Source organism: Nannospalax galili, unplaced genomic scaffold (genome assembly GCF_000622305.1).
Source record: "Nannospalax galili isolate Female #2095 unplaced genomic scaffold, S.galili_v1.0 scaffold1348, whole genome shotgun sequence".
Classification (NCBI taxonomy): Eukaryota; Metazoa; Chordata; class Mammalia; order Rodentia; family Spalacidae; genus Nannospalax; species Nannospalax galili.
This window is the reverse complement of record NW_008357640.1, coordinates 466797-520473: the sequence shown is the minus strand read 5'-3', so window position 1 is coordinate 520473 and position 53677 is coordinate 466797. Positions and strand designations below refer to the sequence as shown.

The following is a 53677-nucleotide window of genomic DNA, read 5'->3' as shown; positions in this document are numbered from 1 at the left end:
GGACCTAGCTACCAGAGCAGTGTTTGTATTTCCTACCCTGACACCAGTCCAAAAGGCAGAGCACCTACACTCTTTGTTCCATGTCAATGCACAAACCCTTCGCATCAAGTTCCCCATTACTCGTGAACAGGCCCGTGCAATAGTTAAATCCTGTAAGCATTGTGTGACTTCGTTACCTGTACCCTCCCTGGGAGTCAACCCTCGAGGACTAAGGCCAAACCACATCTGGCAAATGGACATCACGCACGTTCCTAGTTTTGGACTGTTGCAGTTCCTCCATGTTGCAATAGATACCTATTCTGGGGTGATTATAGCCACCCCAAGAGCTGGAGAAAAGGCTACAGATGTGATTGCCGTTTGCTGGCAGATGTTTGCTGCCTGGGGCATGCTTAAGGTCCTCAAAACAGACAATGGCCCGGCTTATACATCGGCCCGTTTCACCACCTTCTGTCATCAACTGGGAATCCAATTAATCCATGGCATTCCTTATAACCCACAGGGCCAGGGGACTGTGGAACGTGCCCACCAAACACTCAAACTCTATCTACAAAAACAAAAAGGGGGAATAGGGGTGGACTACAAATCCCCTGGGGAGAGAATTAACATAGCTCTTTTCACCATTAATTTTTTGATTCGGGATGCACACGGGCACACGGCTGCCAACCGCCATGTGACGCGGCAGTCTTCCCCTCTACTTATGGTGTACTGGAAGGATGTGCTCACAGGACAATGGAATGTCCCTGACCCTGTATTAATTTGGACCAGAGGCTCTGTTTGTGTGTTTCCACAGGAAGCTGAGACCCCAGTGTGGGTACCGGAGAGACTCATTCGCCCAGCTCCACAGAATGGCATGGATGGCGTCAGGAGTGATGAGAAGCATGGTGATGTTTCTTCTGATCATCCTGACCCCCACAATTATGGTGGCAACCCAAAGAACCCTGTGGGGAATATTGAAGGCATTCCCTCTTCCCATGCCGCTAACTCATGATGCTATTTGTCTCGAGCCCTGAGTGAACATCTTCGAGGAAACTGGTCTCGAGAATTCGACTTGAAGGTACGAGAACTGCGCGCAGCCATCTTGAATGTCAACAACACTCGAGTAGAAATCGCAACTGTACAAGACTTTCTGTCCTACTTGAGAAGCACAGCTGGGGAGGGATGGCTTTTTGGTTCTTCTTGTTGATCTTGGTGTGTGGATATTTGGTGTGGTTCACGTGTAGGATACATAAACAACAACAAAGCCAGAAACAGGCTATTGTCCAGGCCCTAGTCGCCATAGAGATGGGAGTCTCGCCCACAATATGGCTGAATATGCTGGATCAGAGTCAATGATGGGTAAGACCTTGGCACACAAGTACCAACCTAAGACAGGCGCCCTGCTGTACTGCTGGGTTAGCTGATGACAGGTAAGGACTTGGAGTGGACTAGGGTAACCTAAGACAGACCTGATCCCAGTCGTCATACAAAAACAGAAAGTGGGAGATGTGGAGAGCAGGCCCATGCAGGAGTGCCCAAGATGGCGCCCGGGCACCCTGCCAAGCCCCATGATGAGTTAATGGCACATGCGCAGCAGTGAAGGAAAGCGTGGCTGCTGGCACAAGGGCTTGGGGACAGAGTGTCCCATCCTGTCTAGCGATCTGGCTCATGTATCCTACGGAATGTGGTGTGATTGGAGGGAGAAGGAGATAAAAGGGGATGGAACCGGGCAATAAGGAGAATAAAAAAAAAAGAAGTTTGAACCGGCCGTTGGTGGTGGTCGTTTTTACTGATCGTTTTTACTGGGCTCTGCTGGACAGAGCCCGGGGAAGTGGCAGAGCAGCAGAAGGTAAGCTCTCACATCTTCAAGTAGGCACAGCAAGCTGGAGAGAGACTGGAGATTTGGCAAGTCTTAACTTTCTAATCCTGCCCCCTGTGATGTGCTTCCTCCAGGATAGCCACACCTTTTAAGACCTCCCAAAACAGCGCCACCAACTGGGGACCCAATGTCCAAATATTTGGAGCCCATGGGATACATTTTCATTCTAACCACCACATTCCACCCCTTGGCCTCCATTGGCTCATGACCATATAAAATTCAAAATGCATTTAGTTCAACCTTAAACATCCCCATAGTCATGACCAGTCTCAACACTATTCAAAAGTTCACAGTCCAAAGTCTCTTATGAGATGCAGGGAAATTTCTTAACTTTAAACCCCTGTACAATCAAAAGACAAATTACAAGCTTCCAACATACAGTGGAACTGAATACACACTACCATTCCAAAATGGAGGAATAGAGGCATAATGAGGAAACAGGACCAAAATAAGACTGAAAACTGGCAGGGCAAGCACCAAATTCAGTAACTGCATATTTGACTTCTGGGAATTTATTCCAAAGGGCTTAGTTTGCTCAGCCTCTCCAGCTTTGCTGTGTGCAACATACATCTCTCTCTTAGGCTGGTAAACCACTCCCTGTTTGCAGGTCTTCTGGGCAGATGTCTCACAGCTCTGTCATCATGAACGTTTCCTTGGGGTCTTCACTGCCAAATGAGTTCCCTGTAAAAGTTTTGTTACTGAAACCAGAGAAGCTCCTCCCCCTCCTGATCTGTCTTGGTGGTACAAGGTCTGGCTGTGGGGTGGGGTCCCTCCCAGACAGGGAGTTCCCTCCTCCACTTCACATGTCACAGAGGCAGAGCAGGGCTGTGAGTATTGGGGTCATGACATCTCTTCACTGTGGCTGCTGCCTTGTAGGTGGCGGGAGATGGAAAAGCACCTTGAAAAGTGGGGCAGATATGCAGGGTGTGGCCTTTTGGAAGCTGGGTCATCCCTCCTGTCATGGGTCTGTCACTTCAGCAGACCCACAGAAAGGGGAAATGCCCTCTGAGGGGATGTCCCTTGTTTCTCCAGTGTTGTGTTTCAGCAGTTCCACGCTTTCTCTCTCTCTCTGTCTCTCTGTCTCTGTCTCTGTCTCTGTCTCTCTCTCTCTCTCTCTCTCTCTCTCTCTCCAGATTCTCTTGACTCCCAGTCATGCCTCATATCCTGAGACTTCACTCAGCCACTTCTGTGCTTAGATACCAGGTCTTGCCTGGCTGCAGTCTCTTTTAAAGAAGTGGCATCTCCCTGCAGCCCATCTATGACTGCCTGAACTGTGCTTATAGTCCTTATATCACTAAGGGCTAGTAAACTTTGTGCCTTCTTGATTCAGTGCCTTTCAGAGGGCAGATAATACTGGGATTTTCCTGTCAGGGTTCTGACCTCTCTGCTATTTCTCACTCTGTCTGCCACTGAAATTCTGAAATGTTTATCAATGTTATCACCTACTTCTGCTGTACTTGTGACGGGCCATTGAGCTGAGAGGGGACTGCTGACATTGACGACCTCTACACTTGTCTCCCACTCCTTGGCTAGTTCCTCCAATGGACTGGGCCTGCCATGGAGGGTGGATTGCTGAGGGGCTGCTGGGAGCCATCTGGAAAAGGAAGCTGTGAACTGCACGTAGCAGAGGCATAGGGAACATGCAGCAGCAGCAGCTGGGCATACTCAAGGATAGAATGGCCTATCAGAATGGACCTGGTGCAAGACCACTGGCCCCTCAGGTGTGAGCAAATGCTAGTGGTGACTATGGGCTTGGGTATGGCATGGGGATGGTCTGATATGGAGGGTGCTGAGTTGTGGCCAGAGGCGAGTGGGGCGGAGATAGGCACAGGGTGCTCATTTCCTTGTCACTCTCCTCTCCCTGCCCACAACAATAATAAATACACAAAAAGATATGTTATGTGGTTTGCCTGATAGTGCAAGAGCCCCCAAAAGAACTTGGGTGACAAAACTGGTGCAGCTGGCAGGATGGCATTAATGACAAACTGTGGAATTTTGGAGAAAGCTAGAGCACTGATGGTGGCGCTGATGTGGTTTTTACAATAGGTTATTAAAAAGAGGCCAGCCATGCACAAGCGTGGGCCACAGCTACACTGTAAATGTGGGGATATGGTGCGGGTATGCAAAGATTTGTTAAAGGTTTCCCAAAGGATAGAAAAGCTTTTACCTGCTCTAGACCCAAATGGAACACCGAGAGAGAGAGAGAGAGAGAGAGAGAGAGAGAGAGAGAGAGGTCACTTCGCATGATAGATGTGCCCCAGGCAGGGAAAGCTGAAAAGGCTGCACTGGCAGACCCAGTTGCAGAGCTGGAGAGAGAAAAAGGGTGGGACACTTTGACTTGTGTAAAGTCCAAGGACTCAGAGGAAAAGACAGATAATAGTAAAAGGGGAAAAAAACTAACTGTGCTGTAGCTAGGAAATATTCCATGCTAGAACTGTTCAAACTAGGAAAACCTTACAAGCAAGCAGGCAGAGAGCCCCTGGCCACGTGGCTCATGAGAGTATGGGACATGGGAGAAAATGATGTTAGTCTAAGTCCTTCAGAAGCTTCACAGCAGAGTTATACAACCACCCATCCATCCTTGTGATATAGGCTGTTCATCCTAGGCCAATGCAGGGGGAGCAGTCCTTAATGGGGTGGCTGGTTGAAGGCATTAAAGATACATAGTTGTCACTAACATGATTAGCAGGGGCTGGAGGACTATAAAGAAGGGGCAGGCATTACTGAGAGAACTAGGTATGAGAAAAGCAATATAAAATGTCCAGTTTACTGGGCCACATAAGACTGTGTTCACCAGAGATACAAAGGAGAGCTTAATTCAACTGGGACCTCGAGAATGTTATGGGACTTTCATGGTTTCACTAAGCCCTTTGACGGAACAGAATCTATGTAAAGTGAATGAGGCTTTGGCAAATCTAAATGATTCTGACGAGCATGTAAAATGTATCTGTAAAATAACAGAAGACCCTGTAAAGGATAAAAAGTAGCAGACAGAAGAAATGGTCTACTTGGGTTACTTGAAGACAAATGTGGCAAGACTTATGTCAAGCCCAAATCCCCAGAGGAAAAATTGATAGAAAATCAAATTCTGTACTAAGGTGTTTCTGGAAGAATTTAAAACCAGAAGAACAGTTTTCAAAGACATTCAAAGGATAACAACTGTACAAAGGGTGGTTAAGAATCCCCAAGGTTTAAATAAGATGCATTTCTCTTCTGATAAATGCTATACTAGTGGTGGAAGCAGGTTTTCCCACCAACTTCTCCCTCAGAAACCTGGTGTGGTCAATGGGAAGATGATAGATATGGCTACAGTAAGGAGGAAGGCCCAGAGTCCACAAGGCTCAGGGAACCCACAAGCGCAGTGGGGACAAGAGAAGCCCTCTGCCTCCTTTGTCCAGTGCAGGGTCAGGCAACTGGAGCCAGCACCTATAAGTCTATCAAGAACAAAAGAATACAAAAAGACTCCATGTAAAATCCCCAAGTGTGAAATTACCCCAAAGGGATAACTAAAAATGGTAAAGAGCTAAACTAATTAATACTTCATACCTATGCTATGGTACCTAACAAGGATCTATGGAGAAAACACTTAGCATGAATGGACAAAACCTTTCCGTGCTTTGTGAGACCTTGTCTATGATTGATTTAATATATGTTAATGTTCCTTCGAGTGTTTTACAGATGTGAAACCCATTTGAAAGATACCTGAAGAAGAAAAGGCCAGGTGTAGCTGTAAGATTCTTGGGAGTTTTATGTTTGGGTAAGATTAAGACAGAGACTCCCAAACTCTACAACTGTTAAGAAAATCTACAGTACCAGGGGTAGATTGCCTCCTATGAGCTGTTGGTCAGAGAGAGATCCTAGAGGTCCTCCAATTCACCAGGGTTATTGCCATTAATGTTGGTTGTACACAAAATGGTCGGTAAGACCATGTCGCTGAAGACACTGCATGTTGTGAGCATGGGAGAAGAGGTGGAACTGAGACTAAGACAAAAAACTCTGTGCCACTGGGTGGATGATGTTCTTATTGCCTGAAAGCGCTATGCAGATGGTTGGGGAAGAAAGAATCCCCTATAATTCTACTCAACAATGGATCCCATGTGCTGCACTGTGGACATGCCAAGCAATACCTGCAAGTGCAATAATGGCTCGACCAACATATATATAACTGACAAATTTCTAATTGGATAAGACCCACTCATAGGGGTGGAACACACATCAGGTGCTGTAGACCAGGCCAACACCTTGTGTTGAGAAAGGCTACAGGCCCTAGTGGAGAAGCCATCACAAATATACTGTTTAATGAGTATAGTACACTTACTGGGATATCATCAAGGCATTTTTATTTACATTCATGTTTGTTTAAATGTGTCCACTTCCTTCCATTTTTCTTTATAGTAGAAGAAACACCACTGAGATAGATCAGTGGCCACAGCCTAAAGATGACTAATGAGGAGGCCCAAGAAGCCACTATCTCACCATGATACAAGAAAGATTGCCCTTCATCTGTCACCCCCTCCAAGGCTCAGGGACCTTAGGGGAAGATGGACAGGAAGATTGTAAGAACAGATGAGAGAGGTGGAGTGTCCCCCAATGGGCTAGTTCCTCCAAGGAGTGGGGCTTTCAGTGGAGGGTGGAGTACTGAGGGGCTGCTGGGATCCATCTGGAAATGGAAGCCATGAGCCATGGGTAGCGTGTGGTGTGGGGAATGTGCAGCTGCAGCAGCCGGGCATACTCACAGACAGATGGGCCTGTCAGAATGGATCTGGGGTGAGACCACTGGCCACTGAAGTGTGAGCGAATGCTGCTGGTGACTATGGGCGTGATTATGACGTGGGAATGGTCTGATATGGTGAGCGCTGAACCATGCCACCAGAGGCAAATGGTGCAGAGCTAGGCATGGGGTGCTCATATCCTTGTAAGTCACTCTCCTCTCCTCCCTCCCCACAACAATAATAAATACACATAAAGACATATCATATGGTTTTCCTGATAGGGCAAGAGTCCCTGAGACTACTCGGCTGACAAAACTGCACTCAGAATTGTGTTCATGAAGTTTCCAAGACTGTGAAAAATACCTGAAACAGGGAATGTGAAGGGAGGACGAGTTGGGCTCATGGTCAGAGGACTTAGTTCACATGTCTTGGGGAAATCCTTATTTAGTTGAGGTGTGACAGGACATAATGACTCAAGAGCACATGTAGGAGGTGAAGCAAAGAGAGCCAAGAGGAAGGGCTTGAGAGAAATGTCCCCTTCAATGGCAGCACCCCAATGACTTAAATTACTTCCAACCTCTTACACTTCTTAAAGACAGCTGTCCCCTAGAAAGACCAAAGAAAGTATTTAACAGCTTTTAGTTTATGGGCCAGTAGGTGGCATTTATTCCAACAGGCATCATGGTTATTCTTAAAGAATGGTTATTCTTAAAGCAGGAAGTACTTGGATGCATCATGCCCATGATCCCCACACATTCCTCACACTGGAACCACCATAGACCCCAGCAGAGATGTCCATTGAACACAGAGCAGGATGTCCAGACCCATGTGTGATGCAGGAGCTTTCCTGAAGTGGGACTGACTTCTCCATCAAACAGGACTGCTCCAGCATGGATCCTCACTGGCCCGCAATGCATGACTCAAAAGCTCGGTGTTCAGTGTGGCTTAACTGGAAGTTGGAGAAACACTTTGAGAGATGTGTATCAGACAGTTTTAGGGACTGGGGGCGTGGTCACAGAGGGAATGCTGGGAAGCTGGTCTTGTATTCTTGGTTTTTCTTTAAAAATTTTTGTTGAGCTTTTGTTCATTTCATACAATGGGTCTTAATCCACTTTAGACACCCTCCTTCATCCATTCTTCCCCACTGGACTTCAAACATTCCACCACAAATGATCAGTCCTATTCAGTCAATCCTCTGTACCGAGATGTCCTTTGGTTCAAATTCATCCACTGGAGTCTAGTCAGCCTATCATCAGATCATTGGTGAGGTCTACTCTGCCTCTTCCAGTAGTAATCTGTCTCTAATTGGTCCCAGACTAGAGCTGACCCACCAGACATTTCCCTCACTCCACTCTAGGCCCTTGTTTAATTGAATTGCCATGGGTCCTGTGCTCGATGCCACCATTGCCACAAGTTCACATGTGGAAGCCTCCAGTGTCCTGAAAGCCTCTGTTTCCCAGTGTTGTTAACTGTAGCTTTCTATACCATGAGTTCTGCCCCACTCCACTGTGCTGTGATATCTCCCCATAGTCCCAAATGAGATGAAATCAGGAGACCCCAGACTGAAGGATGTCAAATTGTGAGCTGAAATGATTTTTCTAAGTTTTAGCTATTGTCTCACAAAATCTTTCCTTTCATTACCTTTCCTTTTGGTCATGATTTAAAGTTGCTTAACAGAGGAAATTGGTACTGAGAAGTTGGAGTATTTTTCTGTGACTACAACTGAGAAAATGTAGGTGAGAATTTGGATTAGTCTTCAGATTGGTTTGGAAAGATTTGGTGAAGTGAGGTAGAGGACGTCAAGTCTCCCACAGCAGAGCTTCATGGGCAGTTGTGGTGAGGGGTGAGAATACTGACAGATGAAGAGGGTGAGTTATGCTCATGTGGTTTTAGGTGGAAACAGAAACTCACTTAGGAAGTTAATAAGACCAAGTTTGTACAGGAGCTCTATGAGACTGCTGACTTGTCTTTTTATAAAATTATATTTTTATTGATCTTTGACAATTTCATATAATGTATTTTGGTCATATTTAGATACCCTCCCCCACCTCCTCTCAGATCCACTGCCTTCTCTCTAAACCACCCCCAACTTCATGTCCCATGTTATTGAAGATCTATGAAGTCCATGTTGTGTTCTCCAAATACTCTTGGGTGTGGGTCCATCCTTGGAGAGAGGTCACTTTATCTGGTGTCACACCTTGATGAGAACTTACCCTCCTTTCCCACCAGTTGCCAATTAGCAAGAACTCAGGGATGGATGGGAAATCTTGCTCCTTTTGTATAAGCATTTTCAGCCTTGATTTCAAGAAGCAGAATCTGACATGGAGACATATCTGATGTTCACTCTCTTACATCTGCCCTGTGGCTTCCCCACGAATCTCCTGCTGCCCAGCTGGAACTTAGATTTTCATGAAGGATGTGGGATGGGTATTCCAGGAGGGCCTCCTGTTGGTCTCCACCTCTCCTGGGATTAATCTCCCATCTGTGGCTTCCTATGACCTCTAATCCCACCCTAACCATGGGGTATATTGGTGGCAGGATACTGAGATGCCATTTGAACTCAGGGTCCTCATATCTCAAGGTACAAGCTCCACAGCCGCAATGGTGCATGACAACAGACAGGGGATGAGTCTTAAAAAATGCCACTTCTAAGTCCAACCAATGGATGGGTCACAGCACTTGTGGATAAGTCTGCCCAGCACTTCACAGTGTGAGATCTCGAGCTTAGACTGGGGAATTGAATACACCTTCCTTGGTAAGAAGGACAGTGTCCACCTGACTTCATGACTGACATAGTAGCTTCACATTCTCTCCTGAGAACACTGTGGACTTGGCTATTCTGAGAGGGAGGGTGTGACACTGAGACTTCCTAGAGAGAAGGAGGAGTCAGGGATTGAGTTTTGTCTTCTGAGCTGAGATATCACTATAGCCTGAATCTGAGGGCATGGGTCTCTGTGTCTGGATTCTCTGCTTCTTCCACTTCTCTTCTCCCCTCTCTTCCTTCTGTTCCTCCCTTATACCTCCAACCTTCATCCTAGCCTCAATCCCTGGGCCATCCTAGCAGGGTCTGTGAAGATCCTGGGTTCCTAACTGGATTCACTTGGCCCTGTAATCAGCATGACCAGGGTATCACTGGGGACTGCCCACTGGGAGGAGATTCTCTGTGCACCATAGCACCTGTGCCAGCCTCCATTGGAAGCCCTCAGAGGGGCTAGTAGGAAGCTGTTCTGAAAAAGACAAGCTGGGGCTTTCAGCCTGAACTTTGGAGGAGGCATTTTTCATTCTCTTTGAACAAAGAAAATCAGTTGGCACTGATGTCAGAGTTGTATTTGAGGGACAGGATCTCTCTGGGGGTCAGAATAGGTTCTGGTTGGGTTATCAGGCAGGGCTGCAAGGAGAACCCTGGGTCCAGATGTAATGGTAGTTGAGGATCTCATTCTTACCATATATATGCCCCCTCCATCCAGCCCTACAGGCATCAGTGCCTCTCACTCTGTGGGACTCTGGCTCAGGAGCAAAGAGGTCCCTTCAGCCTTTCTCCCAGCTGGAATCCCCAGACAGTAACAGGACTCATGGTAAAGGGCCTCAAAAATGATGCCATGAAAAATTGCGCTTCCTACCTGAAATTTGTACTTCCAGAGAGTTACTGGGTTCTGACCACTTCTGCGGGTATGTCTTGTTATAGCCATAACATCTGAAGGTTCTCTTGCTGCTGGGGATTAGAGGGCCCAAGGTGAACAGAGCCTGGATTTCCAAAGGGGTGAATGCTGTGAATCTAAGGACATGGAGAGTTTCTGTTCTCGTCTGGTCAGAACAAGCCTGTCAGATTCTTCTTGTGACACACAATGGAGGGTCAGGTTCTGTACTGAGGTCACCATAGGAGTGGGAAGAGTCAACAGCTGTGGTTCATTGTTGTAGATTCCTAGGACAGAAGAAGGCAGGATGCTAATGAACTCACATCTCCCCCATTATCTCTGAGGGCTGGATGGTGAGAAGAGGCAGTGTAAGATCAGACCATTTTTCCTGAGGGCAGAGCCTGGGTATGGGGACCTCATGTATGATCACCAACTGCAATGTGCCACTACACAGTATAGCCTGCAGGGCTATAATAGTAATAACAATATCACCCTCCATATTCCTCTGGCAATGGAATGGAAAATGGCCTAATTCCTAGGCTCCACTGGGGTCTGTGGGTTCCACAGTGCTGGGATTCCCTCTTTATGCAGATCATGTATTTGTGCCTCCATGGCCCCCTGACACCAGATGGTCACATTGAGGTGACCACAGAGAATGGTTCAGCCCAGATGGTGGGTTTTTGGAGGGTCTCTGGAAGGGATTAGGTGAGGAGGAGGGTTCTGTTTGAATGGTGACACAGTGAAGCTCACACATAGAGGTGACAGCTAAGCTGAATCCTGAATTGCAGGAGGACCAGGGAAGCCATGAGAGATCGATCCTGCTCTTGGACTCCTGGGTTTTACTCTCATGTTCCACCTTGGATTTTGTGTCTTGGGGCCACCGGGTTCCATCCTCAGTGTCAGTGGTATCAAGAGCCCTGTCTCCCCTCACACTTCACACAAGAGGGCCGCCCCTGGGAACCAAAGCCAGGTCATTCTTGGGAAAGGTCAGGGCTGCCTGAACTGAGTCCATGAGCTCCAGGGGGATCACTGGGGTCTCTCCAGATCTTGGGTTCCTGAGGTGAGAAACAGCATCTGATTGTCCATCTCTGGCTCTGTGTCACAGAGCCTGCAGAAAACAGGGTCTGGGACTGCCCAGTAAAGTGTATATGGTGAGTTCAGGGTCCAGGAGATCGCCTGTGGTCCCTCCTTATTGAGACTGGCTTTCTTATTGCTTCCCTGAGACACAATTGAGGAAGATAATCCCTCCTTTAACGACTGCGGCATTGTGCCAGGCTTTGAGGCTGAGTTTGCTTGTATATAATCCTAGGAGAAGAGGCAGGATGGTAAATGGACTATCACAGCCCACACTGTCTTCCTGGCTAAGCTGTGAGGTAGGACATCTCTCAGAGAAGACCCCTTTCATGAGAGTAAAGCCGAAGGTTGGACCCCTAAGTGTCTTCTCACCTGTCACCACCAGCTCCAGTGAGTCACTGTGCTCTCACTAGCCAGCATAGGTGAAGTAGGAACAGTCATATCGGCCTGCATGGTTCATTTCAATGGATTCAATGAACCAATGAGCCCTGTTCTCAGGGTACATTGGGGTCTGTTGCCACCAGGAATCTTTTTTTTTCTACCTTTATTGAGATAATATTCTAAATCTCCTGCAGTCCCCTTACATGAGATGGTCACCTGGTTCCCTTTGAAGACAACCTAGCCTGTCTTAGTCCTGATTATGGACTGGTTCCTTTATGCAGGGAAATCAGAGGCTGGGTCAGAGGACATCCTACCTTAGATCCCAGCCCTCAGCCCTGGGACCTTCTTCGGTTTCCACAGTATCAGCCACACCTGCTGCTCTCTGTCTACACTGCCCCCACGTGACCCTTGTCCTCAGTGAGGAGGACTTACCTGTGACAGCTGTGACACACTCACCTGCCAGCACTGGGATCTTGAGGCTGAGACTCAGTCCTGGAAGATAGTTCTCTGTGAGAGATTTTCCCTGAAGCCTGAGCAGTTCTTCCCCTCCTCATTGCCTCTGAATCCCTGAGATGAGTTGGTCGTAAAACTTTCAGCTGTTGTGCAGGTCACTCCCAGCCTAGGGTGGTTCCTTCACCCGCTTCATGTCTCACCAAGACAGAGAAGGGCTATGAAGGTGGAGGTCATGGCCTTTACTCCTTGTGGCTACAGCCTGCAGAGTTTTGATGACAGTGCCCTGTTGGATGGGCAGACTCACAGGTTATGGCCTTTAGAGGCTTGAATCCCCATCATCTCATGAGAGCTTCATTTCCGCAAACCCACAGGAAACGGAACTGTCCTTCAGAAGAGACAGGCTGTCCTTTCCTGGGTGCTTTGGTGTATGGGTTCTAGACTCCTCAGAGTCTGTCTTTCATAGTTTTTGTTTGATTGTTGTTTGATTTTTGAGACAGAGTCTCATTGTATAGCCCTTGGTGGCCTGGCACTCACTTTGTGATTGAGGCTGGCCTGTAATTCATAAGAGTCTGCCTGCTTGTATCTTTCCTCTGAAGGATCAGAGGGCACTCAACAGGAATTAAGACCCAGAAACGAATTAGACAGGTGAGCCCTGGCCAATACAGCACTTGTCTTCTCACCTGTCACCACCTTCAAGGTGGGCTCCCAAATCACGATCACCACATGAGGACAGATGGCCCCAAACATAATTGGGGCAGAGACTCACACGGCCTATGGCAGCCAATATCCCCATAGCCCCCATAACTTTCCTAGCAGTTCAACATCCTATCCCCCCTTCATACTTGTGCTGGATAGCTTCAGTTGGTAAGTTTACCTACCTAGTTAGAAGGAAACTAAATTGAGTTTTCTCAGATTGATTGGCCTGTGGTCATGTCTCTGGGACATTTTCTCTTGATTATTGAGTGATATTGGAGGACCCAGGCCACTGGGAGTAGTGCCACCCCAGGGATGGTGGTCCTGTGTTGTATAAAGAAGTAGGCTGAGCGCAGGCCAAGGGAGCCCACCAGTAAACAGAGTACCTCTGTGATCTGTGCTCAAGGTTCCTTCCCTGAGTCCCTGACTTGGCTTCCCTTGATGATAGACAGTGAACCTCAAGGCAGGTTAATCCTTTCCTCCACAGGCTGGTTTTGGTCAGTGTTTCAACACAGCATTAGAAAGTTAACAAGGACAGATATTGGTATCAAGAATTGGATATTGCTCTGATATACTTGATCACTATGTGTCTGAAGATTGTGGATGGTTTTTGAGCTTTGGACTGGAAAAATGCTTGGAAATCTGTGAGATATTCTGTAGGAAATTGGAAGATAATGCTATCAGAGGTGTAGACAATGGAGGCTCTATCAGGGCTGCATGTGATATATTTTGACTTATGCTTTTTGGAAGTGAGAAGTTTGTACTTTACTAGGATAATCCATGCTGGTCAGCCAAGGCTGAAGAATCAGCTATGAGTAACAGAAAAGCCATGTGATTGAGAGAAATCATCTGGAATTATTCTCTAATGGTCAGCACCCAGACACTGTGGTCCAGAGTGGTCCAAGACTGCATATCATTCTGGTTTCAGAACTTGGCAGTGTGTAAGAGTCTCTCATGTTGTACTGGTGTTGGAGATGTGAAGGGTAATGGAGAAAATCTTTGTACCCAGAGAGGCCATTCATGAAGATGTAGGCTCAGTTGCAATGGAAACCCCAGGATATTCGAGATACCAGGACCATGGTATCAACACCATGGGGAGTCAGGTGTGGAGCCAAGCCAGCCTGAACCTGTGAGTGTGTCATGGATGGCAGAGCTAGAGAAGTGGAGCTCACCAAGGTCTGCAGAGCCCAGAAGATTGTGATTAAATCCCAGATTTTCATCATTCAGCTACATCACTGGACCTTGGTTTCACTTAAAGTGTACCTCAGTTCTTCCCTTCTGAAGTAAGTCAGTATGTAACTTATTTTGGATTTTACAGGAGTCCACAGTTGAGAGACTGGATATTTTTAAAAAGAGACGTTCTGTTTAAAAGTGTTTTAATTTTTGACTGTGGGACTTTTAAAGTTGTACTGTTTTATATTTTAATATTAATATTAACATGAGGTCTTGGGGATAAGAAATGGAAAGGTGGTGGGCGAAAGTTGACAATGGGTGAATTGCGCTGGAGAGCTTCAGCTGTGAGCTTGACACACCTAGTTGGAGATAGCCTCAATTGAGAAATTCCTCCATTGGTTTGGCCTCTGGCCCTGTTTGTGGGGAATTTTCTCTATTATTGAGTGATATGGCAGGGCCCAGCCCACTGTGGACAATGCCACCCCTGGGAAGGTTGTTTTGTGTTAAATAAGAAAGCAGGCTGAGCACGGGCAAGGGGAGCAAGCCAGTAAGCAGAGTACCTCCACAGTCTGTGCTCCAGGTTCCTGCCCATAATTCCTGCCTTGGCATCCCTTGATGATGGACTCTGTGCTGTAAGCCAAATAAACCTTCTTCCTTCAAAGCTGGTTTTGGTCAACGTTTTGTTACAGAATTAGAAAACTAACAATGCCCAAGTTTAAAGCTCCAACTCTGACACTTTTGGCTCCAGGAAAATTTCCCACTAAATGACACCAAAGCATCACATCCTTTACTGATTACCCATTGGATTCTGGGAAGAAGTATCAATCTATTTCATAGCTCCCTAACCCATTTCCCTCAGATTTTGTGAGCCCGTAAACTTCTGTCCACTTGTAAGAGAGGGGGTAGATCATAACTATGTAGGAGGGAAATGTGTATGTGTGCACATATGTGCATGTTTCTACATAGGAAAACATTTAAGTCTGCATGCCCATCCATTAGTGTGAGTGTGTGTATGTCCGATGGCGTGTTCCCCACCCTATCTGTCCTGAATGCCTACATGTTCTCATGAGTGATTATGTCTGTTTATGCTGTGTGTGACTGTGACTGAGGCTATATGATCCCTGCCATTAATGTACCTGATAAGGATTTTATCAGTCAAAGGAGTCAGCTCATCCTGGCTCTAGAGTACATGGGGAACACTGTCTAAAAACATGGAATGTTTCAAGACTTCACATGTCATCCTTGCCCAGGAACCATGCAAATCTTCTTTGTATTGTTCCAATTTTAGTATATGTGCTGCCGAACCAAGTACTAATCATGTTGGTTGTTTGTAACTTTTTAAAAAAACTTTATTGAGAATTTCATATATGATTTGATCATTCATGTTTTGGTGAAATCCACTCCTACTCCCTCCCCTCCAACACCTCCCATAACTCCCCATCAATTTTTCTGACCATTTCCTGTCCTTCTTTCCTTTTTTCCTTCTTTCCTTCTTTCCTTTTTTCCTTCTTTCCTTACTCATCTCTCATTTCCTAAGCTTGTCTTGGAGCTTTTCTTTCCCTTCCTTCCTTCCTTCCTTCCTTCCTTCCTTCCTTCCTTCCTTTCTTAATGGCGCTTTTTGCTATATTAACATTCTCCCTTCTCAAGAGGTAACCCTAAAACCTTTTAGGGATTAAATATGAATGCCCAAATACTTTTGACATTTTTGGTCTTGGGGATAGAGTATGTTCCTAAGAGGCCAAAGGACATTGTGACTTTTAGCCAAGAAACTGGGAATTTTTCTTTGGGGTCTTTTTACCTTAACTGTCTAGCCAATTCCTACCTCCTATTCTTATCACATCATCCTCTGAAGAGGTTATCCAACTTGCGCATATGGAATTTGGATGCAGACCAATCTGGTTTCTTCCATTATGAACAAGGATGCAGTGTAAGGCAATTGGAGTACCCCTTCAGTGGGTCTATCTAAAAGACTCCCAAATTGCATAACTCTTATCTGTAGGGGGAAAAGAAAGTCCTTGATTGGTGAATAGGGGATGTGAAGGAGAAGTAAAGGCAAGAGTTATAGAAGTTGATACAAGTTCTAGACAGGGAACCAGAAAAAAAGTCAGAACAGGGAAAATTTCAAATGCTCATATCAGAGTCTACTGGGATTTCTTAACAAGAGCTTCCAGAAGCATCCCTCTATTGAGTTCCTCCTCATTTTCACTTTTGTCTGTAGGCTGGACTCAAGAGTGATGGTGTTAGGATTTGTTTTCAGTAACTTTGATAGCTGTTGGAGTGGTTAGAATCAGTGTCAGTTCCCTCTCAAAGGCTTCTAGATAGGGGGAGAAAACAAATTTATCTATCATTTTAGAACAATAGCTGGTTGTCTCTCTTAGCTAAAGGTGGGAACTACAGTATTGCAGACCAAAATTTGAAGTCTTACATCTGAGCAGCACTTTCTTCTTAGAAACAAAATCATGAATATGAAATAATTGTCTAAATAACATTTTATATGGACTTAAGTCTAATGTCTGGGAAGTGTATTCTCTTGAACTCTTTTTTTCCTTTTTTTCACTCTTGAACTCTTAAAGAAATATACTGATCACTTTAATCTTTGTTTATACTTTCATATAGGGTGTTTAAGACGATACGGTTGTCCCAAATAAGTTAATTTATTTTTACTCAAAAGGTCGTTTGAAGATCTGTTTCTCAGGGGTCACATGGACTTGGGAGGAGCCCCTGCCTCCTTTCTTTTACCATTCCATCTATGTAAAGATAAGTCAAAGGTCCTACTCGGCTGTGGCTGTGCTCACTTGGAAGCATGGAGGTAATGTTTCCTCTTAGTTGAACCTCCTCTTTATAGACTGGAAACTAGTTCAAGTCCATTTGGTGGGGTCTACATGGCCTCCTTGAACAGGGGGACAGGTTTCTCACCAGAGTTACAGGAGATTTTGAGAGATTCTCATAGTCCCCTGGAACTTAGTCGACCTTGGGGTCAAGGAGCAAAAACTGTCCTTTATACCTCTTTGACCAGATTAGTATAGGCCTCAATGTATGGCTGTTAAATATCCAAGAAGATTAGTTCCATCACTCTGGTACTTTTAATTACCATGTATTATCTGGATGAAGCTTGGTCAAAAACCAAACATTCTCAGATATATGTCTTTACTAGACATATAATTTGTTCCTTAAACTGGTTGACTAACATATGACCTTAGAAATTTTATTATGTGTATATAATTTTTGTCTCATCCTTTATATATCAAAACAAACTTACACAGCCCCTCATCATTTGGGAAATTATGAGGATTTTTACCCTTACAATGCAGACATGTATTTGATTTGCATTTGAATTTTCTTCTTTGCACATTCATATTTGTGGGTAACTGAGGAAGTATGGGGTGCAGGGATCTCGGAGCGCCAGCTGCTGGGCATGGCGCCAGTCTCCTGCATGGCACTGGGGTGTGGCGGGTCCCTGTTTCTCCGCGTTGCTGAGGCTCTCTGCTACCAGGGCTGGCGGCTCTAGAGGACCGCTGTCAGCCGCCCCGGGCGGGTTCCATCCCAATCTACCATGCACTCCCTCTGGGTTCGAGATCCGTCAGCTGCCGGGTCATGAGGGGAGGTGCGGACGGCGAAAGCAGATTCTCCGTGAGTCATGGTTTACGAAGAGACAGCCCTCTCTGGGAAGATGCAGGATTTAATGATACAGCTTCAGACACAGCTCTGATGCAACTCCGATGCAACTCCGATTTGTTAAGGGGAAAGCCAGGATACTTATACTGTGGGGGCAGTGGTAAAAGCCTTAATTGGTAGGTGCTTTTAGGATGCCCTATTTACATGTGGTGGTGCGCTCCTGCCAGGCTTTCAGACAGTGCCTGAAAAATCACACAGGAAAACCTGGCAGTTGCAGAGCCAGAGGCCATGTTTCTGTGATGGCTACTTCAAAGAGGAGTCAGGAAGAGAGGCAGGAGGCACCCTGCTGATAAAATGAATCTCTGCATATGAACGCCAAGCCCCATGGGCTATCCGGACATGGAGAGACTGCTACCTTACACAGCAGGGGTCCCCAACAAGGAAGAGGAAGTGAGTTGTAGAACAGTTGTCTTACACGCCTGAGGCTTAGTTTTAAAGTCACAAAATTATCTGGGTGGGCACCTGCCACCAGTGAGGGTCTTTGCAATTCCCAGTAATCGTCTGTGTTTCTCTTTAGTGTATATCACTGTATCCAGTGAGAAGGACTAAATATTGTGAGAGTATTTTCTCATTTTGATATATGTGACTGACCCAGCAAAACAAATTCTCACAGATTATTTTTTTCCAATGGTGTCTCACTGGTCTGTATCTTGCCAAGTTGTCTAGGCTGGCTGATAAGTGAGCTCCGGGGGTCTGCCTCACCCTGTCTCCACAGTTCTGATGGTATTGAGGTATATATCACTACTCCTGATGTCAAGCTATACTACAGAGCTCTAGTTAAAAAAAAGCACATGGTACTGTCACAGAAATATACACATAGATCAATGGAATAAAATTGAGGATCCAGATATAGATACAAACAATCACACAACTACAGCTACATGGTCTTTGACAAAGATGCCAAAAATATATACCATCTAAAAAACAACATCTTCAAGGAATGGTATTGGGAAACAAAAAATTCAATATGCAGAAAAATGAAGTTTGTTCTTTACCTTGCACCTGGCCCAGAAGTCAGTATAAGACAGGCTACCCAAAAATTGCTAGATGTAAAGGTGGGAAGTTCACTTCAGTTTACAGACAAAGGTGCAAGCTTTCTGTCTAGGAATTTCATAGCACAGGAAATAAGACCAGCAATTAGCAAATAGTATCTTATGAAGACAAAAAGCTTCTGAACAAGAAAGGAATCTGTCAGTTGGCTGAGGAGGCAGCCAACAGAATGGAAGAAAATCTTTGCCACCTATAAATACGACAAAGGATTAGTGTCTAGATAATATAGAGGACTAAAGAGACTAAAGATTAAGAAAGCAAAAAACCCAATTAAAAATGAGCAACATAACTGGAGAGAAAAAAATTTGCAAAGGAGAATTATTAATGGCAAGAAACATGTAAAAGTGTGTTCAACATACTTAGAAATTGGGAAAATGGAAATTAAAACTATGTAAAGTTTCCATCTCACCACAGTCAGAAAGGCTACCACCAGAAAAAAAGTGGCATGTTTGTGGTAAAATGGGGACACTTAGCTTAGGCACTGTTGGCAGAGTCAAAATTAGTGCTAGCTCTTTGGAAAGCAGTCAGGAGGTTTCTCAAAAAGCTACATCTAAAATTACCATATGACCCAACCACACCATTACTGTGCATATGCCAAAAAGAGTGTATGTCTTATTTCAGAGATGCTTATAATCCATGTTCATTGCAACTCTGCCCACGAGAGCAAGGAAAGGGAACCATTACATAAATCCATCAGGTGCTGAATGGTTAATGAGAAAGGGGTACATACACTCAGTGCACTAGTATTCAGCTATTAGGAAAACATGAGACCATGAAATTTTCAAGAAGATGGATGGAACTGGAAAAACTATACTTACTGAGGTCATCCAGGCCACAACACATAACAGAAATCTGGTCATTTTGGGAATGTGCTTCTTTTACTTTGGGCTAAGAACCCTGTATTAGTCACTATCCCACTCTTGGTAACAATTACTGTATTAGTCACTTTTCTGTTGCTGTGATAGAAACACTGACCCAAGCAATTTATAGAAGGAACAGTTTATTTGAACTTACGTTTCCAGGGGAATTACAGTCCATCATGGCAGGGAGACATGGTGGCTGGAGGTGGTTGGAGAAGGAGCAGCAGAAGCTAAGCTCTCACATCAGAAAGTTGTGCAGATCAGGCTCTGCATCAAAATCTGTCACTCACATCAGATATTTGTGTCTTTATTATGACACATTAGCAGCTATTGGCAGTAGAGGATATTTCAAGCTCTCTTTCTGTTCTTTGGCTTTTAATGTCCCAATTCTGCCTTTTATCTCATTGCTTTATCTGGCAAATTAACAGATTAATCATGTTATATAGGCATCCATCCTTTGTCCATGCATTGTCTGTTCATTTATCCCTCCATCAATCATCCACCGTCCTTCCATTCATTCACCCACACATCTTGCATCCACCCTCCAAATCATTCAGGCATCCATCTTCCATCCACCTTCCATCCATTCAGTCATCCGTCTTCCATCCATCCAGTCATCACCCATCCATCATCAATCCACCCTCTTGTTTATTCAGTCTTCCATCATTTCTGCATCATTCATCCAAAATTCATCTTTCCATGTTCATTTATATAGTTTTTCAGACAGTGTTCAAAGTCAAGTATGATTTGTCAACTTTTAAATAATATACAAGGAAGTGTGTGGCAAATAAGAATCTTTCATTCTGTGGGAAATTATTCTAGGCAAAGACTTTAAAAAAATTAAATAATCACCCAGTGGTGTTTGATCAGCTTTCTTGGGCCTTGGCCTCATCCTGCTGCCTAAGAGTGGCTGGATAACTAGGGATACTTTGCCCTCCTGGAGAGCACACAAGTAGCCTGCCTAGGTCCATTCCACCCCTCCAATAATATATCAAAAAAGAGAACCTGAAGCCCATACCAATGAACTATTCATACCCAATCAGACAACAACGATACTACCTCAACATTATTTTACAGAATCAAACTTCAACTCAACAAAGAAAGACCCAAGTTTCAAAACAGACACAGGAACAAGAAAAAATCCACACATCCAGACTACAAGGAAAAATACAAATAATATGAAAACCCAAAGTAACCTGTCCCCACTAAATCCACTGGTGTTATAGAAGTGTTCTACAATGTAAAGAAAACACAATCAACTTAAGTCAAAGAATATAGGGTTAAACTCCTACATGGAGCTCTGGAAAAAAATATGACTAAATAAAATGACAAAGACAATTCAGGAGCTGAAAAGCAAAAGCAAACTCACAAGACAGAAATATTCAAGAAAATGCAAGGGAAAATGGACTTGGAGTTAAAAAATTCAATCAGCCAATTCGAAATGACAGGAGAAAGCATCACAAGAAGAATGAATGAAATGAAAAACAATATCAAGACTGGATGATAAAATTAATGAACTCCAGTAAATTATCAGTCTAATGAAGATTAGGTAAAAATTTAAGAACAGGAATGGAATATGCAGGAACTGTGGGATGCCATAAAAAGACCATATTTCTGCATTATAGCAACAGAGGAAGGAGCAAAGCCGTAGGTCAATGTCATTGAGCAGATCTTCAACAGGATTATAGAAGAAATTTCCCTAAATTAAAGAAAGACAAACCCATGCAGATACAAGAAGCACACACAACACCAGATAGACATGAGAAGAACAGACCACCCCCCGCACAGGGATATTGTAGCAAAAACACTAAATGCCCAGAACCAAGAGTGAATACTAAAAGCTGAAAGACAAAAACAAGTTACATACAAAGGAAAACCATTAGAATTACATTTCACCTATTAATGCAAAATGTTAGAGCCAGAAGAGCTTGGAGCAATGTATTCCAAATTCTAAATGGTGATAGATGCCAACCCAGAATACTTTACCCCGTAAAACTGTCTATCATAGTCTGGGCATAGCAGGGTGGGGTGAGGCTGCTCTGTGAGCAAGTTGGAGGGTAGGTTAGGGTGGGATTTCACACATTTGGGGTGAAGAGAGCTCATTTGGTAGGTGAGAGGGAGTACTCAGGGATTGAATTCCAAGCCCCAAGTCTGGGGCAGGGGAGAATGCCAGAGACTTGACTCACTAGGCAAAAGTGAGGTGTGTGCTGATCCAGGATGGGACAGGATCCCTGTCCAGGGAAGTGTGAGAGCTAAGATGACAGGGCACTAGGGAGTCTCTGGGAAGAAGCTCCAAGCCCCAAGTCTGAGGGGAGGAGGATCCTAGGAGACCCAGTCTGTGATGAGAACTGAGATGGTGTGGATTGACTCACTCTGCCAAGACCTGGTACATGGTGATCAGTGATGGAACAGGATCCCTGTGACCCAAGGAAGTTTGAGAGCTAAGAAGGTGGGATGTTAGGGAGATACAGGTAAGAAGATTCAAATCAGAAATCTTGGGGGGCCGGTATTCATGGAGACCCTGTCTGAATTGATTGTTGACAAGTCTTTTGCTTTATTTATAAAATACAGAAACATTAGTTATCTCTACAGCAGAATCAAGTGATTCCCAGAATCTGGGAAGCAACTGAGGTCTGCAGATGACTGTCCACCTAGGGCATGCCTGTCCCTAGAGTGACCCTCCATTGAGTATGGGGTCAGATCCTTCCAGGAATGGGGGACAGCAGTGTATGTGCTCACTGGACTCATCTTGGGCTTCTCTGACTTGTTGTCATGAGGCACAGCTGTCACTCTCTTGATGTCATGAGGTTCATCTGAGCGTGTGTCATCATGCACAGTTGGGCATAGGTCACATCCAGGGATCCACAGACCCAGCAGCCTGGATTGGGAGAGGGTGAGAGGAAGATGGTCCCTCGTGTTGGTAGCCTGGGGCCTGAGGATGACATGAACCACCTCACTGTCCACCTCTCTGTCTTCCCTTGAATTATTTTCCTTGACATGGTGGAAGGAGAGGTGTCCCCTGCCTTCGTGAGCCTGGAGGGTTTCACCTGAGGAAACATCTCTTTTAGGGGGTCTTCATCAGGGGGGTTCTGCATCAGGGAGACAGTGAGATGGAGACAGTGTCTCCTGGTTTTCCTGGGGTCTGCTCCAGTCAGAGACCTACAGAGTGACCAGTGATTCTTTAGACCATCAATAAGACTATGGCATTCTTATCTGGCCTTCATGGGCTTTCTGAGTACTTGGATTGTCTGGTAGCTTCATTCCTTCCTGTCTGCCCTCGTTTTCTGATACCCTCACTCTTGTGGTTTCAGTGACCCAACCTATTATTCTGAGAGAGCATGCTCCTTCCCCAGGACCCATGTTCCTGCTGTGTCTCCTGCCTGCAGGTGCTGTCCATTAGATGTTTGTCTGTGCCTCTGATTTGTGGGTTCTCCTCATAACTCATCTGTTAGATTTCCCCAACCTCCCCTTTTAATTCACACTGGCCCTGTCTGCCCCACACACTTTCTCTGTTTATTTGCCTGAAACACTGTACTCCTCTCACGCTGCACTGCTCCTACCAGGAGCCTGGTCAAGAGGGATCTCCAGGTATAGGGAGATGCCTCAGCCAGTGAAGTGGTTGCTATACAAGATGAGGATGGAAGTATGATTCCCTTCACCCTGCCATGTAATATTTAGGCAAGACCACAGAAGCCTGTGATCCCAGCTCCGGAGAGAAAGGGACAGGAGCATCATCATATTATTGACCATCTAGTCTAATCAGATCAACAAGTTCCAGGTTCAGAGGTCCAGTTATAAATCTGTCTCAAAAAAGAAATTAGGTGGAGAGCAACTGAGGAAGTCACCCTGCACTCCACAAAGGTGCATATACACAAATACGTATGTAAAAAAAAAGTGAGAGAGGGAACTCCCTGTGCGTCATTGGGACATGACTGGAGGGGGCACAGGTACACAAGGTCTTATTTACTCATGTGTCCTACTGATTCTTTTATCAGAGCTGGAAATCAAACACTATGCCTCATCCGTGGTAGATACTCTACCACTGAGCTAGCTGTAGCTCAACTCCTCAGCTGTGTTCGGGAACATGGTAATAGCCAGACAGATGCTGAAGAGACACAGGAGAGGCAGAGAAGGGCTACATGGTCCCAGAAAACCAAGAAAGAGTGAAGTCCTAGCAGAGAGTGGCAGATGCTTCCAGAAGGAAGGGATCAGCTGTGTATGTGACTGAGGGCTGAGAGATGGGAGGACAGGGAAGGACCCTGGACCAAATTGGGCCAGAAGCTCCTCAGCACTGTCAGCTGGAACAGGGTCTCACCAGATTGTCCAGTTCCACTCTGTCCTTAGGCTGTGCAATACTCACAGAAGCATCTGTTGTGGAAGAACAAGGTGGATGCCTCTTGGATAGAGTCCTGGGATCACTCAGCTCCTTAGATCCCTGTGCTGTCCCACATGGGGATAGAGCTAAGAATTGTGGTGATGCCCTCAGGAGCATAGTGAGGGCTCAGTCCCATGGAGCCCTGACCACAGACCCTCCCCATCATCTCCATGATGCCAAGACCTTAGGTATCTCCCTCCCTATGGCCCTCTATTCTCACACGGGATGTCTTCTTTGGTGGCAGCAGCTGGACAGGATCTGGAGAAACAAAGAGGTGTCATTGGGCAGTGAGAGGTGGGAGGCAGGTGGGAATCTGGTGACTGGACATTAGTTACCTCTTCTGAGGACCTCTATGCCTGGACACTGGCTCCTCAGCTTCTGCAGGCAGATGTGCATCACTGATTTTCCTCTGGGCTGCAGGAGAGAGAAGATCATTAGCCAGGAGGGTGGGAAGTTCCTCCTCCCCCAGCACCTGAAGGCAGAAAACAAACTTTACCCCCTTTGGGGCCAGTGTACAACTGTTCCAGGAGATGAAATCTCACAGAATCTCTGACATTTGCACATGTACTGAGATCACGTGTGTCTGATCTGGGATTCTTCAGAAGTGCTTCTGGGCTGAGTTGCCAAATCTGGCTGGTTTCCCCAGAGCTGCTACCTTGAGCCTCTGTTTCGATGATCCACAGGGGATACTGTCAACCTCCTGAAACCAGGTTACCCACATCCTACTCACCATCTTTCCTATGCTTTCCCTGGCACCTACACCACAGGAAGAGGAAGATGAGGAGAAACAGCAGCAGGAGGAAGGCCAGCGAGATGACAATCAGAACCTTGTGGCAACTTTCCCGTCCTGTGGCACAAGTGACTGTGAGTGAGAACAGTACTGCTGACCTGAGCACCTACTGTGTGCCAGGTCCCTGCTGGGTCTCTGCATGCAACATCTCTCACCCTCACAATCATGCAACAATACGTCATCTAAAGCATTCTGACCATGCTAGCCGGTTCACCTGGCCTAGGGCCCAAAGATGGAAAACTTAGAATTGTGGTGAACCCAGAGGATCCGAGTTCTAGCCGCATTCTCTCCACAGGATCTGAGTCTCAGGAGCCAGATGGAAAGATTCCTAATGCCTTGCACAGGCCCTGTGACCCACCCCTGCACAATGTAACATGACTGGCAGAGAGTGTTTTCAATTCAGGTTGTCAAGGCTACCCTGGCGGGAGAGGTCACAGTCAAGGTCAGCACTAAAAGGGACTCTGAGGTCAGGTTAAAGCAATTTTCACTTGGAAACATTGAGTCACATACAGGGGAGGGATCTGTTCAATGCAGGATCTTCAGAAGATGCCGCACCAACTCCATAAATACCTCAAGTCTCCATGAATCCACCTTCCTACAGTCCCCATTTAACATGCTGGTGACTTGACTCCATGGAGGTGAGTGACTGGCTCTCAGGTCCTCATGGTGGGTTGGAAAGGTGGAAGTCAGGACTCCCCACTCTCCACCTCAGCCCAGCTGCTCCTCCCCCAGCCTGGGACCAAACACCTGTCTTTGCTTCTGTGCTCCCTCTTGCAGCCTAGTCCCTAAAGCTGCTGGGATCTCTGTTGGGATCTCTGATCTCTGGGCTCCTGGACACACACCAGAACATAGATGGGGTGAGAGTCTGCAGGCAGCTCAGCAATGGCACAAACTGAGGACAGAAGCCCCTGACACTCACCAGCTATTGGGATGGGCCCTTTTTTTGAGGTGATATTTCCCACAAAGGGTCCTAGGAAAGAGAACAAGAAGAAGGTTAGGGGCAGAAACTGACCACATAGAAGTAGTTGCTGTTCACTGTCCCACATCTGCCCTGTGGCCTCTTGGAGAACCTTCTGCCCACATGGTACTTTCTAGTTTCCACCAATGGACATGGGATGGATATTCCCTGAGGTCCTCCCATTGGTCTCTTGCCTGTGATTTCCTATGACTTTTAATCCCATCCTAGCCAAGGCCTCTACTGTCGGCAGGATCCTTAGTCACCCTTTGAGCTCATGAGGTCAGGGTCCTCTAACCTGATACCACAGGCTTCACAGGGGTTCTGGGGTGTGACAACAGCTAGGGAGACAAGCCTTGAGAAGCATAGCACCTGTAGGTCCCACCCAAGGTTGAGGTCACAGCTCTTATGGAGAATCCTGCCCAGTATGTCCCAGCTTGGGACCTCGACCTGAGATGTAGTCGGGGATTTGCTGCCCATTCCATGTTGTGAATTAATATCTTCATCTGGATTCATGACAGATGCAGCAGGGGACATTACTTACTTGAGGAAACTGTGGGCCCAGTTGTCACTGAGAGAGAGGTTGTAAGAAGGAGCTGTCCTAGAGAGAAGAAGCATGGGTGAGGGACTGTACTATTTCTTCTTTGCTGAGATCTCACTAAATCCTGACTCTGAGGATCTGGGACTCTGTCAGGTTTCTCTCATTCTTCACTGACACTGTTCCCCTGACTTCCCTTACACCACCAACCTTCACCCCAGACATCAATCCCTGGGATTTCCCTGTAGGCCCTGTGGAGCTTGTGGTTACTGACTGGACCTACGCTGTGCCTGGCCTGTGATTGGTATGTCCAGAGTTCACTGGGGGTTGACCAGTCAGAGGAGAGGCTGAAGTTACGATTGCCCATGCACCCACTTCCAATACAGCTCCTCATGAGCCCAGTGGAAACCTGGCCTAAAGGAGACCAGTTAAAAGATTCTGGAAGAGGTCAGTTTCCTCATCTTTGACCAGGGTAAATCTGCTGTGGCTGATGACTGAGGAACAATGGAGAATCATAATGTCTCTGTGGTCCAGGAGAAGTCCTATTTGGGTCAGTGGCAAGGCCTTCTTGGACAGCCCTAGAAGGAGGACGGACTGGTGGATCAGGATCTTGCCCCTGTCATACACCTGCTCCTCCCATCCTGCCCTGAAAGTGTGATTGTCTCTCATTCTGTAAGACTCTGGCCCAGGAGCAAACAGGTCCCTTCAGCCAGCATCCCACCTGGGAATCCTGGAGAGTAGTGAGATTCATAACAAAGGTCTTGGGGGGAATCTCAAAAATGATTCCAGGAATGACGAAGCTTCCTCACCTGAGTTGTGTATTTCCAGGGGGTCGCTGGGTTCTGACCACACCTGTGGCTTTCTCTTGTAACAGCCATAACATGTGAAGGTTCTACTGCTGTTTGGGGTCACAGAGCCCACAGGGGACAGAGCCTGGAATTGACCCGTCGATAAGTGTTGTGAGTCCAGTGTCCTGTAGAGCTTCTCTTCTCCTTTGTTGGTCAGAATGAACCTGTCATATCCATGCTGTGAAACACACTGGAGGGTCAAATTCATTTCTGAGGTTACCACAGGGCTGGGCAGGGCTGACAGGCTGGGTTTACTGTTGTAGATGGCTAGAATGGAAGGAGGCAATGTGTTAAATGGACTCATACCACCCACATTGTTCCCTAGGGCTGTGATGAGAGAGAGAACCATTGAGATCAGATCCCTTTCCTGAGGGCAGAGGTTGGAGATAGGGACCCCTATGTATCTCCTCACCTGTAACCACTAGCTCCAGGGTATCACTGCACTGAGACCAGCCAGCAGGGCTATAATAATAACAACAATGTCGCCCTGCATGTTGCTCTGTCATGGATCGAATGGAGAACTTGGCCTTGTTCCTTCTTTCCAGTGGGGTCTGTGTTTCCCAGGGTTCTGTGTCTCCCTCTTTATACAGAATATATTTTTGGGCATCCAGGGTCCCCTGACACCAGATGGTCACAGGACTCTCTGAGGTGACCACGGAACCTGGCTCAGCCCAGATGGTCGGTTTTCGGGTGGTCCCTGTAGAGAAGTAGGTGAGTCTGTTTAAACAGTGGAACAGAGGAAAGATCAAACATAGACTTGGCACTTCATCTGGCCCCTGAATAGCTCCAGGACCAGTGAAGCCACGTGACGCCCATCCCTCTCCTTGACCTCTACTTGATTTCCATATTTCACTCTTGCTCTCTGCTTAGGCCTCCATAAATCTGGTCTCAGTGTCTCCCTCACTCTCTGTCACAGTGCTCAGGAGCCCTGGATCCCCTCACACATCACAACTCAGCGCCTCCCTTGGGAACCTGCATATGTTTAGATTCACTTTTGGGAGTGGATTACATACCTGAGACCACAAGCTCGAGGGGGACACTGAGTTCTGACCACATGTGTGGGTTCGTCATGTGATAGCCATAGCACCTGACCCTCCACCTATGGCTGGTGAACACAGGGTACACGGAGAACAGTGCCTGGTGTTTTTCAGATGATATAATCTGTGGGATCAGGGTCCAGGAGAGCTCCTGTGGTCCTTCCTTCTTCAGCACGAATCTGTCATATCTGTGTCCTGAGATACACTGTAGGAAGACCTTCCCTTCAGGTGCTCCTGCAGGGGTGTGTATTGAGAGGCTGGGTTTGTTGTCGAAGAATCCTAGGCAAGGCGACAGTGTGTTAAATGCATTCACACAGCCCACACAGTCCTCCCTGGCTGGGCTGTGAATGGAAGACACATCTGAGAGCAGGCTTTTTTGTGCAGAGAACCTGGGCCTTGGACGCTGAGGATTGTCTTACCTGTCACCACCAGCACCAGAGGATCACTGTATTCTGATCTGCCATCAGGAGTCCTATAAGAACAGTGATATTTCCCTGCATAATACTGTGTAGTTATGGGATGGGAAACTCGGCCCTGTTTCCAAGCTGCTGTGGGATCACTCTGCGCCAAGGATCTGAAGCTCCCTCTTTATGGAGACGATATTCCGTGGCATCTTGTTTTCCCTCACATGTCATGATCACCTTCACCCCTTTGGCAACCACAGAGCCTGGCTCAGCCCTGAGTGTGGGCTTGTGGAGACTCTCTGCAAGGAAAGAGAGGCTGGGTCACAGGACATCCTCCCTCAGACCCCAGCCCTCAGCCTGGGGACCCTCTTCAGTTTCCCCAGCATCAACCACTTCTGCTGCTCTTTGTCTCTGATGCTCACAGGTGATACCTTGACAGCAGCGAGGAGGACTTACCTGTGACAGTTGAGGAAACACTCACCTCCCAGCACTAGGGTCCTGAGGTCCAGACTCAGTCCTGGAAGAGAGTTCCCTGTGAGAGGTCTGCCCTGATGTCTGAGCAGGTCCTACCCTCACATGTGCTCCTGAATTTTCTTGGTGCTACAAGGTCTAGCTGAAAGGTGGGATCCCTCCCAGACCAGGGTGTTCCAGGTCCCTCATCTCACCCAGGCAGAGCATGGCTGTGAATATGGGGGTCATGTGGTCCCCTCACCCTGGCTGCAGCCTTGCAGGTATTTGGGTGCAGTGCCTCACCCAATGGGCAAATACCCAGATTGTAGCTTTCGGAGTCTGTGTCTTCCCTTCTGCCAGGAAGCTGTCTCTTCAGCAGACCCACAGAAAGAGGGACCGCCCTCCGCAGGGGACTGCCTCCCTTTCCCCTGTGCTGGGGCTTCAGCAGGCTCTAGACCCTGTCTAGAATCAATATCTAGACTCTCAATCCCCTTTCTTTGTTTAAAGACAGGGCCTCCTGACCCCCAGGTAAACCTGTTTCCCCTCCATCAAGCTCCTATGTACTGGTACTACAGGCTGCTGCCTGGCTTTCTTCTCTTCTTACAGAAGTGGAACCTCCCTGAATTGCACCTACATCTGCCTGATATGGCTTTATGTCAGCAAGGGCCAGGACGTTGCAACAGTAGACCAGCACCTTATACCAGCACCTTCCAGCTGAGGGTGGCTCAAGGATATTCTTTCCTTCTCATAGATTACCCATCAGTTTACCTCACTCATCAACCCAGAGCATCATCACATTATCACAGGATCTTTATCATGTCCAGTTATCACCCCAGCTCGGCTTCCACTGCTTCAAGTTTTGAATACTTCCTAAAGGAAAAAATTTACATGATAAAGAACTTTTTCTTATAGGCTACTAGAGGACAATGATGACCACAGCAGTCATACTGGTGGTCATGGCTACTCTGCTTAGATCATGTGTTGAGTGTGTTACAGCAAGAAGTACATGTATGTACCGTGATCATGGTCCCTCTTTCCTGGAGTAAATACCCACAGTACTGTGCAATGGTGTTCTTAGGTCTTAGAGCAGTAGGGCCAGACCCATGTGTGATGCAGGAGCTGAAATGAAGTGGGGGACTCATCACCACCAATCAGTGTACATGTAAAATGGATCTGCACTGTCCCCAAGGCCATGTCACGAGCTTGGTTCCCAGTGTGGCTTAATTAGATGATGGTGAAACTCTCAGAGAGATGTGGCCTTCATGCTGTGAGCCCAAATGTATTTTTCTTCCTTTTACAATTTACTTACAGCTTATAAAACTATCTCTTTTTTCAAATCTGTTTTTGTTTGTCATAATGACAGACCGTTGAGAAACACACACTATTTCTGCTGAAAAGGTTCATTTTTTCTTCAACTATACCAGAGATAATGTGGATGAGACTTTATTGTTTTCTATAGATGATTTTTGAGTGATGGGACTAGTTGTGTGCAGAGAACCTACAATTGCATTATCAGAGCTTAGTGGGCACTTGTGGTGAGGGATGGAAAGGTCAGAATGACCACAGAATGCAGATAGGGGAAGTTGTGCTCATGAGGTTACAGTGAAGTAGAAAACTCCCTTGTGGAGTGTTTCAGTGGCTCACCTTTTATACTATTTGTAGGGCCCTGGGGATTTGTTTTACTGTTTTTCTAGTATATGAATCAATAATTATGAGATTTGTGTTTGTAAAATTACCCATGTTTTTAATCCACTTTAAGTTTATAAAATGACATTTCAATGTAACTTTATATATATTTTATTGAATTTCTTCCATTTTCATTCAATACATTTCTACTGTATTTAGATTTCCTCCCCTAGAGCTTGCATAGAATTGTTCATTATGTCTCCATGCTGTGAGTTCATATGAGTAACTGACCAGCTGTCTGCAGTTACCCACCATCTGGGTGCTGGATACCAAACCCAGATCCCCTGGAAGAGCAGCTTATCCACTGAGCCATCTCTGCAGACTCCTGTTGTTGTTATAGTCGGGGTCACCAGCTCCCTATGGAATTTCAGATGATGTTGAACTTGTAACTCCTCCTCCTTCATCTTGTCTGTGCTGGTATCACGGGTGTGCACCACCACCACCATTCATGCACTAGTGAGGACTAAACCCAAGGCTTTGTGCTGTTTGACATCCTTGTATCAGGAGAACGACATCCTCACTTTACTGTTGATTTCTATTGTTTGCTTGAAATGTAATTCTTCATTTATCTCCTAACACATGAAGGTATGAAAAAATACTATATAAATTCCAAATGCAATTAAAATAAATTATTAAGCCGCAGGAAGGGAGAGAATGGGCCAGTTGGAAGAGTGAAAAGAAAATGTATAAAATCCCTTGCCAATAACTTTGAAAGTTTAATTTGTTGCATCATGCAGTCATTATTTATTGGAATAAAACAAGGTAATGAAATCTCTTAGCAGTGGAGAATGGGCTGGCCCATTTTCTACCTCTCAAAGTTGTCCACCACACAAGTGTAGTCATGTAATTTGTGGAATCTAGTTTGTGAATTCTATCATCAGGCACCATCTAGAAATCTCCTGCCCACTAGTAATAATTTCCTATATTAACCAAGCTTTAAAATCACCTGGTATTATTTTGAGAGCAAATTATATGCTGTGGAAGCCAAATGAAATGCGTTCTATGACACGCGCAGTTTCCTGTTAACATCTGTTGATCTGCACAGGAACCACCTTCATGCAGTGGTCTAGGGAGAAGGGCTGTGGACACGCCCTTTCATCTCTCCCTACAGGATTCTTCCTGCAGTTCCCTAGCAAGGGTCCCTGGTGAGTGGGGTCCTGGTGTGTGGGGTCCCTGGTGAGTTTGGGTTTGTCCTATATCCAGCGAGGACTGATGGGCACAGATCGCCATGTCCACTTGAGAAGAGCATATTTCTTTTGCAACACAGCAGGCAGGCACTGACCAAACATGACACATGAACAGGGTGTGGTCAGCATGGCCCCAGTTCACACTCTGCAAAGGTTTCTGTTTGCTGACCACACAGCCTCTCCTCACCCTCACATGGCAGGGGTGAGGATAATAGAAATTCTCAGATGTGTCCAGGTTGAATGCAACCCTCACAAAAGTTCAATGGACCCCTTTATTTACTAATGTCTTTATGAAAAGTTCTTTGAAGCTACAGTCACCCTGGTGTGCAAAGGTCTCTGGAACTCAGCCATTTGGTGTAGCTTCAGTGTGTCCCCTGTGACCAGGACCTCTTCATGTTACAACCTGCCCTTCAGATAGCAGCACTGCCTCACACACTTGAAATCCGGATGGATGGTGCGTGTTAAATGTTCCTTCTATGAGACAAAATGAACAGGAAAAAGGGAACTGTGTTGATGATGGCTCTGTTAATGATGTAGATTTTGACTCTTGCTTTACCAAATTGCATGACTCTAAAAGTACTTTTACTTATCAAGATGTCTAGTAAGTTGCTCTGCATTTGAATTTTCTCTTTGAACATTTATATTTTTGAGTGACTGAGGAAGGGTGGTGAATTGTAGATCACTTTCCTAACATGCCTGAGGTTCTAATATTTTTCTTTTGTCTCATTTGCTCAAAAGGTACTATTATAAACATGAACAACTATTATAAAAATGAAAATGCAAAATACAGAGGAATCATTCACAATGCTAATGTCTGACAGAGAAAGTGTCATAATTTATTCATAGGAAAGAAAATAAGTGAATAAAAGGCATAATTAACTTAGTTTAGCAGATATTTCACAAAGCTGAATATCCAGTTCAGAAGTGTAAATATACACAACACTATTATTCATTAGGGAAATGAAAACAAGCTGCAATAAGATGTCAGTGTGCACTTAGAGTAGCCACAATCACATACACTGGAATTATCAGACAGAACCGGCCCACACAGTGAATGCAGTCATAACAGCATTCTGATTCTAATAAATGACATCTCTTTGGACCCAGAAGATCCATTTTTCAGTGTACTTTCCATAGAAGCAGTTTACATAACCCCTCAAAACTTCCAAGACTATTCATAGCAGCTGTATTCAATTTTGGAGACAAATGTCAGGCAGTCAAGAGATTAGGCATATTTTTTATATTTTCTCTGGGTAACCCACACAATAAAGGATTGAAGGGTTGAAATGAGAGTATACCTAGAAATGGTATTGTGAATTTTAAGGCTCTAGTGACTAAAAGAAGAATGCATTCCTGGAGAATGCAAAAGACTGGTCTTGTTCAATCCAGGCCTAGCCATGAATTGACTATAATGAAAGCACTTGTGTTCATCAGGGAAATGAAAACTGATGCGTATTTTCTCATAGAAATAACCAAGATTTAAAAATACATATACGTGATATGAAAGTCCAAGGAGAGCTACTTGTGACAGGAAGTGTACTGACACGAGGAGAAACTGGACAGGGTAACAGAGAGTAAAAGATAAATGTTCCGTGTTTCTCCCATGTGCGATCTAGGATGAAATGCATATGTACATGATATTAGAGGAAAGGGGATTATTAGTGTGGAAGGAGGGGACCAGCATTCAGAACAAATAGGGACAGAGAGGACAGCAGGAAGTTGCTCATTATGAACCTCGTTCAGTGACATCATGCATGAAAATATTATTGTGAATATCCTGCTTTTTACATTATAAAAGCAATAAATTAAGAAAAATGCTGTTACTAATGTGGGGGGAAAGAGCACGTGTATATTATTTTTCTGTAATAAATCAAGGTATTTTCAGCCAGTATTGAAGTCTGTGTAGATGTTCCTGAAAAATTACAAATCAGAACTAGTATCTGATCCAGTGATCACATTCCTGGGTGTGTCCACATAAACTGTTGGTGCTTGCATTTAATAGAGCCTCTCTCTCTCTCTCTCTCTCTCTCTCTCTCTCTCTTTTCTGTCTCCATACAGGTTATTCATGTGCCAGGCAAGTGTTCAATGACTGAGCTATATCTGCTTTTTGAGTTTCTGAGCCACCTGATTATTTGTGATTACAGCCCTGCAATATCATGATTGTAGCTCATGATGTCTTTATATGTCATTTCCTTTTCTATTCCTTCATTTAGAACAGGTTGTTTTTTTTTCTTCTGAATTGTCATTATGATTATGAGGCCATGATCTATTTTCTTTTTCATTTATTTATGGTTCTGAATTTTATTTCCTGGATAGATGTTCCATGTTTTATTATCATTCAGTTTTCAGCTTTATTGAAGGATGATTGACAATACACTCATGTTAAAAAGTCTTCTCTTAACCTGCTTTCTTTTTCTCACTGCATTCATTGGTTACAGACCAGACTTTGACTTTATTTACAAAATGTCGACAGACTAGTATCTCTGTTGAACAATGAAGTGGAGCCCACTAAATTCCCAGAATCTCCTTGGAGACAGGTGGGTTCTGAAAGATGACCATCCACTCAGGGCAGATCCTATCTCTCAGATGTCCTTGAGTGACTCTCCATGGCATGTGGTGTCAGGATCTTCCTGGGATGGTGGACACCAGTGGGGGGGGCTCTCTGGTCTCATCTTGGGCTTCTTTGCATGGGAGGCTGGAGGATCAGCTATGTCTTTCTTGGTGTCACGATGCAAAGGTGGGCATAGGATGCATCCTGGGGACCCTTGAACACAGCAGCCTGGGGTCAGAGAGAAGTTAGGTGCTTGGCCTAGATTTGAGTGCCTGGGGCCTGGGGAGGACAAGACTCACCTCACTGTCCATTTCTCTGTCTTCTGACTCTCTGTTCTTTGAGCTCAGTAATTCCTTTGACAAGGTCGAAGGAGGAGAGGTGGCCCCTGCCCTCCTGAGCCTAGAGGGTTTACCCAGGGCATACATCTCTTTCATGGGGTCTTCCTCTAGTGGGTTCTGCAGAAGGGAGACAGTGAGACAGTGTCTCTAGGTGCCCCTGAGGTTTGGCCGGTCTGATTCTACAGGGTGGTAAGAGTACTCCTTTAGACATTTAAATCAGAATATAGCATTCCTAATGGGTCTTCAGGGGCTTCCTGAGGACCGGAGGTATCTGGCAGCTCCCTTCCTTCAAGTCTGACCTGCAGTAACACAACCCAGCTTCTTGAGAGAGCCTGCTCCTGCCCAGGACCTATTGCCTGCAGTGTCTCCTGTCTGCAGGAACTGTTTCATTAGAGTCTATCTGGGAAGATACCTGTAAGAGCCCTGGAGATTCACACTGGCCCTGTCTATACTCCTTCCCTTTGTCTGCTCCATTTGCCTAAAGCACATCGCACTGCTCCCACTCTGCATTGTTATCTTGTTGTCCCCTCCCCTTGCAGTTGTCCCCAGTGGATGGAAAGCTTGGCTCCCTACAGCACCTGCAACCCGGACAGGAAGCCTGGTCCAGAAGGAGCTCCAGGGTCTGGGTGATGACTCAGCTAGTTAAATGCTTGCTGACAACAATGAGGACTGGAGTTTTATCCCCAGTACCCTGCCATGTAATATCTAAGCAAGACTGTGATCCCTGCACTGGAGAGGGAGAGAAAGGGGATCCCTGAGACTTGCTGACCAGGCAGTCTAGCCAAATGACGAAGCTCTAGGTGCAGTGGGAAATCTGTCTCAAAAATAAGGTGGAGAGGATTGAGAAAGTCACCCAGTACTGATCCTTGCCCCCCAGACATGTGTGAGAACATACAAATACATATGTAAAGAAAAACAAATAAAAGAGGGAGCCTCTGTGGTTACCTGGGGCAGGTTCAATGGTTCTAATTTATTCATTTGTCCTACTGGTTCTCTTCTCAGTGCAGGATATCAAACCCAGTACCTTGTACATGGGAGAAATTCCCTCTACCATTGAACTGTAGGTACAGCCGCTCAGGTGTCCTTCTGAGACACTGGGAATATGGTGATAGCCAGACAGATTATGAGGGGCCAAAGAGATAGAGAAGGGCCACGTGGTCCCAGGAAAACCAAGATACAATGAGCTTCTCATAGAAAGTGACAAGTGCTTTGGGAAAGAGGAAATCAGCACTGTATGTGACTGAGGGCTGAGAGAGGGGAGGACAGAGAAGGACCCTGGAACACATTGGGCTGGAAGGACTACAGCATTGTCAACTGGGACAGGGTATCACCAGACTGTCCATCTCCAAGCTGCCCTTAGGCTGTTGGATCTTCACAGAAGCATCTGATGTGGAAGAACAAGGGAATCATCTCCTGGCCAGAGTCCTGGAATCTCTCAGGTCCTTAAATACCTCTGCTGCCCCACATGGGGACAGAGCCAGGAATCATGGTGATGCCCGCAGTCTATAGTGAGAGCTCAGTCCCACCGAGCCCTGACTACAGCCCCTCCCTCCACCCCTGTGTTGTCAAGACCTCAGGTGTCCCCTTTTCCAGGGCCCTCTTCTCTCACATGGGATTTCTTTCTTGATGGCAGTAGCTGGGCCGGATCTGAGGGCACAAAGGGGTGTGAGTTGTTGGTGAGAAGTGGGAGACAAGTTGGAATCTGGGTTACTCAACTTGAGTTACCTCTTTTGAGGACTTCTCTCCCTGGGCACTGGCTCCCCAGGGACCTCAGGAAGTTGTATGTCAGTGATTTCACTTTGGACTGAAAGAGAGAGGAGTCTCAACCAGGAGTGGGAAACCCCTCTCCTGGAACCTTCAAGGAAGAAAGAGAACTTTCATCACATGGGGTAAGTGTGCAAATGTTCCAGATGAATAGCTCACAGAATACCAGACCTTTGCACAGCTCCTGAGATCACTTGTTTCTGATCTGATGTTCTGTGGAACTGTTCCTAGGATGACTTGCCCTGGTCTGGCTGGTTGGTTTCCCTGGGACTGGTGCCCTGAGCCCCTTCTTGAATGGTCCACAGGGATACCCCCCACTTCCTGAGAACCAGGTCATCCACATCCTACTCACCCTCTTTCCTGAATTTTTCCTGACACCTCCATCGCAGGAGAAGGAATATGAGGAGGAAGAACAGGAAGGAGGCCATTGATATCCTGATCAGAATCGTTTGGTAACTTCCTAGTCCTGTGAGACAAGTGACTTCGTGTGTCAGGAGCAGTGTTAGCTGACTTGAGCACCTAATGCATGGAGGCCAGTGCTGGGACTTTACATTCAGCACTTCCTATGCTCAGGACCATGCAGCATGAATCAGTTCTGCCCCCAGCCAGTTCACCTTCTCCAGGTCATCCAGCTGGAAGAGGCAGAGTTGGGTTGAATCCAGGGAATCTGACTTTCAGCCTTATTCTCTCTACCAGCTCAGCCCCAAGGAGGGAAGGAGCCCGAATATTCTGCTGTGGCCCTGTGAACAACCCTCTCACAATGTCAGCATCTCTGTGACGAAGGTTAGAGGCCCCTTGCAGAATCAGGTTGTGGAAGCCTCCTCTCCCAGGAGAGGTCACAGCCAAGGTGAGGCCTGAAAGGAACTCTAAGGTCAGGGAGAAGGCCTTTTTCATTCATACTTGGAGAGCTGAGACCTGCTCAAGGGTGGGGTTTGTCATATTCAGCATCCCAGAAGAGGCCACACCAGCCCCCCCATGATTACATCTGGTCCCCCTGAACCCACCTTCCTATAGTTCTCTTTTACAATTCTAGCAAACTGACTCCATTGGTGTTAGTGACTGCTTCACAATTCCTCATGGTGGGCCTGGGAAGGTGAGGGTCTGGGCTCCCAACCCCATTTGCTTCTCTCCCAGCCCAGGACTAAACACCTTTGTTTGCTTGTATGAGCCCTCCTGAAGTCAAAACTCAAAGGCTGGAATTCTGGGGTCTCTGTTGGCATCTCTGTTTGATCTCTGGTCTTCTGGACACAAGCTATCTGACAGAGGAACCAGGAATTTTATGGGCTGAGAGTGAACAGGGAGCTCAGGGATGGAGCTTAGTCCCTGGACAGAAGGCTCTGACACTCACCAGCTCTTGAGTTGGACCCTGTGGGTGGGGTGCCATTGTCTACAGAGGAACCTGGGAAAGAAGACAAGAGGAAGGGGAAAGGCAGAATCTGACATGGAGACACAGCTGCTGTTCAGTCTCTAACATCTGCCCTGTGGCCTCCCCAGGAACCTCTTGCTGCCCAGCTGGAACCTAGATTCTAATGAGGGAGGTGGGGTGGGCATTTCAGGAGGGACCCTGTGAGTCTCCAGCTGTCCTAGGGGTGAGTCTCCTGTCTGAGGCGTACTATGACCTCTAATCCCATCCTAACCAAGGGCTGTCCTAGGGACAGGAGGCTGTGTCCTTTTTTGAGCTCAGGGTCCACAGTCCTGAAGCTACAAGTTCCACAGGGGCAAGCATACCTGGAAACAGGCAGGGGATGAGCCTTGCAAAAAAATACCGCTTCCAAGTTGAACCAATGTTTTAGGACACAACATTCATAGAGAAGTCTGCCCGGCTTTCCCAGGGTGAGACCTCAGTCTAAGACAGAGTGGGGAATTGACTACCCCTTCCTTGGTCAGAATGACAGTGTCCACCTGACTGTCACATTCTCTCCTGAGGACATTGTGGGACCTGGATATTCTGAGAGGGAGGGTGTGACACTGAGATGTCCTAGAGAGAAGGATGAGTGAGGGACTGAGTTTTTCTTTCTTTGCTAAGACATCACTACAGCCTAAATCTGAGGATATGGGTCTCTGTGTCTGCCTTCTCTGATTCTGACCCTTTCCTTCTCTCCTGTCTTGCTTCTGTTCCTCCCTTAAACCCTGAACATTCATTCTGGCCTCAATCCCTGGGCTATCCTAGCAGGGTTTGTGAAGATCCTGGGTTCCTAACTAGATTCACTTAGACCTTCACCTGTGATCAGAATGTCCAGGGTATCACTGGGGACTGCCCACTGGGAGGAGAGTCTCTGTGCACCATAGCACCTGTGGCAGCCTCCAGTGGAAGCCCTCAGAGGGGCAAGTGGGAAGATGGCCTGAAAAAGACAAGCCTGGGGCTCTCAGCCTGGACTTTGGAGGAGGCCAGATTCCTTCTCTCTGAACAAAGAAAATCAGTTGTAGCTGATGTCAGAGCTGTACTGGAGGGTCAACATCTGTCTGGGGGTCAGAATAGGTTCTGGTTGTATTATCAAGAAGGGCAGCTAGGACAACCAGATGGAATGATGGTTGAGAATCTCTTTCCTGCCATATATATGCCCCCTCCCATCCTGCCCTGCAGGCATCATGGTCTCTCACTCTGTGGGACTCTGGCTCAGGAGCAAAGAGGTCCCTTCAGCCTTCCTCCCAGCTGAAATCCCGAGACAGAAACAGGACTCATGGCAAAGGGCCTCAAAATGATGCCATGAAAAATGGGGCTTCCTACCTGAGATTTGTATTTCCAGGGGGTCACTGGGTTCTGACCACCTATGTGGGTCTGTCTTGTTATAGCCATAACATCTGAAGGTTCTCTTTCTGCTGGGCGTCAGAGGGCCCAATGTGAACAAAGCCTGGGATTTCCAAAGGGATGAATCCTGTGAGTCCAAGGACATGGAGAGATTCGCTTCTCCTTCGGTGAGAACGAGCCTGTCATACCCTTCTTGTGAGTAACAATGGAGGGTCAGGTTCTCTGCTGAGGTCACAAAAGGGCTGGGCAGAGCCAACAGCTGTGGTTTACTGTTGTAGATTCCTAGAACAGAAGAAGGCAGCATGCTAATGAGCTTACATCTTCCTCTTTATCTCCTAGGGCTGGATGGTGAGGACAGGCACTATGAAATCAGACCCCTTTTCCTGAGGGCACAGCCTGGGTATGGGGACCTCGCCAATGATCACCACCTCCAATGTGCCACTACACAGTGTAGCCTGCAGGGCTGTAAAAGTAATAACAATATGACCCTCCATATTCCCCTGGCAGTGGAATGGAGAAGGGCCTATTTCCTGGGCTCCATTGGGATATGTTTGTTCCAGATTACTTGGATTCCCTCTTTATGCAAAACATGTTGTTTGTGCCTCCACAGCCCCCTGACTTCACATGTTCAACCTGAGGTGATCACAGAGCATGGCTCATCTCAGATGGTGGGTTTTTGGAGGTTTCCTGCATGGAATTAAGTGAGGAAGAGAGGTCTCTTTGAATGGTGACACAGTGAACCTCACACTTAGAGATGACACTTAAGCTGGATCCTGAATTGCAGTAGGACCAGGGGATGCTAAGAGAGACTGTTCCTTCTCTCGTACTCCTGGGTTTTAGCCTCACTCTCCACCTTGGATTCTGTGTCTTGGGCCCACTGTGTCCCATACTCAGTGTCAGTGGTGTCCAGAGCCCTGTCTCTGTTCACACTTCACACAAGCGGGCCGTCCCTGGGAACCAATGTCAGGCCATTTTTGGGCAAGGTAAGGGCTTCCTCAATGGAGTCCATGAGCTCCACGAGGTCACTAGGGTCTTTCCAGACCTGGGGTTCCTCAGATGAGAACCATAGCATCTGACCCTCTGCCTCTGGCTGGGTGTCACAGAGCCTGCAAAGAACAGGGTCTGAGACTGCCCAGTAGAGTGTATGTACAGTGAGTTCAGGGTCCAGGAGAGCTCCTGTTGTCCCTCCTTAATCAGACTGACTTTCTTATTACTTCCCTGAAACACATCGGAGGAACATGATTACTCCTGAGTCTAATGCCACACTGTGCCGGCCTCTGAGGTTGAGTGTGCTTGTATATAATTCTAACAGAGGAGGCCAAGTGTTAAATGGTCTCATACAGCCCATACTGTCTTCCTGTCTAGGCTCTGAGGGAAGACATCTTTGAGAGCAGATCCCTTTCCTGAGCGTAAAGCCTAGGATTGAAAGCTTGAGTGTCTTCTCACCTGTCACCACCAGCTCCAGTGAGTCACTGTGCTCTGACTGGCCAGCACGGGTGATGTAGGAACAGTCATATCGGCCTGCATCGTGCATTTCAATGGATGGGATGAGGAAATGGGCCCTGTTCCTAGGGTACAGTGGGGTGTGTCGCCACCAGTAATCTTTTTGTCCATCTTTATCGAGATAGTATTCCAAGGCTCCTGCAGTCCCCTCACATGAGATGGTGAACTGGGTCCCTTTGGGAACAACAGAGCCTGGCTCAGCCCTGATTGTGGGCTTGAGGTTCATTCCTGTTGGGAAATCAGAGGCTGGGTCACAGGATATCCTTTGTCAGATACAGCCCTCTGCCATGGGAATCCCTCCTCCATTTTCCCAGTATCAGCCACACCTGCTGCTCTCGGTCTCCAATGCCCACAAGTGTCTCCTTGTCCTCAGTGAGGACGACCTACCTGTGATACCTGGGGACACACTCACCTGCCATCACCAGGGTCCTGAGGAGCAGACTCAGTCCTGGAAGAGAGTTCTCTGTGAGAGGTTTGCCCTGAAGCCTGAGCTGGTCCTCCCCTCCGTATTGCCTCTGAGTCCCTGAGATGCCTTGGTCATGAAATGTCCAGCTGTTGGGCAGGTCCCTCCCAGCCTATGGTGGTTCCCTCACCCTCTTCATGTCTTACCAAGGCAGAGCAGGGCTGTGAAGGTGGGGGTCATGGCCTTTATGCCTTCAGGCTACAGCCTTGCAGGGTTTTGATGACAGTGCCCTCTTGCATGGGCAGACTCACAGGTTATGGCCTCTAGAGGCTTGGTCCCCCGTCTTCTCATGAGAGCTTAATTTCCGCAAACCCACAGGAAACAGAGTTGTCCTTCAAAGGAGACTGGGTCTTCTTTCCTGGGTGCTTTGGTGTCTGGACTCTAGACTTCTCAGCATCTGTTTTTCATAGTTTTTGCTTGTTTTGTTATTATTTGATTTTGAGACAGCATCTCATTGTATAGACTTCGGTGGCCTGGCAGTCACTGTGTGGATGAGGCTGGCCCTTAATTCACCAAAGTCTGCTTGCTTGTATCTTCCCTCTGGAGGATCAGAGGACCCTCAACAGGAATTGATACTCAGAACTGAATTAGGCAGGTGAGCCCTGGCCAATACAGCACTTGTGTTGATTTAGAGAGAAGGCAGTGGGGGTGACATAATAATGCATTAATTTTCTTTAGTGGAGACTTGCTTTGTTCTTTTGCTAAGGTTTAGGATTTGCAATAATGTTGTGTCATATTTAAAAACCTTTGTCTTTTTCTGTTTTTGAGAACTGATTGTAACCTGTAGCCCACTCTTTGCTCAAACTCATAATCCTCACGCATCACACTTCCAAGTCTGGAATGCAGATGCACAAACAATGCTCAGCTATTTGTTCGTTTGTTAAATGTGCTCACTTATCACACAGACTTTCTTCAGTGTTTCCTGTGTTTACTCAAATACAAGACAGTATGTTTGTTACTGGAGACTGCGCATAGGACCTGTAGCAATAATCAGGTATTTACCACTGGGCTGCATCACCATATTCATCCCATAAGATTCAGTAAGTTGTGTTTTCAGTATGTTAATGAAAAGCAAACTGTCATCCCTGTCTTTCTTCCTTTGTATGTGATGTGAGCTCACAATCACAGGGATCAGGAGTCGTAATTTGAACTACTTGATTTGGAGGTGAAGAGCTCAGCTCACACACCCGTTCACTGTTGTCTGTAGCTGTGGAGCCTCCATCATAACTTGGGGAAATTACCTAATCTGCCTGCTTACCTGCCCCTGAGCCTCATGATCGTTAATGAAAACTGTACATAGCAGAAGAATGTAATATGTGAAGCACCCAGGTGAAAAATGGGGAGTAGTGGATTTCCTCTCGGTTGTTTCCTTATCATGTTCACTGGCCTGAGTACCACACTAGGACAATTTTCTAATCCAAGATCTCCTAGAAAGGTAGGCACAGGACACCCACACTTTCTGTGTGTCCTATAAAGAACAGGATGGAGCTACTTAGTATTCTCCCCTTTTACTTCTGAGACATAAATTCTACCAACCAAAAGAACATCACCGACTGTCAGTATTAAGGTTATCTTCATTGAGATCTATATTTTATATGCCTATTTAATTTCTATTTACATCGATCATATCAGATAAAAGCCTCTGGGTGCTGAGATACAGCTCGGTTGCAGAGTATTTGTCTGGCATCCATGGAATCCTGGGTTTGATCCCATCAGTGTATCAATCTGGTGACTTGGTTCATGCCTGTAATCCTTACCCCAAGGAGGTGGAGGATCAGAATTCAAGATCATTCTTTCTTTTTTGGTCTTTTTGATACAGGGTCTTTCTGTAGCCTCATCTGTCCTGGAACTCACTGTGTATATCAGGCTGACCTAGAACTCACAGAGATCTGAGATTGCCCCACCTTTGCCTCCCAAGTGTTGGAAGTAAAGATGTGTGTCACCATGCCCAGCTTACAAAATAATTCTTGTGACATAGTGAGCTTGAGGTCAGCCTGGGTTTTACTGACCCCTGAACAAAAACCCACAAACGAATAAGGGCACAAACAGAAAATGAAACAAGTTCTGACTGCTGAGTTGATTCAGCTCTTCATTACAAGCACGTCAAAGGTGGCATGCCCACTCTCTGTCAGGGCAGCAGCACCCAAGCTCCAGCATCTGTTGCCTTCCTGTGACCTGTGTGCTCAGTATGTCACATGGCCATCATATTTCTTTCTAATTAACTTCATTCATACTTGTCTCCAATAAGATCACGCAGTGAAATACTCCTTGGAAATCATTCTGACCTGTACTCAGTGCTGTGATCTCAGTCATAGTCATCCTCCTCCACACAGGCATCAGTCCCAGGAGGAAGAGGCCCTGCCATCTCCTGGTGGAATGAGCTCCATGTGACACACTAGCCTTAGAAGATGGAGGTATCAATAGATGGCATCACGTCAGCCCTCTCTGATGTCCATGCCTCACATCTTCACCACAGCAGTAGCAACATGTCCCTGTTGGAAAGTCCCTCAGCAGGAACATGACCATACCTGTCTTCCATCCTTGCCCTGTGGCACCTCATTTATGGTTCACTGTTCACACACCACAGTCACTGAGCTCACAACACTGCTGGGATAATCCTGTCATCCTACATGTCCATCAGCACCCGTCCACATGAAGATTTCTCCTCTTGCTGCTCAGGGACAGGCTCATGGTAGGAAACAGAAGTTTTTCTGTTGTGATACAGCCTCATTCTAAAGCAGATTCTATCTGTCTGGGTCTTAAGAGTGGAGCTCTCTGGGTTTTTGTGTGATTGGTCTCTTGGTAGGCACAGGACACCTTTAGTGCTTGGTTGGTTTGGGCAGTGAATGATTTCCTGTCCTTCTCCCAGGGACTGTAGATTCATATGATTTTTGGGTTTCATCATAAGAAGTCTAGCAATGCACCACTGTTCAAAGACCCACTTCCTTAATTCCCAGCTCTATTGGAATCAGCAGGTGCAAACTCTCTTACCAGTTTCTTAGGAAAGTCCATCATGACCAAGGACTGTGGAGTTTACAGCCCATCATCGGATGTTCCTCTTTCTACCCTGAGCTCAAATAGTTTGTTATTGTAGTTGAGCAACTACATTGGGTCTCAGATAAAGCTGCTCTTCCCCATGAGATCAGATTCCCTTTCCAATGTTGGGATTTTGTCTTAGAGACATGAGGGACACACACAGTAACTACCCCTCAGTGACCTTTCCAGCCTATTCCTCATGACCCAGGCCTATTGGCCTAGTGTCAGGCTGTGCTTTTCTGTGCCCTGGAATTAAAGGGTCACAGTGAAAAGTGATGTTCTATTGAATAAATGGCTCTAGCCTGTGCTTCACCTTAGGGTCTTTCTGTTATGCCTTCAGTCAGCATGTAGGATTTTGTTTGGTAAAGCTGAATCTGAGGCCTTCTGTGCATGCCATCGGACAGCTACCTCCCATAGTTCACAAATGTTGCATCTCGAGTGTTTAGGTCCTTGCCAGGTCATGATGTTTCCTATCTGTTCAGGGAGCAATGGTGACGATGAGGAGAAGAGCTGCAGGGCTTGTAATATGACAGTTTCCCAGGACAGAGAGTCTAGGGACCAGTGACCTTATCCTGGGTGCTGCATCATCAAAGGCCCCAGACAGTGCCAAGAGAAGTCAGAGTTGAGAGGTCATGCTGTGGGCACACTAGAGAAAGTTCCTACTCTGCAGTGTAAGGAACATGTGCTTTTTGATGCAGCTCTGTAACTGACAAGAGCTTGGTGATTTGATGACCTCCACACTGGACCTGAGGGTGTGTTCATGAAGTTTCCATTACTGTGAAAATTACCCCAAATGAAGTGGAGGTGAAGGAAAGTTTATTTGGGCTCATGGTTCAGAGAACTCAGCTCACATGAACTGAGCAAACTGGTCTTAGGTGGAGGTGGTACAGGACAATACGACTTGTGGGTGAGGGGAAGAAAGGACTGAGGCGGGAGGGGAACCAGAGAGGAGATGAGGGGTCAAGACAAACATCCTCTTCAATAGCTCAGGCTGATGACTTAGATGACTTCAATCTGACCCCACTTCTTCAAGATTTCATTATCTTCTAAACACAGAAAATGCTAAGCCAACCTATAGCTGATGGCTGTCAGGGGACTCTGCCCTGTCCCCAAGGCCCACAGGTCAGAAGCTTTCTTCTCAGTGTGGCTTAACTGGAAGCTGGAGAAACTCTTGGAGAGATGTGGCTTATAAACTGTGAGCCATGATGTTTTCCCTTTTTTGGGGGGGGGTCTTTTTGAGACACAGTCTCCCTGTAGCCCCAGCTGTCCTGAATTCACTATGGAGACTAGGCTGACCTCGAACTCACAGAAATCCTCCTGGCATTGCCTCCCGAGTCCTTGGATTAAAGACATGTGCCTACGCCTGGCGTTTTCCTTTAAGTTTAAATCACAACTTCATAAAATGTTCTCTTACAGTGTTTATTTTTGTTAGTTCTGATGACAGAATGTTGACTAATACAGAAATTGGCACCTTTGTGTTTTCTTCTGTTACTATACCTGAGAAAATGAGGATTAGACTTAATGGTTTTCAGGTAGAATTAGGAACAACTGAAATGGGCTAGAGAAAGCCTGGAATACCATAGCAGAACTTAATGGGCAGTTATGGTGAGGGATCAGGAGGCCAGAATGCAGCCCCTGTGCAGTCATTGAAAGTTATACTCACTAGGTTTTAGGTGAGAGTAGAGACCCACTCAGGAAGCATTTTAATGGCTAACCCTTCATACCATGTACATGGGACTGGTGATGTTTTATTTTTAGGCAGTTTCTCCAATTACCTATGTAATTGAGGATGACCTTGAACTTCTAATTCTTCTGAAGTTACCACTTAAATGTTATGATGACTGGGCTGTACCATCACATGCCATTCATGCACCTCACGGACAGAGCCCATGGTTTTGATCATCCTAGGAAATTTTGGTACCAACAGAGCTACATCTGTAGCTTACTGCGATTTTTTTTTGTTCCCATGAAATGTAACTCCTTCCTCTATGTCCTGAAATATGAAAATATGCAAAATACTAAGTACATGCACATGTAATCAAAATGAATTATTAAAGTGCATGGGAAAATGGTCCAGTGTTGAAAGTGAACAGAATACACAGACATTCCCAACCCATGTAAATCTGAAGGTGATTTTTTGTCTCATGCAGTCATTACTTATAAGAAGAACATAAGAAGATAAAAGGTGTTATCACTGGAAAATGGGCTGATACATTTGTACCTCATGAAGTGAAGAGTCAGTCACATTGTGGAGAACAATGTGTGAGTTCTCTCATCAGACAGTGGCATAAATTCACTCTCCCAGTAATAATTTCCTGTTAACTAATCTTTTCAAATATGTAATGTTATTTTGAGAGGGGTTTTTGTGTTGTGGATATCAGATGAAATGCACAGCTTGACTCATGCAGTTTCCTGTTAGCATCAGTTGGTCTGCAGAGGGGCTGCCTTCATGCTGTGATCCAGGGAAAATGGACATGGACTTTCACTTTGACTTCTCCCTACCACACAGGATTGTCACTGCAGTCCCTTGAATGTCCAGTGTCCCATGCAATTTGGGGTTTGTTCTATTTACAGTCATGTCTGAGAGGACTGTTCATGACACTGGGAGTAGCCCGTTTCTTCTACAGCAAAGCAGGTAGGAGCAGACCAGTGCTGGCACATGATCAGGATGTGGTCACCACGGCTTCAGTTTACATTCTGTGAAGGCCTCTGCTTGTCCACCTCACAGCCCATCTAACCCTAACTTGGAGGGTATAGAAGTCAGGGAAACTTCATGGTCAATATTTCCCTCAGCACAGCCCAAATGAACCTGATCACTCACCAGCAGGTCCAGTAGATGTTCTATGATTTATAGTCACAGTGGTGTTCACAGATCTGTGGAAGTCCATCATCTAGCAGCCATGCATTGTGTCTCCTGTGATTAGCATTTCTTAACACCCCCCATCTCCCAGGGTGAAGACAACAGTACTGCACCATACACTGAAAACCTGCCATGAGGGTGTGTCTTAATTGTTCTCAGTATAGGAAACAAAGTGAACACAGATGATTTTATCTGTGTTAATATTGGAGGTGTCAGTTACATAGATTTTGACTCTAATTTCGGAATGTAGATGTGTATGTGATTCAGCAAGTTGCACAGCTAAAGATATGCTTTATTTATTTATCAGAACTCAGGTTTGCTTCACTTCATGGGGAACTTTGCTTCTGTGACAGAGAGACTGTATCAGTGACAGAGTAATGACCTCAGAACGTGTGCCATTGACAACAAGCCATTTATTACAAAATTCAGAGGGTTACTGGCAGAGGGCCTGAGAATGCAGAAGACTGCCTGAAAGCTCCTGGATCCTGCTTTCCCACATGGTGAACTTCGCCTCATTGTGCCATACCCATCCCTCTACCTGGGATTTTGTGAGGGTCCTCTCAAAGCCCCAGGGAAGATCTGGCTTTGGTAGCCTAAGGCTGAGATCCTAGCAGACAGCTAGGGTGGGTTTCAACATCCATTGGTATAGCAGGTCTGATCTCTGCAGACTGCCAGAGAGTGCTGAGCTCTGGAATCCCCTGCCCTCCCTCTGACATAGGGGCTGAGTATGCAGGGGACTGCCAGAGAGTGCTCAGATCCTGCCTCCACGTAGTGAAGGAAGCCTGATAGTACCTGACTGGAACCTAAGTTGGGCTTCTGTGGGTACTCATGAACAGCTGATCTGAAGCCATCAGTTTCCTCCAAATTAAACCTAAGAGAATCTGAACTCTGTACCAACCAGCTTTACATAACCAATATAGAAAGGATGTAGGCAAACCGATAATACAAACAGAAGCATACTTCAACTTAATTCTCATATCAGAATCATAAACAAAAAAGAAATTTACATGCCAAAATCGCAACGAAAGAATAATAAATGGAAAGTCAAAACACTATGTTCCCACACACTCCGCCAATCCTGTAGAATTCTACAAGGAGAACCACCTTGAGATAACCCAGAACACTGAATTTAAAGGAACAGTCATTAACTTGACCAAGGAATTCAACTAATTTGAAGAGCACACAAATCAAAGAACTAAAAGAAGATAGGTATAAACTTCTGAATGAATTCAAAAAGGAGATAGAAACATTGAAGAAAACTTGGGCAGAAATGAAGAAGGAAGTGCAAAATTCAATAAGCCAACTTGAAACAACACGGGAAAGCCTCACCACTAGAATGAATGAAATGGAAAACAGAATATCAACACTGGAGAATAAAGCTGAAGAACTGGACCACTCAAGCAAAGATTATGTAAAATTAAAATAAACACAAGAATGGAATATGCAAGAGATGTAGGACACCATGAAAAGACCAAATCTACAGTTCATAAGAACAGAGGAAGAAGAATATCAGGTTACTGGTACTGACCAGATCTTAAACAGAATTGTAGAAGAGAATTTCCCAAAATCAAGGAAAGACATTCCCATACACATACAGAAGCACATAGAACACCAAATAGATAGGATCAGAAAAGAAACTCTCCATGACATATCATAGTAAAAACACAAAATGCACAGAACAAACAGAGAACACTGAAAGCTGCAAAAGAGAAACAACAAGTCACATATAAAGGAAAACCCATTAGGATCACAGCTGACTTTTCAATGCAAACTATGAAAGCCAAAAGAGTCTGGACCAAGATATTTCCAGTTCTGTATGACAATAAATGCCAGCCCAGAATATTTTACCTAGCAAAATGTATATTATAGTTGAAGGGGAAAGAAAAATCTTCCATGACATGAATAGCCTAAAATAAAACATGTCCACAAACCAGCCCTTCAAATAATACTTGATGCAATACAGAGAGCAGAGAGGGAAACAACTATATCCCAGGGGCAATGAAAGAAAATAAATAAAGGTATAATAGAAGAAACACAAAATTAGACGGAGAACACAAACAGCAATCAAAATGATGGCAACCAATACACATCTTTCAATAATAACCTTAAACATCAATGAACTGAACTCCCCAGTCAAAAGACACAGGCTAAGTGAATAGATTAAGAAACAAAATCCATCTCTTTGCTGTATTCAAGAAACTGATCTCACCTTCAAGGACAGGCCCTACCATAAGGTAAAAGGATGGAAAAGAAAATTCCAAGAAAATGGCACTAAGAAACAAGCAATTCTAATATCTGACAAAATAGACTTCAAAGTGAAACTAATCAGAAGAGATAAGAAGAGTCTCTTCATTCTGATCAAAGGAACAGTTAACCAGGAAGATATTACAATCCTTAACATATATGCACCAAACTCTGAAGCACCCAAATTCATAACAAGAACACTATGGGACTTTATGACACAGATTTAACAATAGTAACAGTATGGGACTCAGTAAGAGTAGGGGACTTCAATACCTCACTATCTCCATTAGACATGTCAACAGGACAAAGAATAATCAGAGAGAAATGTGAATTAATTGATTCCATACATCAAATGGACTTAACAGACATCTTTCGACTATTCGACCAAAGCACCAAAGATTATCCTTTCTACTAAGTGCCCCATGGAACTTTTTCAAAAATTGACCACGTACTGGGCCACAAAACAAACCTCAACAAAAAGTTAAAATAATTCCATGCATTCTCTCGGACCAGAATGCAATAAAGCTCAAAGTAAACACTGGACACAGCCCTAGTCACTACAAACCCGTGGTGATTGAAGAACACACTAATAAACAATGAGTAGGTCAAAAATAAATTAAAAAAAGAAATAAAAGAATTCCTGGAATTCAACAAAAAGGACAATACAACACAGCACAATCACTGAGACATTTTAAAAGCAGTCCTAAGAGGGAATTTTATAGCTCAAAGTGCCTAAATTAAAAAAATTAGAAAGAGCCCCCCCCACACATACAATATAACATCACCTAACACTGCAACTCAAGACACTGGAAAGGCAAGAACAAATGAAACCCAAACCCAGCAGAAGAGAAGAAATAACAAAAATAAGAGCTGAAATTAATGAAATAGAAACAAAGAAAACAAAACAAAGAATCAATGAATCTAAGAGCTGGTTCTTTGAAAATCTAAACAAGATAAACCCTTAGCCCAGCTAACCAAAAGAAAGCAAAAGCAAATCCAAATCAACAAAATCAGAGATGAAAGGGAAATCATCACAACAGACACCCAAAAGATCCAGACCATTATAAGGGAATATTTTACAAACATATATGCTACCAAATTTGAAAATCTAAAAGAAATGGATGGATTATCTAAAATCATTGGAACCACCAAATTAAACCAAGAAGAGATCAACAGTTTAAATGGACCGATAATATATAAGGACATTGAAACAGTATTACAAAGCCTCCCAACTTAAAAAAGCCCAGGACCAGATGGATTTACAGAAGAATTCTACCAGACATTTAAAAAAAACCTCCAGCCAATACTACGTAAATTATTCAAAATGATGGAAACAGACTGAGAACTCCAAAATTCCCTCTATGAGGCCAGCATCACTCTAATACCCAAACTGGGTAAAGACACAACCAAAAAAGAAAATTATAGACCACTATCCCTAATGAACAAAGACGAAAAAATTCTCAAAAAAATTCTTGCAAACCACATATAGATAGATACACATCAAAAAAATCTGTCACAATAATCAAGTAGACTTTATCCCAGAGATGGGGGGATGGTTCAATATAAACAAGTCCATAAACGTAATTAGTCATGTAAATGGACTCAAAAACAAGAACCACAAATTCATCTCAATAGATGCAGAAAAGGCTTTTGACAAAATTCAGCATGCATTTATGTTCAAAGTCCAAGAGGGAATTGGACTGAAGGGAACATGCCTCAACATAATTAAAGCCATATACAACAAACCCACAGTCAACGTCATTCTAAATGGAGAAAAAGTGGAAGCATTCCCATTAAAATCAGGAAGCAGACTCCACTCCTTTTCAACATAGTGCTTGAAACTCTTGCTAGAACAATACCACAGGAGAAGGAAATTAAAGGAGTACTAATGGGAAAAGAAGAGGTCAAACTATTCCTTTTTGCAGATGATATGATACTATACCTAAGCAATCCCAAAAGTTCCACCAGAAAACTCCTAGAACTGATCAACACTTTCATTATAGTGGCAGGTTAAAAAAATCAATCTACAAAAATCAGTAGACTTTTTGTATACCAATAACAAGCAATTGGAGAAAGAATACAGGGAAATGCTCCCATTCACAATTGCTGCAAAAAATATCTTGGAATGAATCCAACCAAAGACACCAAAGTTCTCTACAATGAAAATTTAAATTGTTAAAAAAAGAGATTGAGGAAGATACCAGAATATGGAAGGACCTTCCATGCTCATGAACTGGAAGAATTAATATTGTGAAAATGACCATACTACCAAAAGCAATATATAGATTCAGTGAAATCCCAATCAAAATCCCCATGACAGACTTCACAGAATTAGAAAAAAAATCCTTACATTTGTATGAAAGCACAAAAGACCCCAGATATCCAAAGCAACCCTGAGCACAAAGCGCAATGGTGGGGGATTTCTATGCCAGATCTCAAAGTATACCACAGAGCTATAGTCATAAAAACAGCATGACACTGGCACAAAAACAGACACATAGATCATTGGAAAAATATTGACATTCCAAACAAAGTACATGCAATTTCAGCCACCTAATATTTGACAAAGGTGCCAAGAACACACAATATAGGAAAGACAGACTCTTCAACAAATGGTGCTGGCAAAACTGGATCTCCACCTGTAGAAGAATTAAACTAGACCTGTATCTTTCACCTTGAACAAAAGTCAACTCCAAATGGATCAACAACCTCAATGTGAGACTGGAAAACCTGAAACTATTATAAGAAAATGTCACCCTCCCATCTCCCCTGAAGGTCTCTCCTCCTAGCCTGGGTCCTGTCCCATTCTTTGTCTTGGTGCCCCAGACACCTAGGGAACCACCACTGCTTCCTGGTCATTTGTATGCAGACCAACTCAGTGCCCTCTCTGGTTCCCAGGAGCACTGCTTCTGGGCCTGGCCCCGCTCTCACCTCCCTCTGCTTCCCTTGGCCTGCACAACCCACAAGACTTTCTCCTACCAGCAGGCCTCTCTCTCTGGGTTAAATCCATTGAGCCCTCCGAGCCTTGACTCCTCCAGCCTCATTCACCCTCCCATCTCACCCACCAGTCTCTCCTCCTAACCTGGGTCCTGTCCTATTCCTTGTCTTGGCACCCCAGAAACCTGGGGAACCACCACTGTTTCCTGATCCTTTGCATCCAGACCAACTCAGTGCCTTCTCAGATCCCCAGGAGCACTCTGCACCTTGTCCCGCCCTCACCTCCCTCTATGTCCCTGTGCCTGCACCACCTGCCAGGCTCTTTCCTGGACACCAGGTCTGACCTTTCCTCTTCCTGATCCTTTTCATCCAGACCAACCAAGCTCCTCAGTGGAGTCCCCAGGAGCCCTTGGGGCTCCTTCCCATGCCCATCTGCCTTTGCATCTCTGGGTGGCATGGCCACCTGCTGACCTAGACCAGCATATTTCCTGGGCCCAGCTCCCAGGACCATCCAACCCCCAAATTCCTGAGGACAAAATCTTTCCTGGAGAGACCCAGACCTTAGGAGAAAGCCTGAGAACATCTGATCCTCATCTGACTTGGGCCTCTGTGGGAACTCCTGAAGACAAAAGCAATCTGGCCACTCCAACATAAAATTAAAAGAGAAAACCAGAAGCTTAGAGGAACCAGCTTTTCATGCCTCAAAAGTAAACCACAAAGACACATAAAGTTCCAAAAAAATCAGACCTAAACTTGAAGGCTTGAGTCTCACAGAAGAATCAGAAACTACAAAAGAAATTCACATGTCAAAATCACAGATTAAAAATTAATGACATGAAAAACCAAAATAACATATCGCCACTGAATTCCAATAGTCCTCTGGAAGAGTACAATGAGATAATGTTCCATGTACAATGAGTACATGGAACTCAAAAGAACAATTTTAATCATAATAAAAGAATTCAGTGAATTTAAAGGACTCACAAAAAAAATCAAAGAACTGAAGGAACATAGGGATAAACTTCTGAATGAATTCAGAAAAGAGTCACAAATATTGAACAATACACAGGCTGAAATGAAGAAGGGAGTGAAACACTTAGTAAGCTAATTAGAAATGACAGGAGAAAGCCTCACCAATAGGATGAATGAAATGGAAGACAGAGTATCAAGACTGGAAGATAAAGTGGATGAACTAGACCACTTAAGCAAAGATTGTGAAAAATTTAAGAAATCACAAGAATGGAATATGCAGGATTTGTGTGACACCACAAAAAGAACAAATTTACGAATCATAGGCACACAGGAAGGAGGAGAATCCCAAGATAATGGCATGGACCAGATCTTCAACAGAATCGTGGAAGAAAATTTCCCAAAATTAAAGAAAGACATGCCCATACAAAT

General features: G+C 45.4%; 1 non-coding gene and 1 pseudogene across 1 annotated transcript; both read right to left on the bottom strand.

The window, feature by feature from the left end:
* Nucleotides 1-9653: 9653 nt before the first annotated feature.
* Nucleotides 9654-40962, bottom strand: LOC103751839 (annotated as a pseudogene).
* On the bottom strand, nucleotides 15182-15288 carry LOC115068004. The gene has a single exon (XR_003847371.1). It is a non-coding gene; the product is annotated as a U6 spliceosomal RNA (small nuclear RNA).
* Nucleotides 40963-53677: the final 12715 nt, after the last annotated feature.